Below are 70,738 nucleotides of genomic sequence, written 5' to 3' on the forward strand. Positions count from 1 at the left end.
GGTATGAATTTGCTGAAACGAGGCAGAATGAACCCCTGACCCTAAAATCTCCTGCTTCTGCCAGATTTATGGACCAATCAGACGTGAGGCCTGCAGACGAGCCTGAGGGGCGTGACTTTGTCCAGGTGCGTCTTACCTGTCTGACACCTGCGTCCCGTCGCCCCCAACAGGCTGCAGTCGCACGAGTCCGGCGGCACACACACGCCTCCGTTCAGACAGGGGGACGCACAGCGCTCTGCCGAACACAGGACAACAGGCTCACACACACTTCACACACACCTCACACACCTCACACAGGACAATAGGCTTGCAAACACTTCATACACAGCTCACACACACCTAACAGACTTCACACACACCTAAAATATCTAACACAAACCTAACACAGACTTCACACACACCTAATACACACTTCACACACACTTCACACACCCCTAACACACACTTCACACACCTCACAAAAATCTGAGAAAAATTTCTGAAGTTAAAGTGATAAATTTATGGGCAAAAATATCACATTTATAAGGACAAAAAATGAGGAAATTCTGAGATTATAAAGTCCGTGCTGCTGGACTCAAACCAGCAGGATTTCCTTCTGACTGAATCCCACAGGAGAACAAACTGTTTTCACTTTTTTAATTTTCTTGTACATTTTTGACTTTATAATCTCATAATTTGTGAGGTTTTTTTCTCATAAATTTTCCACTCTAATCTGAGTGTTTTCCTCAGAGTATTCCCCTGCCCTCGGGCCTCAGGAAGCGTTCCAGCTCCTGCCTCCACACCATCTGCAGGGTCCGGCCGGCCGCCCGTGTCCCGCCGCCCCGGGCTGCACGGTGGGGAGGGGTGTGTGTGTGTGTGTGTGTGTGTGTGTGTGTGTGAGGTGGGGGGGTCTGGAAACAGAGGCCTGGCTTGTTGTTTTCCAGTGAGCGACTCTGCAGCCGACAGAGACCTTCATGTGACCGAGCACGGCCACAGCTGGCTGCCTGTCCGTTCACATTTTACTGCAAAACACATCATGTCCAAACCTGGGTGACGCCTGACCTCTAATGCTGTGTTCACAGTGAGGCCCGCGGACCTGCACGGGTCATTGAGGGTGTCCCAGGGGTCCCCAGCAAAATGAGGACGAGTTGACAAACATATAAACACAAGAGCTCTAACAAGAATTATATTATTATTTAATAATTATAATTAATTATAGTTTTCTTTAAAGTTTTTTTTTCTAACTGTCTGGTATTTTGTTTTAGCTTTTCTTTGCTGATTCAGCAGAAATGATGTTCTGATCATTTTTTTTAATATTCCAGCCACAAGCCATGTTTCCATGTTTCCATGAACCCTTTAAAACCCTTTTTGTTCACATTTTGCTGCATCAAATAAAAAAAGCGCCTGATGGAAACAGCAAACAGAGAATAAAATCCCCAAAGAGGCACTTTAAGTTTGTACAGTTGCTTGAGGTGGATCGACTTTTCATTCAGCTAAAACAAATGTGATGCAATGGAGAATGAAACCAGAGCGTCTTTGTGAATACAGCTTTGTCTGTCTGTTCTGGGTTTCTGTCCACAGCAAACCAGTTTGGTCACTGGGAGGAAGATGTTCTGTGCAGTTTGATGACGCCGCCTCTCTGCACGCGCTCAGAGCGACGCAGCTCGGCTCGCCGTCTGTCTGTCGGCCGTTCAAAATGAAATCTTCCACCAACAAGCTCAGAAATCCGCCAGCGGCATGAGAGAATCCCACTGGTTTCCAACACTAATCAACTGGTTTCCAACACTAATCAACTGTTTTTTTCTATTCCGACAAAAATCGCTCAAACAAGTGAAACAGCATTGGAGGTCATCCTGAGCCGGATTTGTTCTTTCAGTAGGAAGAGGGAGCTCAGAGCAAAGATTAATATCATCAAGGAAAACTAACGAAATGACGAAAACTAGATGTGACATTTTAGTTAACTGAAATAAAAATAAAAACGAGGCTTCACAAAAAAACAAGGAACTGAAACTGTATTGTGCATTTACAAAACGAACTCAAATAAACTAAAAATTATGCAGAACGTGTTTAGACAAAAACGAACTCTGAAACCATGACAACCAAACTAAAACCAAGTATTTTTCAAAAATAAAAACTAAACTAAACTAGCAAACCAGCTTTAAAAAACACTTTTAAAACTAAAACTGAAACTGAAAACTGAAATTGAAAAGAAAGTCAAAATGAAATGAAAATAGAAGCTAGTGGAAAAAGCAATAACAACCGTTTCACTGCCACGACGAATCGCCTTTTACCACAAGGCTCAGGCAGCAACCAATCAGAGCAGAGTCTGATGTCACACTCCAATCCGTTCTCCACAAACGTTCTCCAAGTCTTAAAGAACAGCTAGAAAAACTTCCCTTTAACTACATGACACATCTGCTCTCCTCGCCTTTGGCACCAGGAACTTTTCAGGATTTCATTTCCATTGCAGACAGAAGGTCCTCCTGATGGAGCCCCGCCCCTCGCCAGTGGGCGTGTCCTCTACGAGAGCCTCACATAACTGTTTTATTTATTTGTTTATTTTCCTAAAAATCAACAAGACCAAATGGAAACAGCTGCCTCACAATATTAGTGTAACTAATTTTTTCGCTGAAAAAAAATCTTTTTTCCACATGATCAGACATGACACAGGTCTTCCAGTATTTGCTGGCTCTGAGCAGCGAGCGGTGGCGCTTCCTGTTCAGTTCCTCTCACCTCTCAGTGATCTGCGGCGTTTCTCCCGACAACCCGACATCACGCTGGAGGAGCCGACAGAGCCGCTGCTCCACCGCAGGAGAGCCTGTCAGTGTCACGCTCTGTTAGGGTGAGCAGGAGCTGACAGCTAGCAGGTCAAGACGAACGTTTGAGCATGTGCAAACATTAGCTCGTTAGCTAATCATTCGCTTGTATGTTAGGTAATTACAGTAACATGAGTAAATGCAATTAGCCACTCCCACCTTTGCCCAATCCTAAACCAATCAGAAAGGAAATGTCCCGGCGTGAATGATCGTAACGTGACACATCATCTGTAAACGCAGCACCCCGAGAACATCTGGCACGGCGGCAGGTTCTCGGTTGGTGAACCAACCCAAAAGATTTTTTCTTCCTCAGGTCCATTTGGAGACCCCGCCCACTGAGGAGACCCCGCCCACTGAGGAGACCCCGCCCACTGAGGAGACCCCGTCCTCTGAGGAGACTCCCGCCCACTGAGGAGACCCCGCCCACGGAGGAGACCCCGCCCACTGAGGAGACTCCCGCCCACTGAGGAGACCCCGCCCACTGAGGACAAACAGACGTTCTTTTGTTTGTTTGGAACGGTTTAGCTGCCGTCTAACTGGTAACTCAGACACCTGAAACCGAGCTGCTCAGGTAACATCTGCATGATGTCATGTGTGAAATTACAGGTGCATGTGCGCTCTGCCGTGCACGTGCGCTCTGCCGTGCACATGTGCTCTGCCGCGCACATGCGTGTGTATGTGAAGGCGTGGTGTTTACCTGGGGCTCTGCGCGGTGCCGGCCTCACGGCGTCCTTCCACTGCCGCAACGCAGAAGAAGAGGTCACTGCAGCCGAGCCACTCACATCTCCTGAGGACGCTGAGCTGGATGCTGATTGGCTGGAAAAGTCAGAGCTGGTCAGGGATTGGTTAGACGATGTTGGGATGAATGATGATTGGTTGGATGGTGGTGAAGTGATAGGGGATTGTTTAGAAGCTGTTGAGGTGAATGATGATTGGTTTGGTGGTTCTGAGTTGGTTGGTGATTGGTTGTGTGATGTGGAGCTGGATGATGATTGGTTGTGTGATGTGGAGCTGGTTGGTGATTGGCTGGATGGCGTTGAAGTGGGCAGTTGGTGTGTTGGTGCTGAGTGGACCAATGATTGATTTGAAAGAGAAGAACTGATTAGCAGTTGGTTGGATTTTAATGTTGTGGTTTCTGACTGGCTGGCTGTTGATTGGCTGGCTGTTGATTGGCTGGCTGTTGATTGGCTGGCTGTTGACTGGCTGGATGTTGACTGGCTGGCTGTTGATTGGCTGGATGTTGACTGGCTGGATGTTGACTGGCTGGCTGTTGATTGGCTGGCTGTTGACTGGCTGGATGTTGACTGGCTGGATGTTGACTGGCTGGCTGTTGACTGGCTGGCCGTTGACTGGCTAGCCATTGATTGGCTGGCTGTTGATTGGCTGGATGTTGACTGGCTGGCTGTTAACTGGCTGGCTGTTGACTGGCTGGCTGTTGATTGGCTGGCTGTTGATTGGCTGGCTGTTAACTGGCTGGCTGTTGACTGGCTGGCTGTTGACTGGCTGGCTGTTGATTGGCTAGCTGTTGATTGGCTAGCTGTTGATTGGTTGGCTGTTGATTGGCTGGCTGTTGACTGGCTGACTGTTGATTGGCTAGCTGTTGATTGGCTGGATGGTGACTGGCTGGCTGTTGATTGGCTGGATGTTGACTGGCTGGCTGTTGATTGGCTGGATGTTGTTGCACTGGTTGATGGCCGGCTTAGTGTTGTGCTGGTTGGTGATTGGCTTGTTGCTGGTTGGCTGGATGTTGTTGAACTGGTTTCTGATTGGCTGGAGGGTCTTGTGCTGGTCGTTGATTGGCTGAAGGCTGATGTACTGGTTTCTGATTGGCTGGAGGGTGTTGCGCTGGTCGTTGATTGGCTGAAGGCTGATGTACTGGTTTCTGATTGGCTGGAGGGTGTTGCGCTGGTCGTTGATTGGCTGAAGGCTGATGTACTGGTTTCTGATTGGCTGGAGGGTGTTGTGCTGGTCGTTGATTGGCTGAAGGCTGTTGAGCTAGCATGTGATTGGCTGGAGGGTGTTGTGCTGGTTTGTGATAGGCTGGAGGGTGTTGTGCTGGTTGGTGATTGGCTGGAGGGTGTTGTGCTGGTTTGTGATAGGCTGGAGGTTATTGAGCCAGCATGTGATTGGCTGGAGAGTGTTGTGCTGGTTGGTGATTGGCTGGAGGATGTTGTGCTGGTTTGTGATTGGCTGGTTGCCGGCTGGGTGGAGGTTGTCATGCTGGTTGGTGATTGGCTGGAGGCTGTTGAGCCAGCATATGATTGGTCAGCTGTGTGATCTGGGCTGATGGAGGACGTTGTGTTGGTTTCTGAAACAGCAACTGGCATCTGAAAGAAATCAACAACACTGACCTCAGAACAGTCTCACAGGCCACTGATTCTTGAGAATTTGGATAAATCATGTCCCACTAAGAAAAATGCTTTTTCTGTTGGAAATGTACTACATTTTAATGAATAAAAAGAATCAAGGGCATAATCAGGGGGTCCTTTGTACATTTGTAAGGTTCTTTTATAGGTTTATTTTTAATTTGTATTAATTTAATGATTATATGTTGGCCCATGGCCTACAAAACCAGTTGTCCTCGGATAGGAGATAATCATTTCAACTTGATTAAAACAACAAAAACTAATAATTTCATTGAATAATGTCTTTACCACATGAAAGAGTACATCATAATATGTATTAAAAACTACAAACAATGAGTTTTGAACAATATTTACTATTATTTTGTGGTTGCTCAAAATGTGTCCCACATATTCGTCACCACCGTCAGATATTTATTTAAAAAAAAAAAAAAATCTACAACTACAAGGTCAGTTACATTCCTGAGGAGCCCTTTTCAAACCTTCAGCTCTACTGCATGCTTCAAGACCGCTCAGGCTCCTGGAAGTTTGCTGTTTTCTCTTAAATCTCTTCATATTTTTGGACACTGCTACTGTCACAACCATAACATGTCAACACCGTCACTTCTGTATAAAAAATATTAAATTAGATTATGGAATAAATGTATACTTTTTAAGAAGAGGTCTGATGCAGGTAGCAACAGGGTGAAAACAAGCTGGCTAATGTGAACAACTCCTGCTGATCATGTGAAAGAGTTTTTGTCTCCACCGTCAGACGTCACCACCGTCAGGTTTTCTGTGTGACGGTGATGACTGAAGTCTGAAAAATGCTTATAACAGAGCTCAGGATTCTTATTTTTTGTACCAAATAGTTAAATAAAGTTGTTAAGCAAGAAGCCATTGACTTGAGTGGTATAAATTTTGGAAATGTATGTTTTAATGAGGCGACTGTCACCACCGTCAGATTAGTGTCACCACCATCAGAGGCAGTTATATTGGTTTTAAATGAAAATGCTTACAATATGTTTCTTTGGTGCTGTTGAGTTATTAAAGTAATAGTCTCTTTAATACAAAAATATGTTTTTCAAATTAAAAAAAAAAAAATTACAGTGACGGTGTTGACAAAAACAAAGTAGCCTAATAACTGGAAAAACCTATTTTATGAAAAAAATGCAAAATGAGGAGGTTGCACCGGTACATTGCTGAACAGCCAAGACCTTGGCCTATAATGATAAACCTTCAGATTTTGTAATTTAACTCACTTTTTTTTTTCAAAATTAAAACCTGTTTTATCCAAATTCCCAAGAATCAGTGAGGCGCAATCTGCCTCTTCCCACCAAATAAATTCAATCTGACCCTGCAAGCCCCGTCCTCGGGGCTCACAAGCCCCCCACCTCCGGGCCTGCAAGCCCCACCCCCCTCAACCCTGCAAGCCCCACCCCAAGCCATGCGAGCCCCCCACCCCTGGGCCTGCAAGCCCCACCCACCCAGCCCAGCGAGCCCGCCCCCATGGCCCTGCGACCCCCACTCCTGGCCCTGTGAGCCCCACCCCGGGCCCTGCGAGCCCCCCACCCCTGGGCCTGGAAGCCCCACCCACCCGGCCCGGCGAGCCCCACCCCGGGCCCTGCGAGCCTCACCTTGCCTCACAGCTCGGCGCTGTCTGGCAAAGTGAGCGAGGAGCCGGACTCAACAAACCAAAACTAAGTCCTTGTAACACAACCTGATTCTCTTAATTAATGGTGCTAAAGTTCCCCAACTTTAATATAAAATTAAGCAAAGCCGAGAAACAAGCTCAGCTCTCGGGTGACAGATTAATAAAGTCTTGATTAAAATGTCGGACATCCAAACGTTTTACAATTCTGCGTTTTGTTGGGATGAAATTCCTCGCAGAATTACAGCGGCTGCTGCCAGAGCGGAGCCGCCGGGCCGAGGATGGAAGTGGGACAGCTCTGGGAAACAGAGAGGGCGAGAGAAAAGAACTGTCATCCGGCCCTCATTAATGACTCCTCTGTGACTCCCAACACAGGTTCCCATCCAGGTGACCCCCAACACACACACACACACACTCACACACACACACACAAACACATAGACACACCTTTCTGTGTTTTCCCATTTGGGACGAGTGGGTTAGATATGAGGTCTGGAGTCTGGGACAGTCTGTCCCAGCTGACGGTGAATTCTCCAGCGACACATCAGTCTCAAATATCAGGAGCCGCATAACAGAAACTTCCCACCTCAAATCTTAAATTAAAAGTGGAACAGTCTGACACAGGACTGTTCCAGTTTGCTATCCCAGAAGCAAATCTGAACTTGAGGAATCCTGTCTTATCTCAGGCTGGGAAATCCTAAATACTCTATCCAACATCGCTTATACAACTTTTATGTCGGTCACTTAGCAACAGATGCTACCAGATAAAAGTGACTTTGTGGCTGTTTTTTCTTTTTTCTTGACTGGAGAGCTGACAGATTTTCTTCACTTTTTGACAGGATTTGCAGGTTAGAACGTTTTGATAATGTGGAGCCAGATCTCCTCCTGGCCACAGTTACACCAAACCTGATACGACTTTTGATTTTATCAGCTGGATGATAGTTTTAGTGGAATAATTCTTAATTTAAACACTGTAGTTTATTCCACAGTCGCTGTGTTAAAGAGCTGCCAGCACTAAAATGATTTCACTGGTCTGGGTTTGGGTCTCAGTGGAGAGTTTTACCAGAGTCAGCTGAGCACAGTGTCAGCTCTGCCTGCAGGGGGCGCTGCAGAGGCTGAGCAGAGTGTCAGCTCTGTAGATGATAATCCTGCTCCTCCGCTGCTTCAGAAGCTCCACATTTCTCTGAGCTCAGAGGAAGGAAATGTGGAACATTTAGGAAGCAGATGATTGGTTCTCCTGTGGTTCTGCAGCCAGTCAGCAGCACAGAGCCTCAATGCCAGTGCTAATCATTTCACAGCCATGGATTATAATCTCAGTTTATAATCCTGTCTGCAGCAGAAATATGGACAGGAACAGTCCAGTTACTGATCAATATCTGGATCAAATGGACTGATCAGTTTAGAGCATTTAGCCCCACTGACCCACACAGATTCTGCTCTGTTTAGCTCAGTGCTGCCCCCACTGGACACAACACTGACCTGCACTTTGTTTCTGTCTGCACTTTTTGGTCCAAGTGTTTCTTCTTCCAGACAATAATTACATTTTTAGATGAAACTCTGAAAATTTGAAAGTATTTGGCAGCAAAAACTGAACACGGACAGAAAATATCAGCTCCGCTTCCAAGCCGGGAGCCGTCCGGGAAACCTGAGCTGCTTTACCTCAGAGGGCAGGAGCCACACAGAGGAGGCCGGGGTTATTGATCACTGATCACTATCAGAGGGTTAGAGCTTTGTACAGAGGCTGTGTCACATCACATGGAGCCACTGAACTGTGAGGAAAACCACAGATCAGACACCAGATAGAGTGTGTGTGTGTGTGTGTGTGTGTGTGTGTGTGTGCTGCTAATATCTTTGTTCATGTTTTGACCCTCAGTGTGGAGTCAGGTTCTCACGCCTCTGCTTTGTGTTCCTCCTAAAGCTGCACTGAGGCTTTTCACTGTGAACGTCACTGAACTAAAAACCCAACTGAATAGAAAATGATGTTAATTCACAGTTCTTACATGTGTGTCATTTTGGTAATTAGATTATTGGGGTCATACTTTGTGACTCCATCAAACATTTGGAAATATGCAAAATAATTTGGGGACTTTCACTTCCTTTTGCCGCCATTTTAGCTGAACAAGCTCAAAAAAAAAAAGAGCTGTTTCATTGGCAAAATTTGCCAGTGGAAAAAGTGAAAATTCACTTTAAACAAGTGAAAATTTGCAAAATTTGCCAATGAAACAAGTAAATTTTCAAGTGAAAATTCACTTGAAACAAGTGAAAATTGTCTAAAAACAAGTTATTTCTTAGGTGATCGTGTCTTATTTTAAGTGTAATGAGATATTTTGACTAGAAATAAGACAAATATTCTTGGTAAGATTTGGAGTTTTTGCAGTGTTGATGTAGATCTACATCTCTGAAGCTCTGCAGTGACATCTGAAACATCTAGATCTGCATTTGTTTGCTTCTGTTCATGTTAGCATGGTGGTTCTCAGCGGGTGGCTCGGGGTCCAACAGCGGACTGTGGCTTGTGGTTCCACTTTATATACTTTACTGTTAAAGGGATCGTTTCCCGCGGCAACATGGCACCTCACTGATGACAAAGCTCATGTTGAAGTGGCGCCGGCCTCAAACCAAAGCGCTCGCCAAAACCACGAGTTGCAGTGCGCCCGTCCTCTGGACCGTTTTGTCTCCAGAACGTGGATCGGGACGCAAATCTGTGTCCCGATCCGCGTCTCAACCCGACCCGAGCGGCAGATTCTGCTCGTCCTCCATCAATATGTTACACATTACATTGGCAAAAACATTCATTTTAAAAGAAAAATGTATTTCTTAACCCCTTCAGACCTGCATTTTTTCTGCTGGGCAAAAACAAAATTTAAACTGATTCTGACTCCTTTCCAACATAAAAACAAAGTGGAAAAAACACATTTATGCTGACAGAAAATTTGTTTGGCCATCATGAACATAAATTTATATTTTTGATTGAAAATGGGCACTGACTCCTCCCTCTCTGCAGTCGCTCAGCCAGGCTTGTCTTGTCCGATGTCTGTCCCTCTCTCAGAGCATGCTCAAAGTCATAACATGATTATGATTGGATAATCAGGATCCAACCAGTAACCAGCATTACTGACATCATTCAGTTACCCAGTATTTATTGGTTTAGAGACAGAAATATGTCATGTCCATTCCAATGGACGCAGGGTCTGAAGGGGTTAAATTAGAAATAAACAAAAATAAAATGAAAATTTATTTTGTGTTTTAATATTTGATGAAAGCTTCGTGCACCTCAGTCCTGCCTGTGTGCAGCCTGACCTCACCATGTGGAACCTGCACACAGAAAAATAATGGTTCTAAAATAGTTCTTCAATAGTTCCTTGAAGAACCATCATCTGCTGAAGAACCACTTCATTTAGTGGACTGTTCCTCTCTTGAAAAAAAAAAAAAAAAAAAAAAAACATTTGAAAAGGATCTGAATTGGCTCCAGCAAGAACTATTCTCAGAAAGGTTTAGGGTTCTTTGAAGAACCTTTTCAGCAACGCATCCAAGACCTTTTCTGACAGGTCCTTGAGGAACTTTTTCTGTAAGATAAATAGTTCTTTAAAGAACCGTGGTGTGAAAAGTTCTTTGTGGGATCAGAGATGGTTCTCCTGTAGACATTTTTTATTTTGGCCTTTAAGAAATGAGAAGTAACTGCTGTTTCCATGTTTCTGTTCTCTGCTGTCCTCTTTGAAGAACCATCGCCGGTTCTTCAAAGAACTGTTTTTATAGCTCTTTAAGTAAGTAAATATGTAACTAAAAGGTAAATACATGGTTCTTTAAGGAACCGCAGTCTGACAGGTCCTTTGTGGAACCAGAGAAGGTTCAACCAGGACGTTGTGTTTTTGGTTCCGTTTGCACCTTTTTTTCTGTGTGTGAGGCTGAGAGCTGCTGTCTGTCGCTCTGGTTTGACTGGGAACACTGGAGCAGCTTTGCAAGTTAGAGTGTGTGTGTGTGTGTGTGTGCGTGTGTGTGTGTGTGTGTGTGTGTAGGCCTACCTGCCCTGTGTGGGAAGCGGTGTCCCATTTCTGCAGCTTTATCCTGCTGCTCCCGCTGCAGACACACAACAGAGAACAAGGCCAGGTTTGTTCTCACACTGAGCAATACACACCAACACACACACCGACACACACACTGACACACACACCGACACACACTGACACACACACTGACACACTCTGCTCACACACTGCCTCAGCATCATCACAATATCAAACAACAGCAGTAAAACACAAACACACACACACACACACACACACACACACACACACACTGCAACAAACACCAACATCTTGAGTAACAAGAAATATCAAAACTGTTTTTCTGTGTTACGTAACATTTAAGACATGCCTTTTCATCATATCCATATTACCTTTCATTTCTTTCAAAAATCTGCTGTGTGTGTGTGTGTGTGTGTGTGTGTGTGTGGTCAGCATTAGGTCAGTAACATCATCTATATTAGATCTGTGTGCTGTAATGTAACTCACTTGAGAGAAATGTTCGCTCTGTCAGCATCACACGGCGCTGGCGCTGCGAGGGAAACACAAGCAACAGGTCAGAGACGAAAAGATCAATCAGTCCAACGCAAAGCCAGCAGAGGACAGCAGAGTGATGATGGACAGATGGAGTCACATCAATCACATCAATCTGATCAACCAAGTGACCGTGTCGGGCTCTGCTTTAGTCTCTGGCGGGTTCCTGCTCAGCCGAGAAAACAGCTCAAGTCGCAGTTCGCTGCGGGTTGGTCCTGCAGGCGGACTGTTTTCGCTGAGGTGTTTGTTGTTTGTTGTTTGTTGTTTGTTAGTTGTTGTTTGTTGTTGACTCACCTGGGCAGCAGAGCAGCACGCACACAGGTAGCAGCTGCACGAGCCTGGCGGAGGGAGCCATTCGGTTCAGTTCATCGGGAACAGACGCACATCGTCCCGGGCAGCATCACCGGCGGACTGCCTCTGCCCCGCCGGCCGCGCAGCCCGCCGCACCTGCTCATTAGCATAAAACATGCACAGGTGGGCGCGCGGGCGGGCGGGGCCGCGTGACGTGGCAGCGGAAAATCACTTTGCCATATTCCTGAACACACACCTGAGCTTTCAGCTGAAGACTGAAGACTGAAAGCCGCTGAAACTTCAGAAATAAGACAAAGACAAAACTGATTCACAATCAATATCATACTATTATGATCAATATCAATATCATACTATGATATTGATTATAAATCAGTTTTGTTTTATGTGTGTGTAATATTGTAATTGAATAAGACAAAGACAAAACTGATCCATAATCAGTATCATACTATGATATTGATAATGAATCAGTCTAATCAGTCTTATTCAATTGACCTACAAGTTAATGGAGTTCAAAACGCCTTACCAAAAAAAAAAAAAAAGAAAGAAAAAAGAAAAAACAGAAAGTAAAATAAATAAAAACACAGATAATAAAACATAAATTAGGCCTAATACAATAAAACAAATAGTAAATCAAATTGAAAAATGCCTTCACGGAGAAGTGAAATGTTGGCAGGAATATTTAACTGAAGAGACAAACCACTAATATCACGTTTCAGGCAGAAGGTTTTAAAAAAAATACTGACGTGAAAACGTTTTTTATTTCAGGTGTAGTCTCAGGTTTTTCTGACATTTCCACGGGATTATAAAACAGATCAGACTGAATTAATAATTCTTGATTAAAGTTTCAGGGACCCATTAATATTAGGCTACATACATGGAACTTTAAGATGCATTTTATTTCAAAATTCATGAATTCATGCATAGAACCCTTTCCATTTTCAGGGTCGAGTTATGAACATTATAAGGTGTTAAAATGAATTGACGCTATTTCCTGAAGGAAAACATCCGACAAAAACTAAAATAACTGGATTTTTACAAAACGACACATGAACCTTTTCCTCTCCGTGTCGCAGGAGTTTAAATATTTCAGCTGGACGTGGGTTCCCGTTTGATTCCTATAATATCGCTATAATAATCCTCTCTGGATTGGCTCTATCTGCAGTGTGTTGTGATCTTTTTTCATTGATGTGAATATATCTGAAGGAAAACATCCCCCAACAGAAAACCATAAACTTAGGATATATTTCTTTATTAATTTTCAGAGAACCGTTAGGTCGAGATTCAGTTTCGCCGCTGCGAATTTATACAAAAAGCACAACAGATGTTTGTGTTATCCCTGTGTTTATTTCCAGAAGAAGAAACTGAAGTCGATCTACATCAGACAGATCTACATCAGACAGATCTAGGCTACCTGTTCTCAGATTACAGACATGCGCGCTGCGGTGTAATCTGTAATCTGTGGGAGAAGAGGACTAAACGTTTATCACCTGAGGACAGGTGAACAGTCTCAGACCGGAGCTGGAGTCAGATGCAGCTTCAGCGTCAGACAGCAGCGCCGCCGTGTGGTCAGCAGCCGCAGCAGCAGCAGCTTCGGCCGACACACCCGGTTACCTCCAGCGCTGCTTCACACAGCAGCGCGTCTCTGCACGGACATCAGCACGAGGCTACTTCTGACTGTGCTCTGACTCGAACTACACCGTCAACCCGGCAAACCCCGTCGCAGTGCTCAGGCGGGTCTCTGCCCGGACAGCTGAGGCTTGAGCTCCGGCAGAGGAGGAGGAGGAGGAGGAGGAGGAGGAATCCAGGTCCTGAACATGAGTCTCCTTCCTCTGTGTTCAGCAGCCGAGACTTCAGAGGCTTTTCTTAGCCTCCCCTCTACTGAGGATGATAATAATAACAATAATAATAACAACAACAACAACAACAACAACAATAACAATAATAATAATAATAACAAAACAACAATTATAATAATGCTGATAATAATCATAATAATCATAATGATGCTGATGATAATAATAATGATAGCCTAATTATAATAATATTGTCCAAACCTCAGGAGAAATGTTTGATGTTCCTGCAGAGACGATCCACATGAGAAGACAAAGGTGTGTCTCTCTGTCTGTCTCTCTCTCTCTGTCTCTCTCTCTCTCTCTCTCTCTCTCCCTCTCTCTCTCTGAAAGCCTCTTTGACTTCGTCCCTCAGGGATTCAGCTGCTTTGTGTCTCTCAGTTTCTGCTTTCATAAATGGAAACAGGACCTCAGACAGGTGGTGTGCGTGTTTGTGCGTGCGTGTGTGTGTGCGTGTGTGTGTGTGTGCGCGCGCGCGTGTGTGTGTCGGGGTTGGAGGTCAGTCCTAAAGTGGATGTGATTCTCTGCGTAGTCCCATCCCGCTGTGAAGGCAGTATAGCGCGCACACACAAGCTGTGATAAAAAGTCCCAATCAATCAATCAATCAATCAATCAATCAATCAATCAACGTTTCCACAACATTTGGGACACGAGTTATCACACTGTGCCTTACAGAAAATAAAACAGCACAAATAAACAAATATCATGTATCTGCAGGAGTTTATTGATTTATTGATCACACTAGCGGCGCCAGCATTTAGTGAATGGGTGGGCCTACAGAAAAACGGGTGGGCCAATTAAAAAAAAAAAAAAAAAAAGGAGAAAAAAAAGGAAAAAAACACAGCAGCGCTCTGCCGCCTGCATCCCAGCAGCCTGTCTGCACCTGAGAGGCTTCTGTCGCTGTCCTCACCTCAGTGCTGAACTGGACAAACACCTAGAACTCAGCACTTCATTTCTCCTCTTATTGACTGAACAAAACTGTAAACGGAAATATATCTTTGGAGGTTTTGTCTCTCTCTCTCTCCATTTATTTAACCAACCAAGCTACACTGTTCCAACATACTCAGATCGAACAGAAAGTGCAACATTATTTAAGCAATAAGCCCCTTGAAGCTGTGGGTTACACTGATTTTACAGCGGCTGAGGGCCGTTCTTATCTAAGGCAGGACGCCCAGCGGAGCTGTAAAATCACTGAAACTCACGGCTTCAAGGGGCTTATTGCTTTTATGAGGGAGGCCACCGGACACAGTGGGTTACCCGGCTGCTCATAGAGGCTATGAATCCCCGCAGGCTTTCTGTGTTTTTTCGGCAGCATCTTTGTGATTTTTTTTGTGCATTCATTGAAAGACAAGGTGACATATTTTAGGCCATTTTCGTCGTGGCGAATGCTGAAGGAGTCGGGCTTTAATTTGCGGTGGCCCTCATTCGCCCTGTGTCCCATATGAAGCTGCACGTCAAACCAGACTTTACAGACAAATGAAACAAATGTGACCAAACGAGGAAGTGGAGCGCAGAGTGGTTGGTTGCTAGGCAACGCTCTGTCCGTTTACACTGGCGCAGGGATATGTTGCATAGACATATATAGCCTACATAGACATATATACATATAGGCTATACATAGGCCTATGTCTATGATATTTAGTGCTGCGGTCTGCCAGCGGGTTACACTGATTTTACGGCATGGAACGCGGCTCAGCCAATCACATTTAAGGATGGGAAGCACCCGTTTAATAAACAACGGATAAAACGCACACAGCATAAAAAGGCCCAAGTTATTTTGGTTACAGCTTATTCAGAATAATAAATCTATCATAGGCTATGAAGTGCAGCAGAAATGGTCCCAGTTATTTTTGTTACTGTGACTTGGCTTGCTGACATGACAGTGAGGGGATGGATGGAGGAGGAGGAGGAGGAGGAGGAGGAGGAGGAGGAGGAGTAGCGTTGCTTTGGGAGCGGGGCCGGACGGCTGAGCTCACCGGTAAACAAACACTCACACTGTAACATTTAAATCAAGTGGTGGAATGGCCGCAGGAGTTTCCTCCTGCTCAACACGGAGTCGTTTGGTGAAAAAGCCCACTAAGCTGCTCTGTTTCGCCATAATAAACTCCGTCTCCGTCTCTCTTTTTTCTCTTACCTGTACACATTTCTTTCTTCCTGAGTCTGGGAGGGACCGTTTGAGCGCAAACTAACTCATTCATTTGATTGGTTCACATGCTGATGACGCAGCCTGGGGGCGGGACCTCACGTATGATAGAAAGCTGCTGATTGCCTGAGAAGTTAGCGTCACCTGAGCTCTGCTAAGGCTGGAAATAGGATGAACATTTTAATTCCGAAAACATTTTCTTCTGATTGGGCGGGCCTGGCTCAAAATGCGTGGGCCCAGGCCCACACAGGCCCACCCGGGCCCATTGCTGACGCCGCCTATGATTGATCTGCCGCCTGTCAAGCAGCGTCACGCGGCCTTGCAGCTGATCAGTCTGACGTCACTCAGCCTGGATCACTGATCACTACAGAGACCAGAGGCCTGTACCATAAAGCTGGATTTGGGCTTAGCGAGCTAACTTCAGGCTTAACCCTGGCTTTTCTGTACCATAAAGGTGGCTTACTTTTTATCGGGCTACGTTGCCATGGTAACATACGCTGAACACCTAACCTGCTTCGGAGCAGGTTAAGTTCAGGATCAGAGCTCAGCAGGTAGAAAAGCCCCACCTACTGACCAGTCAGCTCTCTTGGAAAATGGCCTGCCCATTTTCCCTTTCTTCTTCTTTTATAAAATTAAAATTAATACATTTTACTATTCTTCTTGTATTTTTTTTTTTTTTTTTTTTTTAATGTTTATGAAAATAAATTAGGGGAATTTAATTCAGAGGGTTAAATAAAAGTTTGATAAAATACACACCAGCCTCTGGGCTCCTTTAGGTTTCCATTAGTTTGCTCATATTTAGTATTTAGGCTGGCTGCCCTGAAAAGTCCACATGAGAGTTGGTGCCAAATGTTTTACAGTCTTTAAGTGACAGTGAAATAATATTTTAACCAGCAGAATAAACATGAGGCGTCAGATGCTTTATAAAATGAAATATCAAAACCAGTTGAATCAAAGTGACGATTCTGATGAAACTCAAACTGAGGGCAGCGGCCCAGCGAGGGTCGCCCCTCACTGTGAGAGAGGGCCAGTTCCTCTGCAGGAGTGTACGGCTGAGAGGGAGACACACTGATTTACTGAATACACACGTTACTGCAGTCAGATCTACTCATGCCGTCATGGTGGGGAAGTCAGATTATAATCCCACTAATTTACACATTGACACAGTCGGCGATTTTTTTGCCACCATTCCTTGCGGCTTTTGGCAGCTGCAACTGTATTGCTTTTTGCCTGGATGATGGATTTATATTCCTCGTATTTATTAATGATCATTGCCTGCTCCGTCGTTGTAAAGTAGGCTATGCAGCTCGGGTGGATTTTTCCTTGTCTGCGATTGGTCGCATGCAGCAAACTCCGCCCTTTTTATGTGAGCGCGCACAGATCTAGATTGGAAAAGCCTGGGTTGAATTAGTGAGTTGATAGCTGGCTTTATGGTACCGAAAATCCTGAGTGCTGATGTCTCGTTAAGTGAAGCCAGATGAGAAAGCCCGACTATGTTAATCCAGCTTTATGGTACAGGCCTCTGGGGTTGATCTACTCTGAGATATGAAACTCTGAGTTTTCGGTTCCAGAACAGCTGATTTGAGTCAGTTTGATCAACTCGGAGTAGTTTCACCTGGAGTTAAGCGCGTGCACCACAGCCGTAAAAAGACAGAGTCAGTGGAGCCCCGATTTGACGAGTCACCATGGCAACGGGGAAGCGTCGGGATGCGTTTTCACCCCAGTTTAAAAAAAAAAAAAAAAGAAAGAAAGTAAGAAAAAAAAGTGCAACACCGCTGCAGCGGCAAAGGAGAGGGAGACGGCGTGGGAGAACACTGCTGCTCCGGTCAGTGCGTAAGTTTGAATGGAGTCCGTTGCAATCACAATAATATTACAGGGGAAAACTGCTTGAATGGTTGCCTATTAATTTATTTCATTTCGGTGCAATCCCGCGGGGGAGAAGCGCACTTGGCAGCAGCTTAAGATGAAATATAAAAACATTGTTCAAACAGGTAAGACCTCGGCATAAACATCTAGGCGCGGTCTTATAACCATCTCCCGACGAATATGCTATTTAATTCTCTGCGCAGTAACAGTGCACCTTCATCCACGGGATCGCTGTTCGTGAAAAAAGTCGCCACCTAACTAGGCCTACTAATGGACTTCTAATAAAGGCCTACTGACTGTTTTTATTATTAGACTATTATTATTATTATTATTAGCTATTATTATTATTATTATTATTATTATCATTAGCCTATTATTATAATTAGGCTATTAGCCTATTTTAAATAGCTAACAGACGGCAGAACTAATATGCCACGCCAAAACTCCCCTGCTGACTGAATGAATGTGGAAGTTAAATCCCGTGTGTGGCTGAAAGAGGGCGGACACAGAGAGAAACTCGAGGTTTCATGAGAAAAACCTGGTCCAGACCAGGTTAGTTTCATGGAGTCTGTTACTGCGGTAACTGACCGAGAGCTTAAGTTACCTCCCTCTGTGAAACAGGCTGGAGTTACTCCTCTGTCTCTGCTTTGAGTTACCTCCCTTTGTGAAACAGGCTGGAGTTACTCCTCTGTCTCTGCTTTGAGTTACCTCCTTCTGTGAAACGGAAAACTCAGAGTTTCCCTCATATCGGGGTTAACAGAGTTTGCACTACACCTGAGGGCTGTACCTACTACGAAGCAGGTTTAGTGGGTTAGCAGGTATGTTGAGTCTAAAGCCAGGCTTTCCTGTATCACGAAGGTGGCTCTCTTTTAACCCGGCTAGATCACCATGGTAACTTATGCTAGATCACCATGGTAACTTATGCTAGATCACCATGGTAACTTATGCTTAACTCATAACCTGAGGGCTGTACTACGAAGGAGGCTCCACATCCCCAGGCTGTGTGTTCACTATCAGGCTCAACAAAACCTAAAGCTCCAGTCAAAGTTAAGTGGTATCACGACGGTGGTTCTCATCAAGGTTTGTTCAGTCCGGCTGTCAGCTTTGTGCTCTGTGCGCCTTCACAGAAAAGGGGGCGGTTTGGCCTCATATTTCACTCAAGAGGAGCAGCTTGTCCTCATGGAAAGCTATGAAAATTTAAAAAATAAAATTAACGCTAAGAACAACACTGTGGCCGCAAATAAGGCGAGAGAGGAGAGCAGGCAGAAAATTGCTGACCGAGTGAATGCGTACGCTATGTCAACACTGACTCTCATTATATTCTATATATCCATTCAGTAGCTATTATGAATTTTAGTTTAGAAATATGTAACTTCACTAGCTTTATGGGAGTGTTGTAAAGCCTGAGGTTAAGTCAGGTGACTGAAGGTGTGTGTGGGTGAGTGTCGGACAGAGCAGGCGGTGGTTACCATGGTTACATGACAATTTTGACCACTATTTAAGCTGCTTAGAGCTCCTTGTCAGTAGTTTCAGATAACTGTTCGTTACATTTGAAGTTGAACTAGAATTATGGAGCCATTTCTGTTGATGTTTGTTTGCTCCTTTTGTGTTAAATCTTTTTTTTCTAAATGGGAATAAGTGGCGTTTGGAGTGCGTTTGAATCACCACGGGCTGCTCCCGTCCAATCATCACCTTCGGATGCCGTGACAGTCACCGTTATAATATAAGGGCTTTCCTTTAAAAAAAAAAAAGTAGGCTACTATAACAAAGTCTGTGATACAATGGAATAGGCCTATTTATAACAAACGTGAAGTCTGTGCACCACTAATAGTAGACCTGCATTGTGCAAATGAAAATTTAGGCCTAGCGTAGGCTATTCCCTCAGATGAAAATCTATAGCCTACTGCTCATGGAGAATATCGTCAGGAAATGCCAGCGGATCCGCGCGATCCCTAAATCCTCTTTGTCTCCGTAATTTTATAGCCGGACAGGGTTAAACTTAGCTCATAACCTGGTCGGGACCTGAGGTCTGTACTACGACGCAGGTTTAGTGGGTTAGCAGGTATGTTGAGTCTAAAGCCAGGCTTTCCTGTATCACGAAGGTGGCTCTCTTTTAACCCGGCTAGATCACCATGGTAACTTATGCTTAGCTCATAACCTGGTCGGGACCAGGTTATGAGCTAAGTTTAACTCCGGCTATAAAAGCGGCGCTATCTCACCCAGGTGAAATCACAAATTAGGCAAATTTTTGTCTGGTGATTGGTGACACATATACACAATGCAGGTCTACTATTAGTGGTGCACAGACTTCACGTTTGTTGGAAATATTCCGTTGTATCACAGACTTTGTTATAGTAGACTACTTTTTTTTTTAAAGGAAACCCTTTATATTATAACGGTGACTGTCACGGCATCCGAAGGTGCTGATTGGACGGGAGCAGCCCGTGGTGATTCAAACGCACTCCAAACGCCACTTATTCCCATTTAGAAAAAAAGATTTAACAAAAAAGGAGCAAACAAACATCAACAGAAATGGCTCCATAATTCTAGTTCAACTTCAAATGTAACGAACAGTTATCTGAAACTACTGACAAGGAGTTCTACGCAGCGTAAATAGTGGTCAAAATTGTCATGTAACCATGGTAACCAACCGACACTGCTAGACTCACCCACACACACCTTCAGTCACCTGACTTAACCCATAAAGCTACTGAAGTTACAGATTTAGGGCCCGAGCACTAGTTCTAAACGAAAATTCATAATACTGAATGAATATTGCAGCAATTATTTAAAATGGCTATAACAGTGACAGAATCCCCCTTTGTGCTTCCTTTGAAATTAATCAGCTCTCCTCTCTCGCCTTATTTGCGGCCACAGTGTTGTTCTTAGTGTTAATTTTATTATTTTTTTTAATGTTCATAGCTTTCCATGAGGACAAGCTGCTCCTCTTGTGTGAAATCTGCAGCCCGTGAACGGTCCATTTTTGGTGGAAGTAGAATCATATGAGGCCAAAACGCCCCCTTTTCTGTGAAGGCGCACAGAGCACAAAGCTGACAGCCGGACTGAACAAACCTTGATGAGAACCACCGTCGTGATACCACTTCACTTTGACTGGAGCTTTAGGTTTTGTTGAGCCTGATAGTGAACACACAGCCTGGGGATGTGGAGCCTCCTTCAGAGTACAGCCCTCAGGTTTCAAAGGGTTAAACAATTAACGTGTGTGTGTGTGTGTGTGTGTGTGTGTGTCCTGGGCGGGTGAGAGGGGGGTCAAAAGGGAGGGAATAAAACAAACAAACTGTCAGCCGATTTCTGTATTTGTTTTTATTTCTGGTAAAGAGGAATGTAACAATGATGCAGACGTGTTTACACCAGGGGAGGTGAGAGGAAGCTGACAGGAAGTTCTCTGGCCTCTTCACCGGGTCACCTCAGACAGCCCAAGGGCCCGGTCACCTCAGGGCGCCCGAGGGCCCGGTCACCTCAGACAGCCCGAGGGCCCGGTCACCTCAGACAGCCCGAGGGCCCGGTCACCTCAGGGCGCCCGAGGGCCCGGTCAGCTCAGACAGCCCGAGGGCCCGGTCAGCTCAGACAGCCCGAGGGCCCGGTCACCTCAGACAGCCCGAGGGCCCGGTCACCTCAGACAGCCCGAGGGCCCGGTCACCTCAGGGCCCGGTCAGCTCAGACAGCCCGAGGGCCCGGTCACCTCAGGGCCCGGTCAGCTCAGACAGCCCGAGGGCCCGGTCAGCTCAGACAGCCCGAGGGCCCGGTCACCTCAGACAGCCCGAGGGCCCGGTCACCTCAGACAGCCCGAGGGCCCGGTCACCTCAGGGCCCGGTCACCTCAGGGCCCGGTCACCTCAGACAGCCCGAGGGCCCGGTCACCTCAGGGCCCGGTCACCTCAGGGCCCAGTCAGCTCAGACAGCAGCATCACAGCTGTGATCAGACACAACATGAACATCGTGTCACTCTGACTGTTCTGATTAAAGCCACAGGACAGCTTTTATTCTGAAATGTCATTTAAACCATTGAACAAAAAACCTCTTTTTATTACCCTCAGAAACATTTTTAAAAAATGCTACCATGACATACAAAGATGCAACTTATTGTTGGAAAGTGCAGATTGTTCTCTAACAGTTATTAAAAATAAAAAACAAAAAAACAAATACAGCATATTAAATGAAAATAATGACTTTTCTCACTCCTGTCCTGTCACAAAATATTTATTGCCTATTTATTTTTATTCAAGGTTTTTTTAGACAAGCCTGTACAGCTTTTAAGAAAGGGCAGTGTTTTTCTTTTCTTTTCGTTTTTGTTTTTTCAAGTAAAAGGGAATTTTGTCCAGAGGGTTAAATAATACATTTCAAAATAAAAGTCCAGGTGACCTCCAGCTGGACAGGTGAGCAGAGGGATGTTTGGCGAAAAAAAAAAAAAAAAAAAAGACAGCATTAACAAGCTATGTGTCTGGGAGGGCAGCTCTCTATTCAGGCAACACTGTTGCCATGGCAGCCACAAGGGCTAGGCGGTGTGGCCGGACCGTGGCACACCTCCGTACCAAATGTCAAAAGAATCAGTTGATGAGCGCGGCCTGGGGGCGGCAATCTGGAGGGATGAAACACACCGCACGTACAGGAACTACTTGTCCTTCCGCCGCCGCTGTCAGAGACGCTCGGGCCGGCGGAGAGGACCAAGTCTGCTCACATGTTCAGCCGAGCTCACATGAATAAAAACTCCTGACACGGGTCAAACAGAAGTGAAGGTGCTGAATGTTGGACTGACTGAGAAAAAAGTTGATTTAATGCTGAGTCAAAGGCTTGCAGATATAGATCTGATAGATTTTCTCATTTTCACTGTAGAAATCACAGATTTCTCCCTCATTCATACAGAAGGATTTTAAAAGGGTCAGAGCGGCTCCACGCTGCCACCCGCAGGTCGGGGTGGAGGCCGACGTCCAGGCGAGTCCCGCGGCGTTACCGCGGCCGGTGGTTGGCCAGCAGGAAGTCCTTGTCCTTGCAGGTGAGGCAGAGTTTGAGGTTCCTGAGCGAGCCGCCGGCGCAGCAGAACGCCCACACGCCCATCAGGAACATGATGACGTAGGTGGGCACCAGGCTGCCCACGTACTCCGGGTTCTGGAAGGTCTGCGGGGGGGAGGAGGCCACGGTGAGACCAACACACAACTACACTACCAAACACCATCAGGACCCTCCTCTCTGACTACACAGATCAGGTTCTCTCTGCAGAGCTATCTGTGGCTCTCTGAGATCCTCAAGTGGAACCTGGACTGAGTGGAACCTGGTCTGAGTGGAACCTGGACTGAGTGGAACCTGGTCTGAGTGGAACCTGGTCTGAGTGGAACCTGGTCTGAGTGGAACCTGGTCTGAGTGGAACCTGGTCTGAGTGGAACCTGGACTGAGTGGAACCTGGTCTGAGTGGAACCTGGACTGAGTGGAACCTGGACTGAGTGGAACCTGGTCTGAGTGGAACCTGGTCTGAGTGGAACCTGGACTGAGTGGAACCTGGACTGAGTGGAACCTGGACTGAGTGGAACCTGGACTGAGTGGAACCTGGACTGAGCTGCTGCAGAACCCGACTGAGAGCTCAACACCCACTTCACCTGCACCCTGCCCTCTGTGTTACACACTGCAGCACACACGCTGATGCCTAGCTGTGTGTGTGTGTGTGTGTGTGTGTGTATAATGACCCTCTAATAATAAACTGATAACTAATCTTTAGTTTATTTTAGTGAACAAACGACAACACCGTCAGCTGCTGAGTTTGTCTATTTGGTGTCTCTTTGGGTTTTTGCTGCGTTCCGTCTCAGAGTGAAGCACAGCGCTGCCTCCTGCTCTGACGATAACGTAACACGAAGGATTTCATTGCTAATAATTAGTAAACATCACTCGTAATCATTTCATTGTCTGTTAACAGTAACACAACAGTTACTCAAAGTTTAACTGACGGCAGAGTGATCATTTCTTAATAATGGTTATTGATAAGTGTTACTGAGATTAGCTGCATCAGGAGCTTTGAAAACGATGGAGGTCAAGAGGTCATGAGGTCACTGAGCCCTCAACGTAAACATCAAATCAGACTCCAAGCTTTACAACAGAAAGGAAGCCCCTGTAGCAGGTGGAGGCCCCGCCCCCCCAGGTGTGCAGGAAGCCGTCACTCACCAGACAGGAGACCAGCAGGTGGCTGAGGACGACGGCGGCCAGCGCCCACCAGCGCTGCTTCTCACAGGCGTCGAAGAAGACCACGCCCCAGAACATGTGCAGCAGGATGATGGCCATGGTCATGAAGGCTGGGGGAGGGGGGGGTGGGGGGGGGTGACACGGCACAGTTACACACCTCTTCCTCTACAGCCGCGTTTCAGTGCAGGCCGTGTGCTGCATGCTGTGTGTGTGTGTGTGTGTGTGTTTACCTGAGGACAGGAAGTAGTGCTGCGAGTCTCCATGGATACCGATGGTGCCCGGCCCCACCGAGTCGGCCAGGATGTTGACGACGGAGAACGCTCCGCTCATGAAGCCGAAGCCAAGGCCAGACACTGATGGAACAACACACACACACACACACACACACACACACAATCCACTGAGGACATGTTTCTACTGCAGGGTAGATAAATGGATTATCAGGGCCGATACTCAGGATTCATCAATAATCAGGATCATAATTCTGATTGGCATGAGGGTCGATATGGAAACCAGTCAGGCTCCGCCCCTCTGTCTGACAAATAAAGTAAATAATGATAAATAAAGTTTCAGTGCATTCCAACACAACAGCCCTGATCAGCTGCTCTGAGCTGAACTTTAAACATCTGAATTATTAGAAATATGTCTGCTGTTTTATTTCTTATTAAAAATTTCAGGTTATTTTCTTTTTTTTAATTAATTTAATCATGTTAATTGAACATTTTTTAAATTCAAAACGAGGTTTGTGTGCATTTTGTGTTCACATGACTCGTCTGTGTTTCCCTTGAGGCCTGTGTGTTAATCCAGCTCGTTCCTTCAGCCCGGGAGAATAATCCCAGTGTGTGTGTGTGTGTGTGTGTGTGTGTGTGTGTGTGGTTGTGATGGGTGGTGGGGGGGTCAGGTACCGTAGGCCAGCTGGCGGATGGAGATGGGCATGGTCTCCTCCTGGCTCAGGGCCAGCAGCCCCTCGTTGGCCTTCCTGCACACAAACAACAACAACAACAACAACAAGAGCAGGTCAGCCGCTGGACAACCAGAGAAAAACACACCTGAGTGTGGGGGTGGGCGGCGGCACGCAGGGCAGCAGGGCATGCTGGGAGGCCGTCAGGGATTGGCCGAGTCTGTCGCCAGGTGGGTTTGTGGGTGTTTGCTTTGTGATGATGTCATTCTGATGCTTCCAAACAGACGTCAGTGACGAGGACGTGATCAAAATTCACTTAAGGTGGACTGGCCTTTAAGGTGGACCAGTTACTCTCAGTTTAGTAACCATCTGTGTTCTCTAACCAGCACAGATGTTTTCTGAGAGCTCGGCGAGAGCGCTGACGGGGTCGGACACTGCCACCTGACGGGCCGGGACACGACAGCACCTCCAGAGGGGACACACACTCCAACACACACACCCCGCTGTCCAACACTGTGGCAACACCTCAACACAGACGTCCTCTCACACACACACACACACACACACACACACACACACACACACACCCTGTCTGTGTCACACTGCTCTGCTGCTCACTTGCTTCAGATTAGAGGGGAGGGGAGGGGACGGGGAAAACACTCCATATGAGACAGTGGGACAGGAATCATCACAACAACAGATCCATTTTTATGAAAAAAGGGAGAACAGGAGAAGGCTACAGCGCATCAACATTTCATGTAAAAAAGGTTCATACCATGACTAAAGAAGGTGCTCATTGGACTTACGGGGAAAATATTTCCATGAGAACGTACAGATAATCCAAGGCAACTCTTCTTGTGCATAAAAAGCCTTTAAGTGGCTTACATGATAAAAGGCTCCAACATGTTTGGGCCAGAGCATGGCCTTCATCAGGGAGAGTTACACAGGTGTCCCTCATCACATGTTAAATAGGCAGTGTCTCTGATAGAAAATACATCGCAATACCATAAGTAACCATTAGGGGTCAGAAAACACACAATTCATTCATTTACATACAATATACAGAATACAAACAGTATCTAACATAATACACCACTGGGAGTGTACTGATGACCACATGGATCAGCAACTATTTTCAGTGGTGTTTATATAGAGGAAGCACTGAAAAATAAAGCCATAAGCCGAAAGGATAGATCAGAGGAAGGCAACCAAATCCAGGGAATCATTCAGACCCGGGAATGTAGTCGCCTGTAGCTGAAATATCCATCTATTCTCTTTCTGGTTGAGGATTTTTTGTCTGTTCCCCCCTCTAGCATTAGGGGGAACCACGTCAATATAGTTGCTGATCCATGTGGTCATCAGTACACTCCCAGTGGTGTATTATGTTAGATACTGTTTGTATTCTGTATATTGTATGTAAATGAATGAATTGTGCTGTGTTTTCTGACCCCTAATGGTTACTTATGGTATTGCGATGTATTTTCTATCAGAGACACTGCCTATTTAACATGTGATGAGGGACACCTGTGTAACTCTCCCTGATGAAGGCCATGCTCTGGCCCAAACATGTTGGAGCCTTTTATCATGTAAGCTACTTCTATTAAAGGCTTTTTATGCACAAGAAGAGTTGCCTTGGATTATCTGTAAGATCCATTTTTAAATCTAAAAATTCTGATTTAATATGAATAAACACAACTCAACATAAAGCTGGTCATTCTGTTGTGTTTTTTTAAATCTTCTTTATTCTCCCCGCCTGCTCTGGTGGCAGCTGCCTGACCTGTGTGTGTTGTGTGTGTGTGTGTGTGTGTGTGTGTGTGTGTGTGTGTGTGTGTGTGTGTGTGTGTGTGTGTGTGTGTGTGTGTGTGTGTGTGTGTGTGGATAAAAGTGTGGGAATAAAAAAAAACTGCCCAGTAAAGCACAAAGTAAACTAAGAAAGGGACAGCAAAGAACATCAATATTATTACACTGTCTAACCCATCGGTTCTCAAAAGAGGGTTTGTGTCCCCTGAGTGGTACGCTGGAGCACATGAGGTTTTTAAAAAAATATCAGTCACGCATAATTCCTAAAATAATCAGCCTGTGCTGTAATAAGTTCAATAAAAACTGTACATGTGAGTTTGATAAATCCCATGTTCACTTCAGTTCTCCCTCTGGGTTCCTGAAGGTGTCAGATGTGTGTGTGTGTGTGTGTGTGTGTGTGTGGGTTGGGGTTAGGGGTAGCTGGACTGACCCTCTGACCACAGGAGGACCAACTGGACTGGGAAACATTACTGACAAGAGTTGGAGAACCACTGGTCTGATGGTTCAAACACGATACAGGAACAGACTGGGACGGGACAGGGGTGTTTTAGTGGGGCGTGGCAGGTGTGCGGCGGGTGGGCGGAGCCGGGACGTACTTGAGCAGTTTGTAATATCCAAAGCGGAAAATCTCCTGCAGCAGGACGGACAGGACGACGCCGAAGATCAGCAGGCCTTTCTGCTGCGCCGCGCTGTCCCGGTTACTGATCTGGACCGTGATGAACCAGACCAGAGAGGACAGCAGCAGGGACACGAGCCAGAAGAACGCCCTGCAACACACACACACACACACACACACACACACACACACACACACACACACACACACACACACACACTTCTGATTAGGGATGGGTGTGAAAAACAAAAAAATATATATATATTCATTTTAACCCTGTGAAACCTTTGCAGATTAATTTAATTTCTTTCAACAACATGAGCAAAAATGGCCCAAAACTTAGTAAGAAGTTAGGGGGGAAAAAACCGTCTAACTTACCTGGAAATCCACCAACCAAACCAACCCTGACACTGTTTAAACTACAGGCAATGAAATGATTTGACTTTAGATTTTAAATCTACTGCAAAACAAAATATACACAGCCCCACTAGTGTGTTTGTTTTGAGTGTGTGTTCCTCATGAGTGTGTGTTCCTCATGAGTGTGTGCTCTTGCTGAGTGTGTGTTCCTCATGAGTGTGTGTTCCTCATGAGTGTGTGTTCTTGCTGAGTGTGTGTTCCTCATGAGTGTGTGCTCCTCATGAGTGTGTGCTCCTCATGAGTGTGTGTTCTTGCTGAGTGTGTGTTCCTGGTCATTAGCTGTGTGTAAAGCATCTTGTTGGTGTCTTTGTCCCGTCGGAGTGACACAGACACGCTGAGCTCACCTCCAGTGACACACCTCCCTCACATTTCCCTGCTACTTTGATTTCATATGTATGTATTTATGTATGTATGTGTGTGTGTGTGTGTGTGTGTGTGTGTGTGTAGGTAGGCATCTTTTGTACGAGTCGATAAACAAAACAAACTGGTGGGCCGGGTTTGGGCCGCGGGCCGCAGCTGTAGCACCTCTGGGTTAAAAGCTGGTCAAAGGCTTTCACCGACATTTACACCCAGAAAGGCTTCAGAGGCGCGGCCACATCCGGATACGAGCCGGTAAAATGTTGCTGAGCCTGGAACCGGAGGAACCGGGGAGCCGCGGTTAGCAGCTAACCGGTTAGCATCCATGCTAACCAGTTAGCATGGATGCTAACTGGCCCGGGTAGCTGGCCCAGCTGACCGTGGCGCATCATGCGGCCTCTGAAGCACACAGCGGCCCTCCCGGTGAAGCCAGCGGCCCTCCCGGTGAAGCCAGCGGCCCTCCCGGTGAACCCAGCCTCCCTGCCCGCTCCTCCTCACCCTGCGATGAGGAAGATGACTCTCAGCGGGTCCCGGGCGATGGTGAACAGGAACAAAGCGATGGCGGGGCCGAAGGCGATGAAGGTGCAGCCGAAGAACACGGCGGCCGTCATGGTGGCTCTCCGTCCGGGCGGAGCGGCGTGTCCGGGTCCGGTTCCTCTCACGGAACCGAAACGTTCCTCTGCACAGAACACACGGGTTCTGCTAAACTAATGGACCTCGCTGTTCCTCGACGGGCGACGCTTTCCTTCCCGGTGTGTGTTTCCGGGTGTGCGTCACTGTTGTGACGTTCACGAACGACTCGTTCAAACAGAAGTGATCCGCTTGGTGAGTTGAAGTGATCCGAATCACTTCCTGAAGCGAATCGGTTCATTTCCCGGCTCAGCTGCAGCGGGGCGGGGTGCGTTCAGGAGCTCCAACACGCGGTTGGTCTGTCTATCTATCTATCTATCTATCTATCTATCTATCTATCTATCTATCTATCTATCTATCTATCTATCTATCTAGATAGATATCTATCTAGATAGATAGATATAGACAGAAATAGTTAGATAGATAGATAGATAGATAGATATAGATATATACAGCTGATATTCTGTTTTTGTTCATATATTTCTCTCTCTCTCTCTCTCTCTCTATATATATATATATACATACATATATATATATATATATATATATATACATACATATATATATATATATACATACATACATACATACATACATATATATATATATATATATATATATATATATATATATATATATATATATATTACAATTGTGATTAATGCACAAGTGGAGTGCACGTATTTGCACATACTGCACATACTTTTTATTTATACATTTCTAATCACATATTTTTATATTTTATGTCTCTTTCGAGTGGAATTGAATTTTGAGAATTTGAGCAGCTGCATCTGATCCAATTTCCCCTCAGGGATCAATAAATTCAGGATTCAGGAAAACTTGATCGTCCCCAGACTGCCAATGAACTGTGTTGAAAAGAGGGCAGTAATGAGGACACACTCACTGAACAGAGCGCGATGACTGACCACACTGCCAACATACGCTTTATGTGTGTATGTAGGTACATTTTTATGGTAAAAATGTTTTCAAAAATATTTGATTAAATTTCAGGAAGGACCCAGGCACCTGTAGTAACACAGCACACCTATAACATAAACACACCTATCTGCCTACAAATATAGCTATTTTTAAAGCACTCCACATGACACTATTTCAGAGCACACAGTAACATTAAATGTGAAACTGCATATAATATCAATCTAAATATTTATATTTCTGGTTTGCAGTCCAAGACCAGTGTTGCTGAATCACTGCAGCTCCGCGGCTCAGCTGTGTGTGTGTGTGTGTGTGTGTGTGTGTGTGTGTGTGTGTGTGTGTGTGTGTGTGTGTGTGTGTGTGCTGTCTTGAACACACCCCGCCCCTCCTGCCTGCAGCTCCACTGAACCGAGGAATGAACGAATCGCTCCAGGAAGTGATTCATGATGCACTTCATGTCGTTTCACCTCAGATTCGCTCCTTTTGAAGGAATCATTTCCGAACGACACAAGCCCAGTCAGGATGGCTCGAAACACAAACAAGATGGAGCTGAAACCTGCGCTGCAGCTTCTCCAGCTGAAGGAGCTTCCAGCAGGTAAAAGTGTGTCTGTTCTTCTGCCGCCACACATGAACGTTATGCTGAATATGGACGATGACAGATGATCCAGCTGTTTATTGCGCTGCTTCGCCCGTTGCGGTTATAGGCCCCGCGTTCTGTGTGCGGGGAGACCCGCAGACCAAACTCCATTCAAACATTCAACGTTTCCTTGTTCGTCAGCAAACGGAACTAAAACAGGTCAAAGTGAAGGACTTAACACATTTTTCCAAATCGTTAGGAACCGCTGGCGACTTCGGCTGCAAGTTTTCACATCGTCCTCTGCCGCTGACCACGGTGTGTGTCACCAAAATGTGCGGCTCTGCCGAGAATCACAGAGATAAAACTCACGGATTTTTGAATGAGGTTTGGTTTTGTGGTCCAGCTTTCCACTAAGTGGGCAAGAACAAGAAACGAAAACATAGAAGTTGTATTTTCTCTAACATTATGACTAAATGTGTTAATAATCAAGAAATGATATAGTTTGTCAGTCAGCTGGAGTTGTGTTTATATGTCGTTTTTATCAGCGTCTGTTCAGTCTCAGTTACTTTAAATCCTACAGGAAGTGCACACTGAAGTGTTGATGTGCGCAGTGTTTCCCCCTTGTGTCTGAGTGTCAGGAGAACAGACACATACAGAGAAAACGCTGTTTCTCTGGAGGCATGAGAACTCTTGGTGAAAAAGTCAAAGTCTTGTTGTCTGAGTACAGATCACGATTTGAGGCCATTTGTATAATCAAACAGGGCCAATTAATTATTTCTGCTGTTACCACAGATGCACTTTTGTTTTGTTTTTCTTTTTTATCTTAAATTGCAATCAATCAATATGTTATTATGTAGCCTCGTTTTGTACAGGTAATATTAACACTTACTGATTTAAATAAACTTTAAATAACTTAAAACTTTAAACTTTAAATAAATTTGATAGTATTTTCCATCTTTCCTGAGGTGAATTTTGTCCAAAGGGAAGTGAAGGCAGGTCTGTCCCAAATCTCGTCCAGTTGGATTCAGTCACTGGAGCAAATAAAAGCCCAGGCTGTTAATTGAAATTTTAGTGTCTTCACTGCATGAGTCAGGCTTTGAGTCGCCAGAACAGAAGGAGCTGCTGTTCTACTGAGGACCGTTTTCACAGACGTACAGCTCTCTGTCACGTTCACAACGTCTGATGGCTGAATGTGACGAGCATCGCGGAGAGAGCAGAGAAAACAGCTTTCATCACATCTGTTCCTGCTCGTACTCCAGCAGCATGGACAGAGAGCGGTGGGCTAATTCTCATTAGTCAGAGAAAATAAACATAGAATTGCAGACTAATTTTTAGTTAGTAAGCAAAGGGCTGTTCAAAACACAGCAAAACAAAAAGCAGATTTGGCACAAAAGAAGCAAATTGATTGTAGTTTCAAAGCACTGAGGCCCGAGCACACGGCTGCTCTCATTCTTCAGTAACTTGGAGTTCATTTATTACAGGAAAAACAGACTTCATGTGTCCTGCAGGCTGCTGGGCTCACAAAGTTCACTCACTGACTGAAAATTACGGACAAATCAGAGGTCTGTTTTCTTCTCCCAGACAAATAATTCAGTTTCATCTCCTCATTTCACCTGCTGGTGTTTCATGTGGAGAGCGCATCATATTCCCTTGTATTTCATGCTGTGTGTGTGTTTGTAGTTTGACAGTGTGTGTTTGTAGTCTCTATGAAAAGAAAAATCACACACACACACAGAGGTGCAAAAATGTATTTTACCTCTGTTATGTTTAGTATTTGTGCCATTATTCTGTTTGTATCTGATCAATTTCTTTAGATCTTAACACTTTGACATGACAGATCTCTTGTTTGCCACTTCCTATGAGACATTCAGATGCCGTACACAACGCCGTACACAACGCCGTGCACAACACAAAAGATGCCCACTGTCAGTGTAAATGTGATTAATAAAATATGTTGTGTGTAAAGAGTTATTATTATTTGTCAGTGAAAAACACTGTCACAGTCAGTGTCTCTCAGTTTTATGGAATTAAAAAAAATTCAGGTCAGTAACGCTGCTGCCATGGTGACAAATTCATTTTTGGTTGCACCTGCGACAGCATCCCAAATGACATCACTCTTTTGATTTTAAAAGCACTTTTTTAATAATCACATTTACATTTGCAACAGGCATTTTTTGTGCTGGGCGATTTGTGGTCCTCAGTTTGTTGTGAACGACGTCTGAACATCTCTCATTTCGAAAACACTGCAACTTCAGACAACACAATTCAATACAGGAACACACAGCTTTTAGAAAACATTCTGCAATCACCCCAATCAACAGCAGAAGTGTTTCCAGGGGACATTTAAAAGTGACGGACACGTCTGGTTACTGTTAACAGAGATTCCCAGAATGAGTTTATTAAGCTGGAAATGTGTTTTCAATTGAAGAAGATTGATGTTAACAGGTTGATGTAAGTTCTGCTAAAAACGCTGGCTAGCTACCAGCTAATGCTAATGCTGGCTAGCTACCAGCTAATGCTAATGCTTGCTAGCTACCAGCTAATGCTAACGCTGGCTAGCTGCCATTTAGCTCTGTTCTGCATCATTGGCAACAGCAGCAAGAACACAGATGGAACAGAGACAGGCGTTGTCATGCCTAATTTTAGTGAGATTGCGGAGGTGATAAAAAGCAGTTTTAGTTTTGTTTGTGATGTGAGTGACCAGCAAGAGACTGGAGTCAAAAATCACACCAAGGCTTTTAGCTGTAGAGTTTTGAGACTTGAGACAGTTGTCTAAGTTTAGGGTAAGAATACTAACAGTGGAAGTTCATGTCATAGCTGCGGATGATATCAGCCAGAAGGATGTAGATGGAAAATAGGAGAGGACCAAGGACCGACCCCTGAGGAACACCACAGCTGAGCTGTCGGCACTCAGAGGTCATGTTGTTATAGCAGACGCACTGCTTTCTCTCTGACAGATAAGATTTAAACCCAGAGAGCACCGGGCCACAAACACCAGTTAGATCATCCAGGCGCTTCATTTTTTCAAGTATTTTTGAGGCAAATCGTAGATTTTATATAATTAGAATTCTTTAAATCTTTAGGGTCAAGGTTAGTTTTTTTTTTTTAAGTAGAGGCCCATTTTAAAAGCATAAGCATGCCAGCTTTAATCATAATAATAATAAAAACAATAATAATACTTTATGTTGTAATCTATAATCTAGATTTAAGTGACATATTTAGAGGATTAAAGGAAGAATGAGTTGGATTTTCCTAAAACAAACAAACAAACAAACAAACAAGAACAATTTATAGATGCATACAAAAATAATCCCTCTCGATCATCGCATATGTTGCAGATGTGATTGCCATCCCTGCAATAGCCCATACACTCATTTTAGGTTGAGTGTACTGGCTTTCGCATGTTGCTACTCCTAGGTGTCTGCTCCAAGAATCGGCATGCCACGTTTGACTGATCTGTATAGGGGCCATGTGATAGGGAAACTTCAAGCTGGTGTTCCGCAAAACCAAGTTGCGGCATTATTTGGAGTGAGCCTTAGTTCCATCTCCAAAGGGAAGGCCTGGTTCCATCTAACGGGGGATGTCAGAGACAGGCCGCCAAGTGGGCGTCCCAAGAAGACGACACCCCAGGAAGACCGTTTCCTCATCCTGTCAGCACTTAGGTACTGTAGGCTGTCTGCTACAGATTTGCAGTCAAGGTTTGCAGGACAATATGGCCGACGGCTCTCTGCCCAGACAATCCAGAACAGACAGCACACAGCCGGTCTCCGGTCTCACAGGGCTGCCAGGAGGCCTGCCATGACTGCCCTTCACCATCAGGCCCGTTTGCGCTGGTGTCGGCAAAATGTGCACTGGAACCTGAACATGTGGAGGAACGTTATGTTCAGCCATGAGTCCAGATTCTGCCTACGCCATTTGGATCGTAGGGTCAGAGTGTGGAGAAGATGCAGAGAATGCTATGCTGATTACTGCACCGATAGAGTACCATCAATGAGATTCTGCAACCAGTGGCAATCCCATATCTCCACAGTCTGGGACCAAACTCTATCCTCCAAGATGACAACGCTCGCCCCCACAGAGCGGGTTTATCAGAGGCGACCTCCAGAATTTGGGAGTGGAGAGGATGGAATGGCCTGCCAGCAGGCCTGACCTCAACCCCACTGAACACTTGTGGGATCAGCTCGGGCTGCTGTTGGTGCCAGAGTGACCAACACAACCACGGGGGCTGACTTGTGAAAAATGCTGGTTGAAGAATGGGATGGCGTCCCACAGCAGTGTGTGAGCAGGCTGGTGACCAGCATGAGGAGGAGGAGCCAGGCTGCTGTGGCTGTGTCTGGTTCTTCCACACACTACTGAGGCTCCTGCTTGTTACATCAATAAATTGTTAAATTGCCAATATGTCTTGTTTCTTCAAACTTCAATCATCCAATCCACCAAACACCAAACAAGAGTCAATGTACGAGGGGAGAGACTTTTGCTGTCTGATTTTCAGTGTGAAGCCTCCTCTCATCATAGCCTGTCTCTCTAAAAAGCTCCAACACTTGAGTCTTGTGTTGCGTATACAACCTCCAAGCCTGGTTTCCCATAATGTGTGTGTGTGTGTTTCAGTGGTGATTAAAGAAGAGGTTCCCCCTGAGCAGCAGGAGTGGACCCCCAGTCTGGACCAGGAGGAGCCAGAGCCCCCACACATTAAAGAGGAACAGGAGGAGCTCTGGACCAATCAGGAGGCAGAGCAGCTGCAGGATCTCACCAAGTTCCCATTCACTGCTGTCCCTGTGAAGAGTGAGGATGAGTGTGAGTAGTCGTGGTTCTCCAGTAAACGTCATAAAGTACAACTTCTAGAATAGAAAGCCGTCTTGCACGGCACAAAACACCATGATTTAGGTTCTAAATAGCGCACAAGGATGGAAACCATGTGACTTACTGTCATCCCAGCATTACCCCATACACTCGTGCAAATTAGCTTATAGCCAAAAGTCAATTAGAACATGTGTTATGAATTACAATAACTGTGCAGATGCCAGCCTTGATCAGCAACTTACCAACCATTTGTTTGTTTGATGCATTTGATTGTTTAACAGTCTATTTCGTTGGTCTCAAGCATGCTTTCTTAAGTGGACTGGAAAAATGTTTAACCAAACATCAAACTCAAAGTAATAAAGAGATCAATAAATACATATCTTGTTGAAAATGTGTATAAAATGATCCAGGTAGAGTTGAACCAAGGTCAAGTGGATACTTTGCATATTCTTGAAGACGTTTCGCTTCTCATCTAAGCTTCTTCTGTTCTTGGGCGTCCCAGTTATTTAACCTGTGTGGGGCATTATCCAGGCCATTGGCTCATTGGGTTTCCAATGGACTATTGTTAGTGTCATTAGGATCACTTGACTCTAGGAATGAATGATGGTTGTTAGGGTCAACAGAGGTCAAGAGTGAGTGGCTGAACTTCCTGTGAAGGGCTGACAGGACAGTGTTGTAGGTTGCAGAGATAGATGGTGTCAGAGACCTCCTCCTCTGCTGAGAGATGGCTTCTCTGTCTAAATACACATCGCTTCCTTCACTCCTCTGTCCAACCATCTGTCCTCCCTGTCCAGGACATGAGCCTGATGGTCCTGGAAGGAGTGACCCTTTTCTTTTAGGTGCAGGTAAACTGCTGAGTCATAATGTGAGGAGTTAGTTCTCCTGTGTTGAGTCATGTGTTTGTTTAATGGTTGATTAGTTTCACATATAAAAGTCTGTACATTCCTCACTGCTCTGGACTACAGACACCAGGTTGCTCCTCTTGTATTTAGCTGTGCGACCTTTTTGGTGGAGCAGTTTCTGTCTTAATATGTTGCTGGGTTGAAAAAACACCAGTATGTGGTGCTTTTTGAAAATCCTCCTGAATTATTCCAGACACATATGGGATGACAATATTGTTGAATTTCTTCTTCTTTTTTTCATCATTTGCACTGTTGGTGTTCTTCCAGGAACAACATTGTCATCCTATACATGTCTGGAGTATCTGAGAAACTCCTCCCGGAAACTCAAACCCAGCAACACATTAACATAGAAACTGGTCCATCAAAAAGACCCAACATGACCATAACAACCATCATTCACTGCTTGAGTGAGGTGACCCTAATGACACTAACAAGTGTTCACAACAGGGAGGAGCACCAAAGATCCAGCGGTATCGATGAGGTTACATAGCTTGGACGTCCCATCAGTCAGTCTGAACTGAGGAAGCTTCTTGCATAAGAAGTAAAAACATCTTTTAAGAATCTACGAACAGGCCAGATGACCTCAATTCAACTTCATGTGGACAACTAGGGCCTGATGACTGAGAATAATGCACAAAAACATGAGGATATATTCTAATTGATGGAATCTGAGGCTTTTCTACTAAAATATGATCAAATCTACTTTCTGATTTGCAGCATGTAGCCTCCTCTCAGTGTAGTCCCTCTCTCTAAAAAGCTCCAACACTTGGGTGTTATGTTGAGTATACATCCTCCAAGCCTGGTTTCACATGATGCGTGTGTGTGTGTCTGTGTTTCAGTGGTGATTAAAGAAGAGGTTCCCCCTGAGCAGCAGGAGTGGACCCCCGGTCTGGACCAGGAGGAGCCAGAGCCCCCACACATTAAAGAGGAACAGGAGGAGCTCTGGACCAATCAGGAGGCAGAGCAGCTGCAGGATCTCACCAAGTTCCCGTTCACTGCTGTCCCTGTGAAGAGTGAGGATGATGAAGAGGAAGCTCAGTGCTCACAGCTTCATCAAGAACAGGACCAGATGAAAACAGAAGCTGATGGGGAGGAAGCAGCAAGGAACTCAGATCCAGCTGCTGATTTACAACCAACTAGTGAGGGCCAGATCTTCTCCTCACACTCCTCTGAGGCTGAGACTGATGACAGTGAAGACTGGGAGGAGACCAGAGAACCTCAGTCAGGTTTAAACACACCAAATAAAACCCATCCCAGTCAAAACACATGTGATGTTGGAGAGAAACCATCCTCCTGCTCTGTGAGCAAGAGGACAGGAGAGAAACTGTGGAGCTGCTCTGTTTGTGGGACAAACTTTCAACGAAAAGGAAACTTGAACAGACACATGATGATGCACAAGGGAGAGAAACCATTCAGCTGCTCAGTCTGTGGGAAACATTTCACTCAGAAAAGTGACTTAAACATTCACATGAGAACCCACACAGGAGAGAAACCATTTAGCTGTCTAGTTTGTGGTAAAAGTTTTACACAGAAAGGTTACTTAAATATTCACATGAGACTTCACTCAGGAGAGAAACCATTCAGCTGCTCAGTTTGTGGCAAAAATTTTACACAAAAATGTGACTTAAACAGTCACATGAGAATCCACACAGGAGAGAAACCATTCAGTTGCTCAATCTGCGGTAAAAGTTTTACACAGAAAGAACGCTTGAGTAGTCACATGAGAATCCACACAGGAGAGAAACCATTCACTTGCTCAGTCTGCGGTAAAAGTTTTACACAGAAAGAACATTTAAGCAGCCACATGAGAGTCCACACAGGAGAGAAACCCTTTTGCTGCTCAGTCTGCGGGAAGAGTTTTGTACAGAAGAGTAACTTAAACATTCACATGAGAATCCACACAGGAGAAAAAACATTTAGCTGCTCCGTCTGTGGTAAAAGTTTTACACAGAAAAGTGATTTAAACAAACACATGAGAATCCACACAAGAGAGAAACCATTTAGCTGCTCAGTCTGTGGCAAAGATTTTACACAGAGAAGTGACTTAAACAGCCACACGCGAATCCACACAGGTGAGAAACCATTTAGTTGCTCAGTCTGTGGTAAAAGTTTCACATTGAAAAGTAACTTAAACATTCATGTGAGAGTCCACACAGGAGAAAAACCATTCAGCTGCTCAATCTGCAGTAAAAAATTTACTCAGAAAAGTAACTTAAACATTCACATGGGAGTCCACACAGGAGAGAAACCATGTAGCTGCTCAGTCTGTGGTAAAATTTTCACATTAAAAAGAGATTTAAATAGTCACATGAGAATCCACACAGGAGAGAAACCGTTTAGCTGCTCCATTTGTGGTAAAGGTTTCACACAGAAAGGTGACTTAAACATTCACACCAGAATCCACACTGGAGAGAAACCATTCAGCTGCTCAGTCTGCGGTAAAGGTTTCACAGTAAAAAGTAACTTAAACATCCACATGAAAGTCCACACAGGAGAGAAACCATTCAGCTGCCCATTCTGTGGTAAAGGTTTTACTCAGAAACATAGCGCCAGCACACACATGAGAGTCCACACAGGAGAGAAAGCGTTCAGCTGCACCGTGTGTAGCAGAAGTTTTAGCAGGCGTGCAGATCTTAGAGGACATGAGTGTGTTGGTGAGAGCAGCAGCAGCAGGTGAAGCTCACCTGTTCAACAGTAACCGGAAGATGAACTGGAGACAAAATGGTCCATCATTCAGGAGGAACTCCAAACACATCTTGTTTCAGTACAGACTGCTGGAAGACAGAGAGGTTCTTGTTGCTGCTGTTTGGCTCAAATTCAGATTTGATGTTCCCATGTCAGTTTGATTTTGTGTTACGTGTCAGTTGATGTTGTTCTGTGATTCACTGTGATACACATCGATGTTTATTATGGTACACAATTCTGTTCTCTGAATAATCCATAATAAGAAAACACCACAATATCACAGCAGATATATTACAACGTGATATGAATCTAGGTATCTGGTATTTCAGATATTGTAACACCACGATAATGCAGAAGTGCTGTCTTTTCCTGGTTTTACAGTAAAGGAATGCAACTCTCTGAACTTATTAGACTGCTCTAGCTGTTGATTTCTTTGTCTCTACCTGCTTGGCCATCGTGTCCACATTACTGATTGATCAGCAAAACTCAGCTCAGTTCAGTTTTCTGTCATTCAGACATAATAAAAACACGAAGGAACAAAATTCATCACCCAGGTCCAGCAGCGGACAGAATAAGTAACATTATGCAGTGCAATACCAGCAGTTTAATGCCTGTCCACTAATCAGTTTTTGTCTCTCAGAGTTCTGACTATTAAATTGTAGAAAAGGGTGTTCCACAAGGCTCAACCTTGGGACCACTTATTTTTTCTAGTTTTAGTAAAGACTTACCTCAAACATGCTCAAATAGTCTTGCTCATATTCATGCTGATGACACTGTTATTTACACTTCTAATACAAATCCAGAATTCTTTACTGGTTGATTTTAACTTGGTTCAAAGCTGGTTTCATAACAGACTTGAATAAGAAGTCCTGCAGCATGGAGTTTGTTACATGACAGTCATTCATATCCCTTCAATCTGCATATTAATTTTGATGATGGGCCACCCCTTGAGAAAGTTGATTCATTTAAATTTCTTGAACTTTGGATTGACCCTGAACTCTCCTTTAAGCCCCACATTGATTTTGTTTTTTGTTTGTTAAAAAAAAAACAAAAAAAAAAAAAACAAAAAAAGGTTGTCTGAATTAATTTTATTGCTCAGTTAATTGTTATAAATTACAAGTCAGAAAAAGAATAATTTTACCAGTTTATTTCTTGTATTTATTTTACCTTTGTTCTGCCAGATATTCCCACTGAAAAATCTAAAAAATTTCTTTTACAACAGACTTGGTCAAGGTAGCAGTCCCACAAAAATACAACAAATGTGTTAACACTACCTAATATTGATTCTGTTGACACTGTCTATAAGACCTGTAACTCTTGTCTTCGGCCCCTTAACATTGTGTGATTCTCTATGCAGATTTGTGTTGTGGTGTCTATGTAGAACTCACCACTGTCTCTTGTGTGAGTTGCTTCATTTGTTGCAGCCCAAATCTAAAAAGGCAAGGGGTTCACTTCATCATCACGTTTTTTTTTTTTTTTTTTTTTCAAATGTCCTTCCTAATTCAAACAGTTTTTGGTTCCATGTATGCAGCATCCCTTTTTCATTGTCCTCAGAATTTCCACAGATGTCGGTCACAGGTCATTCCACGTCTTGGGTCTGTGTGTAAAAGGTGAGTGTTTTCCCTCTTATCTCAAGGCTGGAGGCGTACACAATTGGAAAATGGCCAAACTTGTCTGTGCTGCCGTTGCAGTTGACTTGTCAGATACAGTTTTATTTTTGTGCCAAAAGTCAGAGGTGTTTTGTTCTTTTTCCTGGTGTTGGTTAATATTGCTAGGTCAGTCAGCTAGCTACCCAGCTAGTCATTACGTAATATTAAATAATAGTCATTACATAGTATTCATAACGTGACAGCAAACTCTTACCCACCCACTGACAGATCCAGTACACACAAGTAGTTTTGTGTTTTCCATGCTTTTTAGGTATTTTTTAAATTACCTCAATGACATTTTTCATACGTAGACCATCATTTTGCTAAACCACCAGCCCTATGCTGTTTGTGGGTTGTGTAGTGTTGTCACTCTTGCCCAGGTGGGGAGTTGAACCCTGGTCTCCTGTATGGCAGGCAGAGACACTATCCACTGTGCCACTGGGGCTTGTGTGGGCAGAGCCAGAAATGAGGCTCTATGAAGCACACAGCATGAGTGACAGTGGTGCTTGGTAAAGAGTCGCCTACAGTTTTTCTCAATTGCTAAGACACATTTCTCGAAAGTTGCTCTCCTTTTCTCTAACCTGTGAACACAAAACCCAATTTTCAAGCTACATTCACAAAACCTCAGACTCCTCTTGCAAAACCAAACTTTCACCTCAAAACAGTTCAATCTGTGCTCCAAACTGAACTATGTTGTCAAATTGTGCCCCGAGTCAATCAAAATGAAAAACACTACTGAGCAGTCACTGAACACTACATAGAAAAATAGAAAACACAATGCTCAGGACATGAAGCTGTACAAATAAATGTTTATTGTTCACTGTAGGCTAAATGCATGTTGCAAAACAAAAAACCTGTGCATTTAGCACTTGTACATAGTAAAAAAAAAAAAGTACAAAAAACAGAAATCTTGTGCATTTACATGTAGCACTTGCACAGTACAAAAACAAACAGAAATCTTGTGCATTTAGCAGTTGTATACAGTAAGCCTACGTAAAAATAAAGAACAAAAATATACAAATGAGAAGTGCATTACTCAGCCACAGCATCATTTCTTCATTCTGGGTCGACCTCCTCGACCTCCTCGACCTCCTCGACCTCCTCTCACACAAACTCCTCCTCTCAGATTTCTATCCATTGTAGGGCCTCACACAGCAGTGCTCTCTGAACTGGCTTACAGTTTTTTTCAATCACTTTTTCCAGTATAAAGGAACTGGGGTCCACTTTGTCGTCATCTTCACCTCCAAACCACAGCAGAAGTTTTCTTTTGCAAATGTCTTCATACCTTTTCATTGGATTCACACATTTTTCGGGCTCTTTTGCACAACACTTCTCACATGTGTCATTTCCATGGCCCTGATTCCACTGACTTCACTGTGGTAGTCAAAAGCAAAACATCTGCTCACAGCTGATAGAAATGAGCTGCATCACTGTGAAATCACTAGTGCACCTGCATCACTGCCCTTTCCACCAATCACCATTCACCAATCAGGTGAATGGTATTCACCTGATTGGTGAATACCAATTGGTGTATTTTCAACTCCTTTGAGTTTTTCTGTGTAATACTGTATGTGAATTACAGTATTTCAGTTTTTGCCATCAATACAGTCAAATTTCACTTCAAAGTCTTTGAGTTTGGATGCAGTTCTTTACTGTAAGTTCACATTTGAATGTGCAGCTCACAGGAGAACCTTGTTCAAACTGACAGCTGTATTTTGTATTCTGCTGTCAGCTGTGTTACAGTACAGTAGAGCTGACTGAAGGAATCTACTCATTTGGGCAGAAGTTGAGTTGTTTGAGGGAAATATTGGCTTTTGCTACTTGCTTTACAATATGTAACTATGGAAATTGTTAAAAATATAACTGCAATCCACACAGGAAAAAGTAAAGTGGAACCTGCTCAGACTGAAAAGGGTGTGTTGCATTTTGGTGTTGAGTATGAAGTGAGTGAGTGGATTAGTTGTATTGGATGGTGACAAAATGTGCTTTTTCTGCATGTTTGAAATGTTTTGTCATGGTAAGAGCCTTTTGCAAACAAAATGTGTTATTTTGGGCAGAGCGCCTCTCATTAGGCCGATGGATTTACTGTTTTGATACCAGGGTTTCTGAGTTGACAGAGGAGGTAAAGCGACTGAAAAAAACTGTAACTTTGAGCACCTGCCCCTCCAGATGTCTCTGCACGGCCCTGGTTATAACACACTGTGTATCGGATGTTTGACAACATGAAGATTTTCGTTCATGAACATTTTAAGAACAAAAAAGTTTAAGACCTTCTTAAGTTTTTTCAACTGATTAACAACCTACACTCTTATACAGATGATCCAAAAAAATTTCATGCAAGTTTGTCTCTAAGAAACTGGCAGCAGAGCCAGACTAGACCCTGGAGACCAGAACCCAAGCCCAAACCCAGGGTGGAGTGGCTCAGTGAAGGTGGAGCTGAAGGTGTGGAGGAGTCTCAGTCTGTCAGAAGAGACTGTGTAGAAGGACACAGTCCCAGCAGAGCAGTCCAGATACACTGCTACTCTGTCAGATCCACGGGGAAGGACAGAGATGCTGGTGGACTTCCTGTTGTGTCTGACAGTGTATCTGTCATCACAGCACCTCAGACTCCACAACTGCTGGTTGTCTCCAAACTGAGAATGAGCACCACCTCTTCTGATTCCTCTGTAAGTCACTGCTATATAAACCTCTCCACTCCACTGGACCTCCCAGTAACATCGCCCAGTCAGACCTTCTCGACACAGAACCTGAGGCTCCTGGTCAAATCTGTCTGGGTGATCAGGATACGACTGCTGCTCAGACACCCTCATCACCTCTCTGTTGTCCTCAGACAGACGGAGCTCTCTGCTCGCTGTGTTTGGATCCAGTGTGAGATCACAGGCATCTGATGGGGAGAAGACACACAGCACACATCAGAAAGCATCATTTACTGAGACTCACTTCATCACATTGCAGTTAATTCAATTTTATTTGAACTTGTGGCCACAGCTACATGTCCAGCAGAGGCGTGAATCTTCACTGACCTCAACAATTCCGATGCACGATGCAAATAATCAGTCAATAAATTGGAAAAATCTGTGTGTGTGTGTGTGTGTGTGTGTGTGTGTGTGTGTGCAGTGGGGAGTGTGAGTGTTTGTGGTTCAGAAACTGCAAAAGTTGGTTTTATATTGTTATTCTTAACATGATGTTGCCGGACCGTGAAAGGCAGAAGTAGAATGAGAGGGCGGTGCTGCACCCAGACGGTTTACAGTGCACACATGGGGCGACCCGGGATCTTGTTGTATAAGAGCGCATACCATGTGTTAAGGCTGAGTCGTGCTCGCAGTGTCCTCGGTTCAAATCCGACCTCAGGCCATTTGCTGCATGTCATCCCCTCTCCCCATTCTCCCTTTCCCTTCCTGTCTGCCTCTACTGTGACAGTCAAATAAAGCAGAAATGCCACAACAATCGTCTTTTTTACAGCACACACACGCTGCAACTCAACTACACTGTGTGTGTGTGTGTGTGTGTGTGTGTATCCACAGTACTCACATCTTCTAAGGCTGTCAGCTGTGATCCAGTCTTTTACATGTTCCAGCCTGTAGGGATGAACATTATCATCATCATCATCATCATCATCTGCAGGTCATCATCTGCAGGTCATCTCAAACACATGATGACAACACACTTCGGGCTGATCTGATTGGCTGACTGTTCTTGCTCTCTCTGGCTTCCTGTCCAATCCTGAAGCCTGAGAAGAGTTTGGATGTTCACCAGTTTTGGATATTTGCCAGGAAATGCTGAATCTTTGGTTTGGTACTAACTGTGTCCAGCACAAGAACTGCTACGAACTGATACCAACCAATGAAGCTCGTCAACATGGAGTGAGTCCACCCCTCGTCTGAATGAAGAAAACATGTAACTTCAAATTAAAATATTCCTGGGGAGAAATCCTGCTTGCAGCCATGTGATCAGAGCTATGGAAGATTTAAATACATGTTGTTTTATAAAGTATCACGCTCAACTCCAAATAAAAAATCTAAATAACTAAAATCACCTCTTGCTCATGTTGAGGACAACATGCTGCTGCTTGAATAAACACGTATAGACTGAGGAGTGAACTACTCATATTAAGCTTAGAAATAGGTCAACAATACTGTAATCAAATGGCTTTAGTGTTATACTAGTGAGCAGTTTTCACCACTGAGCTAGTCAGTGTGGGTAACACATTCTCATTCCCAGGTCGTCAAATACCACCGCTTGGCCACGCCCCTTTTTCATATGATACCAACATCAAAGGCAGCCTTTAACGTCAGGAAGAGACGCATCGGGCTTTCTCACTTTTATCACGTGTCAGTGTCACATGGTTACATTTAGACAACAAAACCACTTGGTTAAGGTTAGGGAAAGGGAAGGTTTAGGCCAGTGTTCCCCAATCCAGTCCTCAAGGACCGCCTATCCTGCAGGTTTTGGTTTCAGCTCTGCTCTTGCACACCTGACCCATTTAAGGCCCACGCATCTTCCTGCGCACCCTGTTCAGGTAGATCTGCTTCAGCCAGTCAGCATGAAGCCCTTAAATGGATCAGGTGTGAAAGAGCAGAGCTGAAACCAAAACCTGCAGGACAGGTGGTCCTTGAGGACTGGGTTGGGGAACACTGGTTTAGGCAACTAAAGATAAACTGGACTCGGTCTCAGGCACACACAAGAGGCGTTGCTGGAAACAGGAATGGACCTCGGGTTCTGAGCATGAAGGTCCTGAGGTTCACTCCCACCTTCCTCCCAACCACCTCCGCTCATGTGTTTTCTTGCTGTTCACACAACTGCATCATCCCCTGCATATCTTACCAATGGGTGTCTTTGGCTTCCAGTGGGTGCCTTTTGTGTAGGTATCAGAAAATATAATCTGTATGCAGACGCGCAGATAACACATGTAATATCTCAGCACAGATCTAATAAAGTGCAGTCTGACCTCAGAGTCTTCAGTCTGCAGTTTGGACTCTCCACCAGATCAGACAGCAGCTTCACTCCTGAATCCTGCAGCTGGTTCTCACTCAGGTCCAGCTCTGTCAGATGGGGGTTGGACTTCAGAGCTGAGGCCAGAGAAGCACAGCCTTCATCTGTGACCTGACAGTCTTTCAGCCTGCAGAGAAAGAAGCATTTTAACAAACCAAAGCTGCTGTTCAAGTAGAGCTTTCCTGTCATGTTGGTGTAACTGTGCAGCCTGCTAGCTTGATAGCTGTGTCTGTAATGGATGAATTAAACCAGGTCCCTGTGAAGAGCAGAATACAGCTTTCCTTCACCACGTTGTTTGTTGCGACCTGTAGTTTCAGTTCATCCATCTTATTAGTGAGGGATCTTGTGTTGGTGAGGAAGACACTAGGAAGCAGCGGTTTGTGTGGCAACCTCTGTAGCCTCACCAGCATGCTGGCTCTGCAGCCTCACTTTTGCCTCCTCTCCCTGCATCGCCGGCAGAGGAGGGATGGTAATCCACAGCATCCCACAGCTCCCACAGCAACCATACCACTGGGATGTTGTGGGAGCGGAGAAACTCACCTGTAACATCCCACCCGCTGTGTAATCCTATTTCTAGGAGATCATGCCAGCTGTAGATGTTGTTCACCCAGCAGGATGTTTTGTGGAGTAAGAACACACACACAAACAGCCAAACAAAGCACCGAAAAGGAGAGCACTGAACCGCTTGGTCTATGCATGCTGCCATCTTGAAGAGGGGAATGTGATCCAATCTGATCAGGTTTTCCATCTGTAGCTTAACATTGCTCTGCCACAGTCAGTGGACTTCACCATTTTGTTAGTGTGTGTCGGCATAAGATCAGCCTTATATGGTCATTTCATCCGAAATCATAGGGGCTGTCACACCGACGTTTGTCTCAGAAGGAATCAGTTTTCCTTGAAAACATTCTTTAACCAACCATATGAATAAATCTGCAGTTTGAGCCCTGAATGCCAAGAAGTTTAAAATAAAGAACTCAGTGAAGGTCCAGAAGGGACACTTTTGATTGTGGTTTAATATTTTAGAAATAAAACACCAGAAGGTGCATTAAAAAAACACAGGATTATTATTATTATTATTGTTATTATCATTTAAAGTGCAGTCTGACCTGAGAGTCTCCAGTCTGCAGTTTGGACTCTCCAGTCCAGCAGACAGCAGCTCCACTCCTGAATCCTGCAGCTGGTTCTCACTCAGGTCCAGCTCTGTCAGATGGGGGCTGGACGTCAGAGCCAAGGCCAGGACTTCACAATGAATCTTTGAGAGTCCACACTCTGAAAGCCTGTAATTACAGTTATCATTACTTATGTGATTTTGTCATGTGTTGATAAAATGTTATATGACATGATGACATTGAAATTAATTTGCAGTACAGGATCTGAAAACTCTACAAGTTTATGTTCATGTGGTAGATAATCAGAAACTTAAAAATAAATACAATCATGTCAAAGCAATTATATCAAAAGTATTTTTCAACAACTGATGTTCTCCTATTGGCTGATGATTATCGAACATGCAGTCAGTGATGAAGCAGCCCTGCTATAGAAGACCTGGGAAGCATCACATCAGTAAATCCACCAGCGGCTCCAGGATTTTGTGAATGGGTGGGCCTACAGAAAAACGGGTGGGCCAATTAAAATAAATAAATAAATAAATAAATAAATAAATAAAATAAAAGGAAAAAAAACCCAGCAGCGCTCTGCCGCCTGCATCCCAGCAGCCTGTCTGCACCTGAGTGGCTTCTGTGTCGCTGTCCTCACCTCAGTGCTGAACTGGACAAACACCTAGAACTCAGCACTTCATTTCTCCTCTTATTGACTGAACAAAACTGTAAACGGAAATATATCTTTGGAGGTTTTGTCTCTCTCTCTCTCTCCATTTATTTAACCAACCAAGCTACACTGTTCCAACATACTCAGATCGAACAGAAAGTGCAACATTATTTAAGCAATAAGCCCCTTGAAGCCGTGGGTTACAGTGATTTTACAGCGGCTGAGGGCCGTTCTAATCTAAGGCAGGACGCCCAGCGGAGCTGTAAAATCACTGAAACTCACGGCTTCAAGGGGCTTATTGCTTTTATGAGGGAGGCCACCAGACACAGTGGGTTACCCGGCTCCCCACAGGCTTTCTATGTTTTTTTCGGCAGCTTTTTTTGTGCATTCATTGAAAGACATGACATATTTTAGGCCATTTTCGTCGTGGCAAATGCTGAAGGAGTCAGGCTTCAATTTGCGGTTGCCCTTGTTCGCCCTGCGTCCCAAATGAAGCTGCACGTCAAACCAGACTTTACAGACAAGCCCCCAAGGTGTGTCTGAACTTGGTGCCTGAAAGTGCTTCATCTTCTGGCAGTCTGCCTCGGTTATGGCTTAGTTTCTTTACCACGCCGGTGAAAACATTGTTGCTGGTGGTGAATTCAGCGTCTTTTAACAGACACCAAGCAGCTCCTCCAACCACTCATCCAGGCTCAGGCCACCCAGCAAATCAAAATTCACTACAATGTCTGACATTTTGTTCACAAAAGTCTTGAAACAAATGTGACCTAATGAAGAGGCTGAGCGCAGAGTAGCTGAGGGGTGTACTATGAAGCAGGTTTAGTGGGTTAGCAGGTAGGCTATGTTGAGTCTAAAGCCAGGCTTTCCTGTATCATAAAGGTGGCTCTCTTTTAACCCGGCTAGATCACCATGGTAACTTATGCTTAGCTCATAACCTGGTCGGGACCAGGTTATGAGCTAAGTTTAACCCCGCCCGGCTATAAAATTACGGAGACAAAGAGGATTTAGGGATCGCGCGGATCCGCTGGCATTTCCTGACGATATTCTCCATGAGCGATAGGCTATAGATTTTCATCTGAGGGAATACGCTAAATTTGCATTTGCACAATGCAGGTAGGCCTATAGGCTACTATTAGTGGTGCACAGACTTCACGTTTGTTAGAAATATTCCGTTGTATCATAGACTTTGTTATAGTAGCCTACTTTTTTTTTTTTTTTTTTAAAGGAAACCCTTTAGGCTATATTATAACGGTGACTGTCACGGCATCCGAAGGTGCTGATTGGACGGGAGCAGCCCGTGGTGATTCAAACGCACTGCAAACGCCACTTATTCCCATTTAGAAAAAAAGATTTAACAAAAAAGGAGCAAACAAACATCAACAGAAATGGCTCCATAATTCTAGTTCAACTTCAAATGTAACGAACAATTATCTGAAACTACTGACGAGGAGCTCTAAGCAGAGTCAATAGAGGTCAAAATTGTCATGTAACCATGGTAACCACCGCCTGCTCCGTCCGACACTCACCCACACACACCTTCAGTCACCTGACTTAACCTCAGGCTTTACAACACTCCCATAAAGCTAGTGAAGTTACATATTTCTAAACTAAAATTCATAATAGCCTACTGAATGGATATATAGAATATAATGAGAGTCAGTGTTGACATAGCATACGCATTCACTCGGTCAGCAATTTTCTGCCAGCTCTCCTCTCTCGCCTTATTTGCGGCCACGGTGTTGCTGTTAGTCTTAACTTTATTTTTAAAATGTTCATAGCTTTCCATGAGGACAAGCTGCTCCTCTTGTGTGAAATCTGCAGCCCGTGAACGGTCCATTTTTGGTGGAAGTAGAATCATATGAGGCCAAAACGGCCCCTTTTCTGTGAAGGCGCACAGAGCACAGAGCTGACAGCCGGACTGAACAAACCTTGATGAGAACCACCGTCGTGATACCACTTAACTTTGACTGGAGCTTTAGGTTTTGTTGAGCCTGATAGTGAACACACAGCCTGGGGATGTGGAGCCTCCTTCAGAGTACAGCCCTCTGCACACATTTCTTTCTTCCTGAGTCTGGGAGGGACCGTTTGAGCGCAAACTAACTCATTCATTTGATTGGTTCACATGCTGATGACGCAGCCTGAAGGCGGCACTCACGTATGATAGAAAGCTGCTGATTGCCTGAGAAGCTGGCGTCACCTGAGCTCTGCTAAGGCTGGAAATAGGATGAACATTTTAATCCCGAAAACATTTTCTTCTGATTGGGTGGGCCCATTGCTGACGCCGCCTATGAGTAAATCCATCGGCATAATGAGAGGGCTGTACTCTGAAGGAGGCTCCACATCCCCAGGCTGTGTGTTCACTATCAGGCTCAACAAAACCTAAAGCTCCAGTCAAAGTTAAGTGGTATCACGACGGCGGTTATCATCAAGGTTTGTTCAGTCCGGCTGTCAGCTTTGTGCTCTGTGCGCCTTCACAGAAAAGGGGGCGTTTTGGCCTCATGTGATTCTACTTCCACCAAAAATGGACCGTTCACGGGCTGCAGATTTCACGCAAGAGGAGCAGCTTGTCCTCATGGAAAGTTATGAACATTTTAAAAATAAAATTAACACTAACAGCAACACTGTGGCCGCAAATAAGGCGAGAGAGGAGAGCTGGCGATTAATTTCAAAGGAAGCACAAAGGGGGATTCTGTCACTGTTATAGGCTAGGCATTTTAAATAGCCTAATTGCTGCAATATTCATTCAGTATTATGAATTTTAGTTTAGAAATCTGTAACTTCATTAGCTTTATGGGTTAAGTCAAGTGACTGAAGGTGTGTGTGTGTGTGTGTGTGTGTGTGTGTGTGTAGGTGAGTCTAGCGGTGTCGGACGGAGCAGGCGGTGGTTACCATGGTTACATGACAATTTTGACCACTATTTCCGCTGCTTAGAGCTCCTTGTCAGTAGTTTCAGATAACTGTTCGTTACATTTGAAGTTGAACTAGAATTATGGAGCCATTTCTGTTGATGTTTGTTTGCTCCTTTTGTGTTAAATCTTTTTTTCTAAATGGGAATAAGTGGCGTTTAGAGTGCGTTTGAATCACCACGGGCTGCTCCCGTCCAATCAGCACCTTCGGATGCCGTGACGTCACCGTTATAATATAAGGGCTTTCCCTTAAAAAAGTAGGCTGCAAGTCTGTGATACAACGGAATATTTCTAACAAACGTGAAGTCTGTGCACCACTAATAGGCTAGTAGACCTGCATTGCGCATATGTGTCACCAATCACTGGACAAAAATTACTTTGTGATTTCACCTGGGTGAGATAGCGCCGCTATTATAGCCGGGCGGGGTTAAACTTAACTCATAACCTGGTCGGGACCAGAGGCCTGTAGCATAAAGCTGGATTTGGGCTTAGCGAGTTCACTTCAGGGTTAATCCTGGCTTTTCTGTACCATAAAGGTGGCTTACTTTTTATCGGGCTATGTTGCCATGTTAACATACGCTGAACACCTCACCTGCTCCGGAGAAGGTGAAGTTCAGGATCAGAGCTCAGCAGGTAGAAAAGCCCCACCTACTGACCAATCAGCTCTCTGGGAAAATGGCCTGCCCATTGGATGAGAGCCCAGTGGATCGAGGTGCTCAACGTGTGCACCTTTTTTTCCGAGTTAGGCCGAGGATTTTTTTCCCCTTTCTTCTTCTTCTTTTATAAAATTAAAACATTTTATTTTGACTTCTTATTTTAATTCTGTTTGTTTTTCTCAATTTTTTTCAAGTTTGAAGAGAAAAAGAGGGAATTCTTGTTGTTGTTTTTGTTTGTTTGTTTGTTTGTTTGTTTGTTTTTACTCATGACTCTACACTGTCCAACCAAAAATTGATCTTGTAGTCTGATGTAGTGATTTTAAAAAATATTTTTGAAAATAAATGAGGGGAATTTAATTCAGAGGATTAAATAAAAGCCTGATAAAATCCAGGCCAGCCTCTGGGCTCCTTTAGGTTTCCATTAGTTTGCTCATATTTAGCTAGTATTTAGGCTGGCTGCCCTGAAAAGTCCACATGAGAGTTGGTGCCAAACTCCGCCCTTTTATGTGAGCGCGCACAGATCTAGATTGGAAAAGCGTGGGCTCAGTTAGCGAGTTAATAAGCGACTTTATGCGACTGAAACTCCGGAGTGTGGATGTCTGGTTAAGTGAAGCCAGATGAGAGAGAGCCCGGATATGTTAATCCAGCTGCAGGGGACAGGCCTCAGGACACTTCCAGAGCTGTCAGTGCCAAAGGAAAACACAACTCAAAACTGTGGATGTGTTTCATTAAATTCATTCAATGTTTTTTGAAAATAGCCTACTTTTAAAATCTTGTATTAATCAACAACTTTAACTGAATGAAGAAGACACAATTCATCATCTATTTTATCAATGTGCTTTCTCAAAAATATTCTGGAATGAGGGGTGTAGCCTACTACGAAGCAGGTTTAGTGGGTTAGCAGGTATGTTGAGTCTAAAGCCAGGCTTTCCTGTAGGCCTATCACGAAGGTGGCTCTCTTTTAACCCGGCTAGATCACCATGGTAACTTATGCTAGATCACCATGGTAACTTATGCTTAACTCATAACCTGGTCCCGACCAGGTTATGAGTTAAGTTTAACCCCGCCCGGCTCTAAAAGCGGTGCTATCTCACCCAGGTGAAATCACAAAGTCATTTTTGTCTGGTGATTGGTGACACATATAGGCTACACAATGCAGGTCTACTATTAGTGGTGCACAGACTTCACGTTTGTTAGAAATATTCCGTTGTATCACAGACTTTGTTATAGACTAGTAGCCTACTTTTTTTTTTTTTTTTTTTTTTTTTTTTTTTAAGGAAACCCCTTATATAATAACGGTGACTGTCACGGCATCCGAAGGTGCTGATTGGACGGGAGCAGCCCGTGGTGATTCAAACGCACTCCAAACGCCACTTATTCCCATTTAGAAAAAAAGATTGAACAAAAAAGGAGCAAACAAACATCAACAGAAATGGCTCCATAATTCTAGTTAAACTTCAAATGTAACGAACAATTATCGGAAACTAATGACAAGGAGCTCTAAGCAGCGGAAATAGTGGTCAAAATTGTCATGTAACCATGGTAACCACCGCCTGCTCCGTCCGACACCGCTAGACTCACCTACACACACACACACACACCTTCAGTCACCTGACTTAACCCATAAAGCTAATGAAGTTACAGATTTCTAAACTAAAATTCATAATACTGAATGAATATTGCAGCAATTATTTAAAATGGCTATAACAGTGACAGAATCCCCCTTTGTGCTTCTTTTGAAATTAATCGCCAGCTCTCCTCTCTCGCCTTATTTGCGGCCACAGTGTTGCTGTTAGTGTTAATTTTATTTTTTTTTTTAATTTTCATAGCTTTCCATGAGGACAAGCTGCTCCTCTTGCGTGAAATCTGCAGCCCGTGAACGGTCCATTTTTGGTGGAAGTAGAATCACATGAGGCCAAAACGCCCCCTTTTCTGTGAAGGCGCACAGAGCACAAAGCTGACAGCCGGACTGAACAAACCTTGATGAGAACCACCGTCGTGATACCACTTAACTTTGACTGGAGCTTTAGGTTTTGTTGAGCCTGATAGTGAACACACAGCCTGGGGATGTGGAGCCTCCTTCAGAGTACAGCCCTCTGATGTCCAACGTTATATAGGCCTAGCCTAAGGACAATAACAGAACATGTGATTCATTTATTTTGAAGAAAACCTGGACGATGATCCATTTTTTTTTTTCTTTTTGTACAAATGATCCTGATGCTTGCAAAATTCCACATAGCCTACACAAGAAAAAATGAGCAGACTCCAAACCAAACGCGGAACTTTTTTTCTGGGACTGCACCAACAGGCTGCTGCAACTAAAGACTGTGTGTGTGTGTGTGTGTGTGTGTGTGTGTGTGTGTGTGTGTGTGTGTGTGTGTGTGTGTGTGTGTGTGGATACCCTGACTGTTAAAGCCTGGCAACAGTGAATGTAATACTGTGTTCTTGTCTTGTTGGTGTCTTTTTTGTTTGTTTGTGTTTGTGTGTTTGTATCGGGTGTCCTTGTCGCTGTAATGCAGTTGGCTACACTTGTGTGAATAAAGAGACACGGACCAGCTGATCCAGGGCAGGGGGAAGAAGTGGGTGCGCATGTGCACAAGCCCAGTCAGGATGGCTCGAAACACAAACAAGATGGAGCTGAAACCTGCGCTGCAGCTTCTCCAGCTGAAGGAGCTTCCAGCAGGTAAAAGTGTGTCTGTTCTTCTGCCGCCACACATGAACGTTATGCTGAATATGGACGATGACAGATGATCCAGCTGTTTATTGCGCTGCTTCGCCCGTTGCGGTTATAGGCCCCGCGTTCTGTGTGCGGGGAGACCCGCAGACCAAACTCCATTCAAACATTCAACGTTTCCTTGTTCGTCAGCAAACGGAACTAAAACAGGTCAAAGTGAAGGACTTAACACATTTTTCCAAATCGTTAGGAACCGCTGGCGACTTCGGCTGCAAGTTTTCACATCGTCCTCTGCCGCTGACCTCGGTGTGTGTCACCAAAATGTGCGGCTCTGCCGAGAATCACAGAGATAAAACTCACGGATTTTTGAATGAGGTTTGGTTATGTGGTCCAGCTTTCCACTAAGTGGGCAAGAACAAGAAACGAAAACATAGAAGTTGTATTTTCTCTAACATTATAACTAAATGTGTTAATTATCAAGAAATGATATAGTTTGTCAGTCAGCTGGAGTTGTGTTTATATGTCGTTTTTATCAGCGTCTGTTCAGTCTCAGTTACTTTAAATCCTACAGGAAGTGCACACTGAAGTGTTGATGTGCGCAGTGTTTCCCCCTTGTGTCTGAGTGTCAGGAGAACAGACACACACAGAGAAAACGCTGTTTCTCTGTGTGTCTGGTGGATGGAGGCTCTATTGGTGGAAAACTGAGTATCATTGTCTTAATGAAGATTATGATTTGTGGCGAGCTGTATAATGTAACAGGGCTCCTGATAATAGACTCTATTTTTTTCTTTTTCAAGCACCAATCTTTTAAAATGTTAAATTTTGTATTTTTGGTATGGAATTTTCTGTATATTCTATATATATATATATATATATATATATATATATATATATATATATATATTTAATACATTTATCAACTTTATTGACTCTTGTTTGTTACTACTGTTAATTATAGGCTACCCTGCAATCCAGTATTAAAATGTGTTTGTGTATCAAATTGATCAGAATAAATTTAGTAACATTTAAGCTTTATGGGTTTTTTCCCAGTCATGCTGGGACAGGAAAGGGCCTTCTTTCCCCAAACTGGTCCCACAGAGCTGGAAGCAGAGAATTGTCCAAAATGTGTCGGTGAGCTGAAGCGTTCAGATTTCCCTTCAGTGGAGCTGAGGGGCCGAGGCCGAGCCCAGAAACACCAGCCCACAGCGTGACCCCTCCTCCAGCAAACTGCACAGTCGGCACAATGCGCTCAGGCAGGGAACGTTCTCCTGGAGGCGGGGAACGTTCTCCTGGAGGCAGGGAACGTTCTCCTGGAGGCAGGGAACCTCCTGGAGGCAGGGAACGTTCTCCTGGAGGCGGGGAACGTTCTCCTGGAGGCGGGGAACGTTCTCCTGGAGGCAGGGAACGTTCTCCTGGAGGCAGGGAACCTCCTGGAGGCAGGGAACGTTCTCCTGGAGGCGGGGAACGTTCTCCTGGAGGCGGGGAACGTTCTCCTGGAGGCGGGGAACGTTCTTCTGGCATTCCCCAAACCCAGACTCGTCCATCAGACGCCACATGGAGGAGCCTGATTGGTCGCCATGAAGCTCCCGGCTCAGTTTCTGTGCTGATGTTGATGCCAGAGGAGGTCTGGAGCTCTGCAGGTCCTGAGGCGGCAGAGCGTCGGACTCTTTGACGCACTATGAGCCTCGGCGCTCGGCGACCCCGCTCTGTAACTTTACGTGGTGCTGCCCCCTGGTGGCCGAGTCGCTGTGGTTCCTAAAGGCTTCCACTTTGCAATAATCCCACTTCCAGCTGATGGTGGAATATCTAGGAGGGCAGAAAGTTGAGCAGCTGACTTGTTGCAGCGGTGGCTTCCTGTTCCATCACTATTCCAGCAGCACCTGAACTCAGTGAGCTCTTTAGAACCAGACGCTCTGTCACTGATGTTGGGAAAGGCAGACTGCAGGGCTGCTGCTGGAGGTCACACACCTGTGGGGACGGGGCTGAAGGAAACACCTGAACTCACTGATGAACAGGTGAGGCCTGATACTCTCGTCCATGTAGTGTATATGATGGGAGCCATGTCTTTTGCCCCCTGGTGGATTATCTGTGCACTGCAGCACCAGAGGCCTTTTCAACTAAAACATCCAAAATAGATGATGTCAATCAGTGAGCTTCTTTTTTGTGCTGTTTGTTGTTGTTGTTGTTGTTGTTTGTTGTTTTTTTTGCAAGGATATTTTTGCCAATTTTGAAAAAAGTTAAGGTGATGTGATGTAGCTTCAATGTAGCAGTCACAGAGTATGTCTGATATTGTCATACAAAATGGAAAAAAAAAATGTCTTTTCTAAGTTTGAAATTATTTGAGGAAAATTTAAAGGAAACTCAGAGTTTAAGGGGTTAAAAATGTCGTAGTCTGTATATTTTTCTTTATTTAACACAAAAACATGCTGTTGCACAATAAATTTCAAACAAATTCTGGATGTGTCAATTGTGATACAAAATAAAACTCATATATGCAAATTCTTATTTAATTTCTTTTTTTAAAAAATGATAGAAGGTTTAAGAAACACTCTAGTTTCAGATTTTCTGGCAATTATTTGATGGTTCAGGTCTTACAGGGTTAAGGGACGTCCTCTAACCCTAACCCTAACCCGACTCAGCTGATCTCTGAAGCGGCCCGTCCAAACCTCAGAGAAATCTCCATGTTTTCTTTACTTGAAGTAATCCTCTGCCCCAGGCCTGAGACACAAAACTGGTGGTGTGTCCCGACCGAAACACAGGTCAACCCTCAGTTTACCTGCAAGCTTCCCACACTTTTTCAAACTCTTGGACAAAAGCTTGACAAACTGGTGAGGCTTGGCGCCGGCTGGCCTTGAAGCAGCTGAGGAAAAAATGATGGCTGCAGCGTTGAGTGGAATAATCAATTAGTGGTTGACTATTAAATGAACTGCCAACTGTTTTGATAACTGACTAATCAGTTCAGTCATTTTGAAGAAAAAACTTGCAGATTCTCTGCTTCCAGCTTCTCCAAAGTGAATCTTTTCTGGTTTCATTAGTTCTCTACGGTTGTGGACTATTTATTTTATTTTATGTTATTTTATTTTATTTATTTTTGGACACCACAAGACATTTGAGGATGTCGCTTTGTGCTGTGGGAAAATGTAATCAATATTTTATGGACCAAATAAACAACAATTACTCTCCACTGAAGTTGGACTTTCAGTCATTTGTATTGGACTCTGTGTCGCTTGGATTTTTACTTTGTCGAAGCTTGTGTTCTTCCTCTTCAGTTCCTTAATATCTCTCTCTCTCTCTCTGTGTGTGTGTGTGTGTGTGTGTGTGTGTGTGTGTGTTTCAGTGGTGATTAAAGAAGAGGTCCCCCCTGAGCAGCAGGAGTGGACCCCCAGTCTGGACCAGGAGGAGCCAGAGCCCCCACACATTAAAGAGGAACAGGAGGAGCTCTGGACCAATCAGGAGGCAGAGCAGCTGCAGGATCTCACCAAGTTCCCGTTCACTGCTGTCCCTGTGAAGAGTGAGGATGAGTGTGAGTAGTCGTGGTTCTCCAGTAAACGTCAAGTACAACTTCTAGAGCAGAGAGCCGTGTTGCACGGCTGCATGGTGCACGGTGATTCAGGCTGTAAAAAGTGTGTGACCTCCCGTCATGCCAGCATGACTCCCACACACACTGCTGCTTATTAACATACAGCCACTCAGAAGCTACAGTTCAAAACACACAGCCATTAAATGGCTCCTAAAAACAATAATAAAAACAATATTTCATTAAAATATGTTCCAAGTGGAAATTGCAGGAGGGATGGAGCCTTCTTGCCCTTAAATGATCACATGATTCATAATTAGATACACAATTAGAAAAACAAGCAGCCATGTCAGATTACATGCCTGTCTTTGAGCTGCTTTTTCAAGTTTCAAGTGTTTCCTCCTTTCATCTGGAAACTTTGATGGCACTGTTTGCATTTTCGGTTTTGCAAATGTCTTATCAGCTCTGAGCCTCCAAAATCCTTCCAGACACGACTCTGCTGTGTTTCTTTTGGACGAGCCGAGGTGCAGCCGCCGTCTCACACGGCGTCTCTCTGCCTGCCGCTGGGGACGATTGGTCAGCACGTTGTTGTATGTTAGGGCCCGCTGAAGGCTCAGTCAGCTGGGGGCACCATCGTGTCTTTGGACTGTTGGCATCCACTTGGCACCGAAGTGATGGTTCTCGGGATATCCCGAGTTGTGACAGCGTACGTGCCAAACGGCAGCTTGGAGTACCCAGCATTCCTAGAGGCTATGGGAAGTGTTCCAGTGATAACGCCGTCTGGGGAAGAACGGCCTGCCTGCTCTGGACCCGAGCTGTGCTCTCATCTTTGATTTGTGTGCCAGTCATGCAGTTTCCATGACAAACAAACAGCGTGTTCGAGCGTCAGGCAGCTCATGAGTGCAGCTGGTCCCAGAGCTGAGAGATGGTTTCTCTGGCTTAACAAAGATCACTTCCTTCAGTCCGCTTTCCATCTGTCCTCCCTGTCGAAGATATGAAGGTTGTGGTCCTTTATTCACTCCTGAGTCATGTGACCCTAAGAACTGTCGTTCACTAATGACACGAACGAGGCGGTCCCAACAGGGAGGAGCTCTAACAAGCCAATGATCCCCATGCAGTGAAACAGCTGGGACTCCCCACCTGTCTGTCAGAGCTGAGGGAGAGGAACGTCTTCAGGAGCCTCCAGACAGTCCAGCTGAGCTCAGTTCATCCTCATGTGGGTTTGTCACATAAGGCTGACGTCCTGTTGCCAGTAGGTGGAGCTATACCTCAGCACTGACATGTAGATGTGGTCAGGCTGGGACTCTCATCGAGCATGAGAAGTTTGGGGCAGTGTACATTTGAGATAGTCCAACTTCCTCTGTCATGGCGAAACATGCAGAGTCCCCTGCACGCCGGCATCGAGGGCGTTCCACCTCAGAAGCTTTGCAAAGATCTTACGATGTCACACACCAAATGTCAAGTTGCTCAGGCTAAATCTTCAGAAGTGTGTTAAAGTGAAATGCCTAGAAATGGCAAAAACAGGCCAAAAATCGCACCGTAAATTCAAAATGGCTCGGTGGGCTTGGAACTCTGCCCTTAAATTTACTTGAGAGGCAGGGGCTTTGGCTTTGAAAACTGTTAGTAAGCCAGTTGTTCCACACCCAGTCCAACATCTGTATCACAGAAATATTATTAATAATCATTCCAAATATAATATGGCTTTTGGGCCCAAATGATAGCATCATGTATGAAAGGGGCATCATCGCAATTTTATGGGGAAACAAATGACTTAGTATTTTCATAACTGACAACAATCAGATGACATAATCTCACTGGCATGATGAATAAATGGTGACAAGCATGGTTTTTCTCAATGTGTGTGTGTGTGTGTGTGTGTTTCAGTGGTGATTAAAGAAGAGGTCCCCCCTGAGCAGCAGGAGTGGACCCCCAGTCTGGACCAGGAGGAGCCAGAGCCCCCACACATTAAAGAGGAACAGGAGGAGCTCTGGACCAACCAGGAGGCAGAGCAGCTGCAGGATCTTACCAAGTTCCCGTTCACTGCTGTCCCTGTGAAGAGTGAGGATGATGAAGAGGAAGCTCAGTGCTCACAGCTTCATGGAGAACAGGACCAGATGAAAACAGAAGCCGATGGAGAGGAAGCAGCTGCTGATGATGGTGATGACAGGACATCAGACTCCTCTGAGGCTCAGACTGAGGACAGTGAAGACTGGGAGGAGACCAGAGAACCTCAGTCAGGTTCAAACACACCAAATCAAATCCATCCCAGTCAAAACACATGTGATGTTGGAGAGAAACCATCCTCCTGCTCTGTGAGCAAGAGGACAGGAGAGAAACTGTGGAGCTGCTCTGTTTGTGGGACAAACTTTCAACGAAAAGGAAACTTGAACAAACACATGATGATGCACAAGGGAGAGAAAGCATTCAGCTGCTCAGTCTGTGGGAAACATTTCACATGGAAAAATGACTTAAACATTCACATGAGGACCCACACAGGAGAGAAACCATTTAGCTGTCTAGTCTGTGGTAAAAGTTTTATGGAAAAAAAACACTTCAACATTCACATAAGAATCCACACAGGAGAAAAAACATTTAGCTGCTCAGTTTGTGGTAAAACATTTACACAGAAATGTAACTTAAACATTCACATGAAAGTCCACACAGGAGAGAAACCATTCAGCTGCACAGTCTGTGGGAAACGTTTTATTCAGACAAGTAACCTCAGCAAACACATGAAAGTCCACACAGGAGAGAAAACATTTGGCTGTTCAGACTGTGGGAAAAGTTTCACACAGAAAGAACATTTAAGCAGCCACATGAGAACCCACACGGGCGAGAACATGTTAAGCTGCTCCGTCTGTGGAAAAGGTTTTACACAGAAATGTAATTTAAACATTCACATTAGAATCCACACAGGAGAGAAAACATTTAACTGCTCCGTCTGTGGGAAAAAATTTACACAGAAAAAAACCTTAAACAGTCACATGAGAGTCCACACAGGGGAGAAACCATTCAGCTGCTCAGTCTGTGGCAAAAGTTTCACTCAGAAAGAACATTTGAACAATCACATGAGAACCCACACAGGAGAGAAGCCGTACAGCTGCTCTGTCTGCGGGAAGAGTTTCACACAGAAGGAACATCTGAACAGTCACATGACAGGCCACACGGGAGAGAAACCATTTTCCTGCTCAGTCTGTGGGAAAGGTTTCACACAGAGGAGTGAGCTGAGCAGACACATGAGAACCCACACAGGAGAGAAACCGTTCAGCTGCTCCGTCTGTGGGAAAGGTTTCACAGTGAAAAGCAACGTCAACATTCACATGAAAGTCCACACAGGAGAGAAACCATTCGGCTGCACAGTCTGTGGGAAAAGTTTTACACAGAAAAGTCACTTAAACAAGCACATGAGAATCCATCCATCAGTCACTACAAGGTAGCAGCGTCTCTCACAGGTAAACATGACATCACAACACCAAGCATTACATCATAATGCCAAACAAAACAACAAACCTTTCAGTAACAATAATTACAGCAATGTCAGAGTACCCACACTCTGTAAGGAAATAATCAGAATAAAATCAATAAAGTAATACAGCTTAAAAATAATGTAGTGCCATTAAAAGCAACAAATACAGTGAGTGAGGAAATAATTATCGTATAATCAGATATCGTAGCAGAACATGTCCTGGTGTCCTGAGCTGTTTGGTATTTCTTTAAACTTTTTTAAAAAGAGTTTTACTTGTTAACTGTGTCATTTGTTTGGTATTTTCATTCCTCTGTAACACAGCAGGACATTACCTTGCATTCATTTTTGAGACAGGAAGTGGAAAAACAACTTTTTCATAAATGCTTTGTATTGAAGTTGTAGCTGTTTCTGCTCCATTAAAACTGATGGCACAGAGTATTCTACATTTTAGACAATAAAGTATTTTCTGATAAAACAGAGCAGGGCGATGGTCGTCCTGTTGCTCGTGTTCATCCTCATGATGTTCCAGTCCGGACTGAACTGGACTGACTGGAGTTTGTCCAGATTTTTATTTGAGGCACTTGACTGCACCACTGGACAGTAATCCAAATAAAGGACTACTGCTGGAACAATATGAGAGATGCGTTGGTGTGGTAAAAATGTTGCACATGATCTCTTAATAACTGCCATGCCTCTTCCCAAAGCTGCGACAGTTTTTAATCTGCTGTCTCATATCACTCCAAGCAGCTTGGTTTCCTTCCTTAACCCTTCAGTTACCCTTCAAAGAAGTTACATCCATGACCCTTCAAGTGGACAAAAATGTCCATTTTCTAGAAAGGGACTAACAAAAGGTCACACGAGGGTGATTTTTGGCAAGAGGGGGTAATTTTGGGTTAAATTTGAAAATCCCAACTTTCAGCATGAAAATCCATTATTTGGCCCTGTAATGCATTTTTATCACATCCATGACCCTTCGTGGACAAAAATGTCCACCTGTCATTTATCCAATTTTTATTGTTGCTATTTGTACTTATTATCCCAAAATCTTATTTCCTCAAACTTTAAATCTTATTATCCTCAAAATCTTTGAAGTGACTTAGTTACACTAAGTCACTTTTAACATGGATTTCAAGATTTTAACCCCTTCCAGGTCATTTTGAACCCCTAAAAGAGGTGTACCTTACAAATAAAATCAAAATGAGAGTTCAACATAAGAAAAATATTATATTTGATTTACAACAATAAACAGTAAATTTTGAACAATAACAGTACAGTAGATAATACAATTTATTTCAAAGGTACACCTCTTTCACCCCTTTTAGTGGTTTTGCTCTCTAATAAAACAGCACCCAGAGGTGTTGTAACTCTGTCTTTGCTGCCTTGCTTGACCAGATCGATCTTGTAAAACAGGTTTTAAATCTCAATGATGCTTATCCGGTTAAATAAAGGATTTGATTTGATTTGATCAGCGGTGAAGACAGAGAACAGTAACGGCCCCAAACAGCTGCCTTGTGGAACACCACACTGTAACTCTTCCACATTTCAAAAACTCCATCCATTTTCCAAACCTCTTACTGTAAGGGCCGTGGGGGATGCTGGAGTCTGTCCCAGCGCTCACCAGGCGGAAGGCAGGGGGACACCGGGACAGGTCGCTGGTCCATCACAGGGCAGACAGACACACAGTTTAGTATCTCCAGGTCTCCTGACCTGCAGGAGGAAACTGGAGCTCCTGGCAGAAACCCAGCAGACACAGGAGAACATGCAAACTCCACACAGGAAGGAGCCGGGCCGGCTGGCTGGCGGGGAATGGAACCAGAGACCTTCTTGGTGTGAGGCGACAGTGCTAACCACTGCATCACCGTGCTGCCGCATCTGAAAATCTACCATTATTACATACATATTGTTTTCCATTAGACAGAAAAATGCAAATGCAGATGCAAATTTATAACATTTAAGTTAGTCTAAAAATAATGTGTGGTCCAGTACATCAAAAACTTAACTAAAATCTAGTAACACTCCTCCCACTTAGGTATAATTGTCAGTATTGTTGTAATTATAGTCAATTATAGTGTATTATTTTGCAGTGGAATAACCTTTGCCTGTCCTTCCTGTGTGGAGTTTGCATGTTCTCCTGTGTCTGCAGAGTTTCTGCCAGCAGCTCCAGTTCTCCTGACCTGCAGGTCTCTGGGCTGGAGATGCTAAACTGTGAATCTGTCTGTCTGCCTGTCTGTCTGTCTGTCCTGTGATGGACCGGCGACCTGTCCAGGTGTTTCCCTGCCTTCTGCCCAGTGAGCGCAGGGACAGGCTCCAGCTCCCCTGCCAGCCTTACGAGGATAAGTGGTTTGGAAAACGAATGAATGAATAACCTTTGCCTTCCTCCATGCTGAAGGGAAAACACTTTGATCAGTACTGGTGATGTGGCAAACTGGTCCAGCCAAGCAGCTGGCCACCATTTTCAAACACCTTCCGTCTGGATTATCAATCCCCCTGCTTTATCAGCATTTATGACTGATAATTGTCATTCCACTCGTTTTATATTTTTATATCCACTTTATGTTATGTCCTTATGTCCTTACAGCTTTGGTTAACTCACGTTTCAAAGAGGATATGTTATATTATGTGTTCTGATTCACTGATAATATGTCTCAATTTTTTCATCTTATTGATGCAGGAAGTCTGACAGTTTGCAGTGTCATGCAGTCAGGTGTTAGAGTTACCTGTAGCAATAAAAGATTTGGTTTTCTCCTCAGTATTTCATGTGCGGTGGCCGGCTGAGCAGAGTTTGCACATTTAGTTCATCTCATTTCTATATTTCTATACTGTCAACAAAACTGCAGACAAACACAAGAGGGTCAGTGCTCAAACTCCTGACTGCAGTAACATGACAGTCCTGTTGGCAGACGGGATTTGAACTAGCAGTCTTGGATGCCTCAAACAGCTGGTTATTAATGATGAGGTACCTGAGACAAACCTGCAGCATAACCATGTGAGCTAACCCTCAGGTGCTGCTGTTCCTCAGCACGTTCTCACACTGCAGTGCTTCACATTCATCTGATTTTTTAAAGTTTCTGAACCTAAATGAACCCGTTTGAGTCACACTGATTTAAAGTCATGCAGCATTTGGCAGAATCTTGTGTTACTCGACCTTACTTGTCTATGCACTGTGTGCTGGAGAACAGGACAAACTGTCTCTGGGGTCCAGGGACACGCTGCCACAGATGTTTCCCATTTACAGCAGCTACTGATGTGGCCAGTGTGTCCACAACAGGGTCCAACTGGGCTAAGAAAACTTTGTTAACAACAAGTACCAAAAACCTCAGAAAAATAAGTGCCAAAGTCTTCAATCAGGCATCAGGAAGGATGCACCAGAGTCACGCTTTATTCTCTGTTAAAGATCTTCAACAGGAGTTCACCCAGGAGCTGGAATCCTCTCTTACAACGCTTCATGTACCGTTTAGAGGGCCTTCCCAGCTCTATCAATAGGGTTGAGGGATAACCCTCTACAGCTACAAAAGGACCCTGTCTTTCATTTACTTCATTTTATTATTTAAGTGAGCTGACAAAAGCTTAGTATTGTAAGAAGTAAGGCAATATAAGCTAAGGCTTCAGCCTATACCTTTTTGGTCAGTGTTTATTTGTCTGTATCATATATTTGTTTTGGTCATCCAGTACTGAAAGGAAATGAAATACTATTTATTGTTTAAAAATATGTGTATAATATATTGTCTATTTGTATGTGTATTTGATTTCTGCAATTTGAAAATGACCGAAATAAAACATTGACTAATCACACTAATCTGGCCAAGCAAGGCAGCAAAGACAGAGTTACAACATTAAAAACACATTCCAACAGGCAAAAAACATAACATTCACAACAAAGTTCAAATTATAGGCAAATTATCAGACACAGTTGCATTGTCCAAGAGAACTGGTTTCATAGCCTTTCAAAATATTTTTAAATTCTCCTAGCGTGACTAGTCCTGGCAGTCTGAGGTCCTGTAGCTCGTTCCAGGCCGATGGACCAGCAGAACTAAAAGCTCTTTTTCCTAATTCGGTTTGCACTCTGGGGACAACCAGCTGAAGGGCATTTTGGGATCAAAGGGCATGCTGGTCCTGCTTGATGCACAAAAATACACTTAAGTAAGAGGGTAGCAGCCCAATCAGAGCTTTGTGCAAGAGAGAGAGCCATCATGTGAATCTGCATGTGGGAAGAGACGGGCAATTTGAAGTAGCATAAAGAAGGCAATCATGCACTCGATTGCCACATCTGGTGACAAAGTGTAAGGCAGAATTGTACACAGTGTCCAGCCTCCTAAGGTACTGATCAGGTGCATGCATGTAGAGTAAATCGCCATAATCCAGTAGGGGGAGGAATGTGGTCGAGATCAGGTGACTCCTAACCTGAAGTGAAAAGCAGGACCTGTTTCTAAAAAAGAAACCAAGTTGAAGCATCACTAAATACTTGTAGGAGGCGACCCTTTCGATTTCGATCCCTTCGCCAGTCAGTAGTTTGGGAAGATCTGCTGGAAGTCTTTTCCCATTTGAGAAAAGCATAAACTTTGATTTGTCAGTATTTAACACAAGCCTAAGCTGGATAAGGTGGGACTGAACAATATCAAAGCAGCATTTGACAGGTTGTTACAAAGATCACTTATATAAATGGAGAAAATCAAACAAACCACTCTCAAAACTGAATAAACTTATATCCTCCACTGACAATACACGTCATATTCCAATAAACAAATGGGAAAAAGATCTCAACATCAACACCAATAACCAATTTTGGAAGAACATCTACATCTTCAGTATGTCCAGGAACACCAACATTACACTAATACAATACAGGATTACCCACAGAACACACATTACACAGCACAAAATGCATTTGATGGGATTAACCAGTTCAGACATGTGCACTCATTGCACTCTCAATACAACAGATGACTCTCTCCACGCACTCGGGCTCTGTCCACCAATTCAACATATCTGCAAAGAAGTAAGTGTAACATAGTTATATAGGATGTGTTAAATCCTGCTAAAGAAAACAAAATGTGGAGACTACGCCACCTGCTGTCATTGATATGTAACTGTAATTTACGAGTAAAGAGGGATTATGGGAAATCCTCAGTGCACCGCTGATCCATTGCCTTATTTCCCTCTTTGTCGAACCCAGGTATGCTGCAGTGTGTTGAGCAGTTTTGGACATGCAGGTGGATTGTGGTTCATTTGTTTTCTGTATATTTTGTGGAAAAGTTGTTGTTGTTGTGGGGTAAAAAGTATGTAAAAAAGACAGGTAGCAGTCCAGAGATTTAAAATTATTTATATATATATATTTTTTTGTATTTATTTTATTTGTTTTCCTTGAGAGGGATTTTTCTATCTTGTGTCATTATTTTATTTACCTGTAAAACACTATACGATCACAGAAGGAAAAAACCTGAGTGCACCGCAGGATTTGTAAGAGATGGTGCATGAGATGTATGTCCGCAGGAGCTGATCCGTTGCCTTATTTCCCTCTTTGTCGAACTCAGGTGAAATAAACCTGCTGTTACCTGCACGCTGTGAGCTTCATTCAATGCAGAAAACAACATAAACAGGTCACATAAGCACCACACTATCCCAATTCATTGGCAGCAACATCCCACTATCTCCCTCCATATGCATACTCGACAGTCTAGATTCACTTAATACAATTCAGTTCAAATCAAACAACTTTATTAATCCCACAGGGGGCAATTTATTATGAGCAGCAGGTTATTGTGGTAGCAAAAGCACAATAAATAGCACACAATAAATAACTTATAAGCAACAACAGACAACATAGAACATCATACGCACACCACACACACTAGGGACTCATGCTGATCATGTGAAAGAGCAGGTTTTTGTCTCCACCGTCAGACGTCACCACCGTCAGGTTTTCTGTGTGACGGTGATGACTGAAGTCTGAAAAATGCTTAGAACAGAGCTCAGGATTCTTATTTTTTGTACCAAATAGTTAAATAAAGTTGTTAAGCAAGAAGCCATTGACTTGAGTGGCATAAATTTTGGAAATGTATGTTTTAATGAGGCGACTGTCACCACCGTCAGATTAGTGTCACCACCGTCAGAGGCAGTTATATTGGTTTTAAATGAATATGCTTACAATATGTCTCTTTGGTGCTGTTGAGTTATTAAAGTAATAGTCTCTTTTAATACAAAAATATGTTTTTCAAATTAAAAAAAAAAAAAAACATTACGGTGACGGTGTTGACAAAAACAAAGTAGCCTAATAACTCGAAAAACCTATTTTATGAAAAAAATGCAAAATGAGGAGGTTGCACCGGTACATTGCTGAACAGCCAAGACCTTGGCCTATAATGATATACCTTCACATTTTGTAATTTAACTCACTTTTTTTTTTCCAAAATTAAAACCTGTTTTATCCAAATTCCCTAGAATCAGTGAGTTTACAAACACAAGGAGCTCCGCCTCAAATAACCTGTGTGTGTGTGTGTGTGTATGTGTGTGTGTGTGTGTGTGTGTGTGTGTTTACTAGGCGGACCGGACCGGGCCCAACTTTGCCACCGTTTACAAGAACACCGAGCAGATGATCAGTGTGAGTATTAAAACACACACACATCAGCTTTCTGATATTCAGGATCAATAATCAGTGATCAATAGTTGACCTGCTGATCTGTGACGTTTAAACGACAGAAAACTCATTCAACTCACTCAAACTTCTTTTCCACCTGTAACCATGCAGCACTCATTCATTATTAATGAGCAACTGGCTGATTGGCTGGCAGTCTTGTGGCCCCGCCCACACCCCTGCTAATACATGGCGGGCAGGAAGACGCTAATTCAAGACTCAACATGACTGGTTGATTTTTAATGACTGATTCTGATTGGCCTGTTTTTGCAGTGACTTTTCTGACCTTTTCCTTTTTGTTTCTTTTCTCTCTCTCTCTCTCTCCCTCCCTCCCTCCCTGTCTCTCTCTCTCTCTCCCTCCCTCCCTGTCTCTGTCTCTCCCTGTCTCTCTCTCTCTCCCTCCCTGTCTCTGTCTCTCTCCCTGTCTCTCTCTCTCTCCCTGTCTCTCTCCCTCCCTCCCTGTCTCTGTCTCTCTCTCTCTCTGTCTCTCTCTCTCTCTCTGTCTCTCCCTCCCTCCCTGTCTCTGTCTCTCCCTGTCTCTCTCTCTCTCCCTGTCTCTGTCTCTCTCTCTCTCTCTCTCTCTCTCTCTCTCTCTCTCTCTCTCTCTCCCTCCCTCCCTGTCTCTCTCTCTCCCCAGGTAACCTTCACCTCTCTCGACCTCCTCCTCCACACTGAGGCTCTTCTCTCGGTGATGAACTTCCTGTCTGCGGCGCTGTCGTCCAGCAGTCTGCCGTCGCCCGAGAGAGAGACCCGAGGCCGGGGCGAGGAGAGCCGGGCGGTGTCCGCCCGCTCCAGTACGACACTCACACACACACACTTTCTCACACACACACACACACACTCTCACATATACACACTCACTCACACATACTCACTCACACACACACTTTCTCACATATACACACTCACTCACACACACATACTCACACAGACACACACTTTCTCACATATACACACTCAGTCACACACACACACACTCACTCACACACACACACACACACACACACTCTCTCTCACACACACACACTGAGTCAGAGTGCTGCTGATCAAACCTGATCAGATCAGATCAGGTTTGATCTGTCAGGCGTCTCTCAGAGTCCACATCCTGAAGTGAAAAGTCATGTGATCTACAGCCAATCAGAGTGCAGGACGTGCGAGGAATCCATCATATTTTTTTTTCTTTGTGTTTTTTTCTTTGTGTTTTTTTTTTTCTTCGTGATTTTTGTCTTTGCGGGGTTGTTTTTTGGGGGGGGTCTATGTGATTTTTGTCTTTTTGTTTTCTTCTTTGTGTTTTTTGTCTCTGGGATCAAACCTGTTTCTGGAAGAAAACAAATGGGTGTGCCTCAGGGCTTACCGTCCAGCTTCCTCCCGGTGAAACAGCCCAGCGGTCTGCACCTCATGTGTGTGCACATGCAGTCAAACCTCCTATAAATAAAGTTTAATGCAAACGCTACTTACTGAATAACCACTGAACTTATATATTAATTTTATATGTTAATTTTGTGTGGCTTCTTGTGTGTTTGTGAAACAAAATGAACAAAAAACTTTATTTCTGTGGCATTTCTCTCTGCAAGTTCCAAAGGGTTTCCATGTAAAAGCAGAATATTTTGAACTGTCCCTTTAACCCCGGTCGCCTCGTCTCCGTCTCCCCGCCAGCTGCGACTGGCTCGCCGTCCGACAGCGACGTCATCGACCTGAAGGTGATGATGACGCTGGGAGCCTTCAACGTGCTGGTGTGTGACCAGAGCTGCAACATGGCCGACATCAAGATCCAAGGTACGCGTCGCTGAAGACCCACAGCCCTCATTAACATTTTTATAGTCACTGAAATTCTAGTTTTGAAGATGTTCTGTGTTTCTGATTACATGTCTAATTTCATTTAATAAATGTGTTACCAATGCCATACCATTATATACAAATATAGTATGTTTTGTTGTATATCAGGATTATTTCAAACATCATATTCATAAACTAATAACCAGGAAAGTAAGTCCCATCAAAATTACTGCAGAATGAATTCCATACAACATATTCTCTCAAAAATAATTATTGGGCTGAAATACTACAATTTACTAGATTCATTTAACTCTACATTGGGATTTTCACATCCATTACTTAATTCTCTCGTAATTCTCTCAAGTAGAGTCTGCAGGATTTTGTTTTTGTGGGAATATGTTCATAAAGGCTCAAATTCTGAGAGTGTGGACGTTGGGAGGATTGAGTCTTGGGACGTTGGGAGGATTGAGTCTTGGGACGTTGGGAGGATTGGGTCTCGGGACGTTGGGAGGATTGGGTCTCGGGACGTTGGGAGGATTGAGTCTCAGGATGTTGGGAGGATTGGGTCTCGGGACGTTGGGAGGGTTGGGTCTCAGGACGTTGGGAGGATTGAGTCTCAGGACGTTGGGAGGATTGGGTCTCAGGACGTTGGGAGGATTGAGTCTCAGGACGTTGGGAGGATTGGGTCTCGGGACGTTGGGAGGATTGGGTCTCGGGACATTGGGAGGATTGAGTCTCGGGACGTTGGGAGGATTGGGTCTCAGGACGTTGGGAGGATTGAGTCTCAGGACGTTGGGAGGATTGGGTCTCAGGATGTTGGGAGGATTGGGTCTCGGGACATTGGGAGGATTGGGTCTCAGGATGGTGGGATTTGGCGCCAGCTGTTTATGAGGGTTGTTGGTTTCATGTTAAACTCTTTGCTCCTCAGGTATTAACGGCTCTCTGCTGATGCAAGGACCGCAGACTCACATCTCCGCCCGCCTGCGAGATTTCATCGTCATCAATGTTGATCCCAAAAGCGTCCACAAGAAGGCAAGTCAGCACTTTACTGATTTAATGTTCCTGCTGAGTCATGCTTCATCACCTCCCACCTTCACCTATGTTTATTTATAAAACAGTGAACATGCTCTTCACCTGCACTCTTCCATCAAAAACATCATTTTAAGGATGCATGAATAAGTCCAAGGCCGTGGTTCTCTGCCAGAAAAAGGTGGTTTGCCCTGTCCGAGAGGGGAGTGAGTTACTGCCTCAGGTGGAGGAGTTCAGGTATCTCAGGAGGGTCGGGGCGGCGGCAGCTCTGTGGTCGCTGCACCGGACCGTCCTGGTGAAGAAGGAGCTGAGCCAGATGGCGAGGCTCTCGATTTACCGATCGGTCATGGTTCCAACCCTCGCCTGTGGTCACGAGCTCTGGGTAGAGACCGAAAGATCGAGGTCATGGATACAAGCAGCGGAAGAGGGTTTCCTCTGCCGCTGCTCCTCTGCGTCAACAAAAGCCAGTTGAAGTGTTTCGGGCATTTAGTCAGGAAGCCTCCTGGCCGCCTCCCGGTGGAGGTGTTCCTCCCGGTGGAGGTGTTCCTCCTGGTGGAGGTGTTCCTCCCGGTGGAGGTGTTCCTCCTGGTGCAGGTGTTCCTCCCGGTGGAGGTGTTCCTCCCGGCGGAGGTGTTCCTCCTGGTGGAGGTGTTCCTAACCCTAATTGTGAGTGAGTGAGCTTGAATGAGTTTTCTTTTGAATTCAAGCATTAAATAAATGTGTTAAAAATAAACAAATAAATAAACAAATGAAACATAAAATTTTCATACTGTTAGATGTCCATTCCACATGTACAAATTATATGTTTACATCTGCGTATATACAGCTGTTATTTTCTCATCCTGCATCTTGTTAAAAATATGAATAATCCCTCCTGACCCAGTGGCTCTCTGGGCGTCAGCACCCTTGGCTTTGCTTTACGGGGTCATGAACCAAAAAGACTGAGATCGACTGGAGACTAGAGACCGACCGATGTATCAGTCGGCTGATATCGGCCAATCACAGGTATACCCAGTTTTCCCTCAGGGATCAATGAAGCATTTATGATTCTTGTTTTGATTCTGAATGCATTTCTGCTATATTGGAATAAAGGTTATTATTGTTAACGAAAACTGACGAAATAACGAAAACTAAATGTGTAAAAACATTTTCGTTAACTGAAATAAAAATAAAAACGAGGCTTTGAAAAAAACGGACAACTAACTGAAACTACTGTGCGTTTACAAAACTAACTAAAACAAACTAAAGTGATAGAGAAAGTTTGTTTAGTTTTCGTCTTTGTCAGTGTATTTCATACCACGGGTGGTTCTGGGGAGGGGCCAACAGAACCCGTAACTCTGAGTCTGGACCCCTCTTT

At 44.4% G+C, this 70,738-nt stretch overlaps 6 protein-coding genes and 1 long non-coding RNA gene across 18 annotated transcripts in view; 3 read left to right on the forward strand and 4 right to left on the reverse strand.

Moving 5' to 3' along the window:
* The window catches only part of otog (otogelin), a 93,602-nt gene extending 92,514 nt beyond the window's left edge, over positions 1 to 1,088 (reverse strand). Inside the window, 2 exon segments of the mRNA XM_030048693.1 lie at positions 137 to 235; positions 1,076 to 1,088. Coding sequence (XP_029904553.1) covers positions 137 to 235; positions 1,076 to 1,088 — 112 coding nt within the window.
* Positions 1,089 to 3,316: 2,228 nt separating this feature from the next.
* Positions 3,317 to 5,014, reverse strand: LOC115357276 (uncharacterized serine-rich protein C215.13-like). The gene has a single exon (XM_030048694.1). The coding sequence runs from the start codon at positions 5,012 to 5,014 to the stop codon at positions 3,317 to 3,319; it is 1,698 nt and encodes a 565-aa protein (XP_029904554.1).
* A 7,888-nt stretch (positions 5,015 to 12,902) lies between these two features.
* LOC115356961 (uncharacterized) lies at positions 12,903 to 15,667 on the reverse strand. 2 transcript variants are annotated; one of them, XR_003928054.1, is made up of 3 exons: positions 15,638 to 15,667; positions 13,708 to 13,887; positions 12,903 to 13,531 (listed from the first exon to the last, which is right to left on the reverse strand). It is a non-coding gene; the product is annotated as an uncharacterized LOC115356961 (long non-coding RNA). The 2 variants fall into 2 exon arrangements; XR_003928055.1 differs by having other exon boundaries at positions 13,708 to 13,890; positions 15,638 to 15,654.
* Positions 15,668 to 20,818: 5,151 nt separating this feature from the next.
* On the reverse strand, positions 20,819 to 28,584 carry aph1b (APH1B gamma secretase subunit). Of its 11 annotated transcripts, none has more exons than XR_003928052.1 (7): positions 28,287 to 28,584; positions 26,995 to 27,165; positions 24,603 to 24,676; positions 23,928 to 24,050; positions 23,680 to 23,807; positions 21,407 to 22,644; positions 20,819 to 20,988 (listed from the first exon to the last, which is right to left on the reverse strand). XR_003928052.1 is itself a non-coding variant. In XM_030048269.1 (6 exons), exons 1-6 carry the CDS (start codon positions 28,397 to 28,399, stop codon positions 22,477 to 22,479), a joined length of 777 nt encoding a protein of 258 aa, XP_029904129.1. In that variant the 5' UTR covers positions 28,400 to 28,584; the 3' UTR covers positions 20,819 to 22,476. The 11 variants fall into 11 exon arrangements, 1 of the variants encoding a protein (XP_029904129.1); XR_003928050.1 differs by having other exon boundaries at positions 20,819 to 21,212; XR_003928051.1 differs by having other exon boundaries at positions 21,333 to 22,644.
* An 8,023-nt stretch (positions 28,585 to 36,607) lies between these two features.
* LOC115356930 (gastrula zinc finger protein XlCGF57.1-like) lies at positions 36,608 to 38,719 on the forward strand. The gene has a single exon (XM_030048240.1). It carries the CDS (start codon positions 36,703 to 36,705, stop codon positions 38,308 to 38,310), a length of 1,608 nt encoding a protein of 535 aa, XP_029904100.1. The 5' UTR covers positions 36,608 to 36,702; the 3' UTR covers positions 38,311 to 38,719.
* A 19,743-nt stretch (positions 38,720 to 58,462) lies between these two features.
* LOC115356942 (gastrula zinc finger protein XlCGF8.2DB-like) lies at positions 58,463 to 60,203 on the forward strand. The gene is made up of 2 exons (XM_030048256.1): positions 58,463 to 59,379; positions 59,716 to 60,203. Exons 1-2 carry the CDS (start codon positions 58,594 to 58,596, stop codon positions 59,914 to 59,916), a joined length of 987 nt encoding a protein of 328 aa, XP_029904116.1. The 5' UTR covers positions 58,463 to 58,593; the 3' UTR covers positions 59,917 to 60,203.
* A 6,273-nt stretch (positions 60,204 to 66,476) lies between these two features.
* Positions 66,477 to 70,738, forward strand: part of LOC115357277 (vacuolar protein sorting-associated protein 13C-like) — a 19,861-nt gene continuing 15,599 nt past the window's right edge. Inside the window, exons 1-4 of the mRNA XM_030048695.1 lie at positions 66,477 to 66,543; positions 67,214 to 67,370; positions 68,233 to 68,352; positions 69,281 to 69,384. Of these exons, the coding sequence (XP_029904555.1) occupies positions 66,535 to 66,543; positions 67,214 to 67,370; positions 68,233 to 68,352; positions 69,281 to 69,384 (390 nt within the window). The 5' untranslated portion in view covers positions 66,477 to 66,534. The remainder of the gene's footprint in view (positions 66,544 to 67,213; positions 67,371 to 68,232; positions 68,353 to 69,280; positions 69,385 to 70,738) is intronic.

The sequence above is a fragment of the Myripristis murdjan genome, chromosome 3 (genome assembly GCF_902150065.1).
Source record: "Myripristis murdjan chromosome 3, fMyrMur1.1, whole genome shotgun sequence".
Taxonomy (NCBI): domain Eukaryota; kingdom Metazoa; phylum Chordata; class Actinopteri; order Holocentriformes; family Holocentridae; genus Myripristis; species Myripristis murdjan.

Bases quoted from the DNA above. Each gene is read 5' to 3' on its own strand.
- LOC115357276 (XM_030048694.1), bottom strand. From the start codon at position 5,014: ATGACAACCTCCACCCAGCCGGCAACCAGCCAATCACAAACCAGCACA.
- aph1b (XM_030048269.1), bottom strand. From the start codon at position 28,399: ATGACGGCCGCCGTGTTCTTCGGCTGCACCTTCATCGCCTTCGGCCCC. The intron at 27,166-28,286 runs GTGAGGAGGAGC...TGTGTGTTGCAG, and splicing joins GTCATCTTCCTCATCGCAGG to GGCGTTCTTCTGGCTCGTGT. The intron at 23,808-23,927 runs GTAAACACACAC...CCCCTCCCCCAG, and splicing joins GCACTACTTCCTGTCCTCAG to CCTTCATGACCATGGCCATC.
- LOC115356930 (XM_030048240.1), top strand. From the start codon at position 36,703: ATGAAAACAGAAGCTGATGGGGAGGAAGCAGCAAGGAACTCAGATCCA.
- LOC115356942 (XM_030048256.1), top strand. From the start codon at position 58,594: ATGAAAACAGAAGCCGATGGAGAGGAAGCAGCTGCTGATGATGGTGAT. The intron at 59,380-59,715 runs ATTAGAATCCAC...CTGAGCAGACAC, and splicing joins AATGTAATTTAAACATTCAC to ATGAGAACCCACACAGGAGA.